Source organism: Cryptomeria japonica, chromosome 7 (genome assembly GCF_030272615.1).
Source record: "Cryptomeria japonica chromosome 7, Sugi_1.0, whole genome shotgun sequence".
In the NCBI taxonomy this organism is placed as follows: domain Eukaryota; kingdom Viridiplantae; phylum Streptophyta; class Pinopsida; order Cupressales; family Cupressaceae; genus Cryptomeria; species Cryptomeria japonica.
Window position 1 is genome coordinate 449,682,380 of NC_081411.1, and position 72,089 is coordinate 449,754,468.

A 72,089-nucleotide genomic window follows, 5' to 3' on the forward strand; every position below is an offset into this window, starting at 1 on the left:
CTTCACCAAAATCTTTGTCACCTTGGTAGAGGTCTTTGAGGTCATTTAACCCCACACTTTGTACCTGCACTTCTTGGATGGTTAGAACCCTTCTACTTAAGGCATCTACTACCTTATCAGTGTCTCGTTTCTTATATTTGATGGAAAAGGTGTAGGCCTGCAAATACTTAACCCACTTGAGGTGTCTTTGATTCAATTTCTCCTACCCATTCAAAAAACTAAGTGCATGACTATGAGTGTAGACTATGAACTCTCTAGGTAAAAAATAATTCCACCACTTCTTAAGTGCTTTCACCATGGCATATAACTCTAGATTGTAGGTAGAATACTTTTGTTTTGCTTCATTGAGCTTCTCAGAGAAGAATGCAACCGGGTGACCTTCTTGGCTCAAAAAGGCCTCTATAGCCAACTTGTTGGCATCACACTCCACAATGAAGAGATGATTGAAATCAGGGAGCCTAAGGTAAGGGAGTTCTGCTACCTTTTGTTTTAACAACTCAAACCCCTTCTCTACTGCACTAGTCCACTTAAACTAACATTTTATCCCACCTTTCATGGTGTTCAAGATAGGTGCACACACATGGATAAAAACTCTAATGAATTTCCTATAAAAAGAAGCCAAACCATGGAAACTTCTTACATCTCCTATTGACTTAGGAGTAGGCCAATTCAGTATTGCTTCCACCTTTGATGGATCCATTTTTAAACAACCTTGCAAAACTACAAAACCAAGATACAACAATTAATTTTTCAAAAAATCACATTTATCCAAGTTGATCATCAACTTTTTTTGATGTAGCTTCCTCAAAACTTGATTCAAATGTTTGATATGCTCCTCCATTGACCTGCTAAAAATCAGAATGTCATCAAGATAAACAATGACAAACTTACCAATGAACTTTGCAAGAACCTCATTCATGAGTCTCATGAAGGTGCTAGGTGCATTTGTGAGACCAAAGGGCATCACCAACCATTCATAGATCACCTCATTTGTTTTAAAGGTTTTCTTCCATTCATCACCAAGTCTGATCCTAATTTGATGATAACCTGATTTCAAATCCACTTTATAAAAGTAGCAAGCTCTACCTAGGTAGTCCATTAGATCCTCAATCCTTGGCATTGGAAACCGGTATCTAATTGTGATTTTGTTTATTGGCCTTGAATCAGTGCACATACTTCACTTGCCATCTTTCTTAGGTGCCAAAACTATAGGCACTGCACATGGACTTAAACCCTTCTTTATCAACCCCATATCTAACAATTCTTGCACTTGCTTTGCTATTTCCTCATTTTGAGTAGGTGTCATTTTGTAAGTAGTTTTGTTTGGCAAAGTTGAACTAGGTATGAGGTCTATCTAATGGTTAACATCTCTCATAGGGGGTAGGGTATCCAGAATCTCATTGACAACTATGTCTTTATACCGGTCTAGTAAGGTTTGCACCTCTTGAGGTATCACCGGTTTGGTTTCAGGCTTTGTCTCTTCTTTGGGTTTCACTATGAGAGCACATCCTTGGTTCTCTTCATGCTTCAACAATTTGAAGAACTCTTTCCCACTGAGCAACATAACACTTGATCCAACATGTCTTTCTTTACCCTGATCAATCAAATGATCCATTTGAAATTTCCTACCTTCCTTGGTGATAACATAGGAATTCTTCTCCCCATCATGTATAACTTTGACATAATACTGCCAAGGGCATCCTAATAGTAAGTGACATGCATCCATGGGCAATATGTCACATATCACACTATCCTTGTAATATTGTATTTCAAAATCTACCCAACCTTGCTCATCTACAAGCACATGCTGACCTTTATTCAACCAAGAGACCTTATATGGGGTCGTATGTGGCAACCTTTTCAATTTTAGTTTGTCTACCATCTCAACTGCTACAATGTTCTTAGTAGACCCTAAATCTATGATAACTTTATAAATCTTACCATGAGATCTGTAGGTGGTTTTGAAAAGTGTCTTCCTTTGAGTAGGTTCTTTGGATTGTGGTACATTCAACAAGGTCCTTCTCAACATCAAGTTCTCTTTTTCTAGGACTAGTCCTGCCTTGCTGATTGGTGAGGTAACACTTTGATAGTCCTCCTCTTGCACCAACTGAGTTCTCGTGTCTCCCATGTGAGAGCTTGAAGTCTTTTTGAGGAAACCGCTTCAAGGTATGCCCCACTTGATCACAATGGTAGCATTTTCTAGTGAAGATTGTGGTTCATCTTACCAAATTGCCAAATATGCCTCTATAGTTATTTCTTCCTCTAGAGTTGCCTCTAAATTGTCCTCCTTTGTTAGGATTATCACCACCATTCTCTGATTGATTGCCTTCTTCATTCTTGTTGGGATTATAGCCCCTTCCAAAGGTGCCTCTTCCTCTATAACCTCTGCCACCTCTGCCCCTTTGATTATGTTCACCTTTCCTTTTGATCTTATCTTCTGCTCTCAAGGCTAACTGAAAGCATTTATGGACCGTGTCCGGTGCTATCATGTTGATCCCATCTTGAATTTTTTGTCTAAGGCTATTTAAGTACCTTGCAACCTTATCCACTTCTTCCTCTTTCTTCCTAGCTCTTAGGGTAAGTTTGTTGAGCTCCTCTGTATAGGAACTCACATCCATTTCTCTTTGTTTCAAATTCTGCAACTTCTTGTGCATCTGCACCTCATAATCTACAGGTAAGAATTGAGTTTTAATCCCGATCTTCATTCTCTCCCAAGAGATGATCTTCTTTCTCCCGATTTGTTCTCTTTCTTCTTGCATCATGTTCCACGACACTAGGGCTGATCCCTTCAATCTTGACTTGGCCAAATTGACCCTCTTTTCTTCTGCAACTTCCTTGTATTCAAAATGATTGTTCAAGGCTTCTATCCAATCCAATAACTCTTCTCCATTTAGGATTCTATTGTAGATGGTCAAACCTTCTATGTTGTCTTTTTTGAGTGACTTGAGGGCATCCAAGAAGATATGTTGATCTTTGTCCAACTCCTTCTTTTCTATTATGACTCCTATCACATCTACATCTTCATCATTAGTTTCATCACCCCATTCAGTGACTTTGCCCTTGCCTTTCTTGTTTTCATGTTCTCAGGCTTCACTAAGCATGTCTTGGACCAAATTCCTAATGGTCTCTTGGCTCATTTCCTTTGGTGGCATGTTGTTGGCTTCTAACTCCACCTCTGGGTCTGACATACACCACTTTGTTCAATCAATTGGCTCTAATACCAATCTGATGTAGAGTGGATTGTCTCTCATCGGTTTGTGCTACCTTGACTAAGTATCTCCTCCAAGCTACACAAGAACCATCCAATGATTCTACACCTCACACCCTACAAGGGTCTGCAAGAATTACCCTCTTTTTCCTTCCTAAGGTCCTTAGGCTAGGATAATCACTTGTTGTTTTGTGAGTTCCAATTTCTTGGCTAGGAGACCTGTTTTCCCACTCCCTTTCACACTCAACCAGAGAGTTCAACCCCTCTACCATAGGATCTTCACTCCCCACACTACACACATTAGGATGGATGATTTTGGATATATTCCCAACCCTATTCCTTATTCAAGAGCTTTGACACTTACCGGTTTGGTGTTTTACAAACAAACTGCACTTTTAGGCCTAACCGAAGACCTAATTCTAGTAGTCCTACCAGTGGGGTATTCTGCATTTACCGGTTAAATTTCCTGAATGAACCTATGAAATATTTTACATTCAAGACACCCTTTTGGGGTTTACATACAATATTGCAAAAATGGAGGTGGGTTTTTCCATTGACATATCGAACCCTTACTAGTTTATCTAGGCCTAATTGCCCCTTCCTAGGCCTAAAACTAGGGATTGGTCAAAAATCCTTCACTGGTCTGATTGCCTTTATGTACTGATGTTGATTGAATATTTGTACCTACACATGGTATTGCAATCCAATCATACTTCACCTCCACCCACCAGATTTACCCAATTAGGGTCTGTTATCCATGATTCCTAACGCTTGCCAACTCAACGTACCAAGCTTAGGGTATGGTGGCAAATCTCTGATTTGGCTTCCCCTATCTCAAAACCAAAAAGAAAAAATAAAATACATTGCAACCTAACATTCCATAAGGTTTCAGAGAGGAAATCCACCATGGAATGTTAGGCTGGAGCCATTTTTCTCTCAAAACCCTGGTTTTTAGGGCTCTTGAACCCGCCTGCAACAAAATGAAGGTTATTCACGAATTACAACACTTCAAGACTCGAAATCAAAAAAAAAATGAAGGTAAGACACTAGTCTAGCAATCCATGACCCTTTTTTGGGATTCTCAATTCGTACAAGTCATACAAACTTGCAAGAACACAAAAAACTTGGAAGAACACACAAATGGGAAACCAAAATTGTTTATTTGCTTCATAGCTTCTACCACCTTCAACAACTGATTATCTTCGGTCTTTCCAAGCCTTATACTGGCCTTGGAGTAGTTAAAAATGCTCATAACTGAATGTGTCAACCAACTAGCCATTGGTGTATGAAAAATGTTTCAAAGTTGCTATGAGCAACTTTTGCAACTTTTGCAATTTGTTGCATAGGTGAACAATTTTCCTCAATCTCAACCTTGGTCACTTTAAAATGACTCATATGACCTTAACAAACTCAAAACAACATCATCCAACCTACATTAACCCAAAAACAACTTATCCTATTAAGTGCTCTACCTGGCACCCTTAAGAGCTCACATGCCAACATTGGCCAAACAAGGACTGTTAGGGCCCTTACAATCATTTGAGCACACACTTAATGGCCTCTTGGTCTTATTAGATAAACTAAAAACATGATTCCAACATCTTAGAAACAAACTCAACAAAAATTGCTAAGTGCCCTTGAACCAAGGGGAGTCATTTATAATGCACCCACTAATGTACCATCCACGTAGCTTCCCACTTCAATACTCATGGTTGCCCAAATGCCCATGACTTCCAGCATAGTGCATATTGCTAATTTCATCAGTCTAGTCACAAGACCATTGAATTTGTCTTCTACACAAATACCAACTTGGACCACAAGAATTTTAGGTTATCCTCCACTATCTAGTACACAAGCAATGACTAGGATCATGAGTTATCTAACACCAACATCATCTATGACCCCGCCTGTACAATCTAAGCTATAGATTGTTAGTATGCCTCAAACTCAACCTCAAGTGATTGTGCCACCTATTGTCTCACAACCATGATTTAGTTACTTTCAAGTATCATATTCATCTTATATCATTTCAAATGTGCAAGAGCTGCGAGGTAGTATTCATCAAAATCCTCCATCATATAGTACGCCACAACCTAATGTATCTCATTCAAGCTATATTGGAGGTAGTTATCTACAAGGTAGTGTTCCTCAAATTCAACAACCTCAAAATGTGCAGTATCAACAATAATACATTCATTCACAACAAAATGTGGCGACCTACTCATAGTCACCTCAAATCCAACAACAACAACCACCTCGATATCAACAACAACAAACACCTTTTGTTCAGGAAAATGTTCCTGTTTATCAGAACTTGGAAAGCTATCAATATCCGCAACAACAACCAAGCTATGTTTGGCTATCTCAAATGACATATCAAACACCGCTTTATCAATCAACAACACCATCCCTTGAGTCATTCTCAGTTAATACTGAATGGGAAGAAATGAAGGCAACTCTCAAAACTTTACAAGACAGTGATTCCGAGAAGGTTTTCAAATATGACGAGCTTTGTTTGTATCCATTTGATAGGTCAATAACATCAATTCCATTCCCCAAATATTTTGAAACACCGAAATTTGATAAATACAAGTGGAAAGGTGATCCATGTCATCACATCAAGGAATTCTACATTGCTTGTCAAGAATTCGCATATTGTGATAATTATCTTCTACGAATCTTTCCTAAGAGTCTTAGTGGTCCATCTCTAGAATGGTTTTCCAAGTCACCATTTGGCATCATTAGTACATTCGCAGACTTATCTTAGAGATTTGTGGCCCATTATAATTACAACGTGGAAAATGATATTTATATGCTTGATCTTTGTTAGGCTAAACAGAAAGGAGGTGAGAGTCTTTTAGATAATATTCAAAGATGGAGAGCCCTTGTTGGTCGTCTCCCTTGTACAGTACCCGACACTCAATTGGTTCCAATATTCATCAGTAATTTACATCTGAAACCCACATATCAGATTTGCTTAAATTGTGCAGTTACATTCAACGATATCTGTAGCATTCTAAAATTATACCCCTTTGCAATTTCGACCACGTTCGGTCCTTATCCTAGCATTTGCATCCCTTGGCCCACTTGGGACCTGATTATGCTTATGCCCCTTCCATATTGCATCATTTTTTGACATTTTCTATGCATAAAGGCACTTGATCCTTGCCCCGAAATAGGGCAGGACCAAGGCATGGTGTCTTGGTCCTCAATAGGACCATGGCACCATGCCATGGTCCCCCTCATTTTTGGGCCCCTTTCAACCCTTTTTCACACTTCAAATTTGAGTCGGAATTCCCTCTTCGTGTCGGCTCATGTCAAAAAAACAATCAATTTTCTCAATGGGAAAGTATATAAAGAGGATTTCCCCTCTCATTTGAACATCTATTTATTTATCTAACACATCAATCAATCATCCAAGACATCTATCAAGCTTCAAGCAATCAAGCTTCAAGCAATCAAGCTTCAAGTAATCAATCATTCAAGAGAAATTGAGCATTTTTAGTCTTCCTTCAAGCCTTGGAGCAGCAATAAAGTCAAGATTCAAGTATTGAAGTGGAAATCTACATCCTATTTCATGAAACCCTAATTCTATGTGGAGGCAAGCAAAACCTCACAAGGAGGAAGCAAGTACAAACTTGTACTCTTCAGAATAAGCTTCATTCATAGAGACAAATCAACCCTTTTTGATGTGCGGAAAGTTCAGAGGACCGTGGTTTCGCATCTTGGTCTCGAATTTTTAGGAGCTTTTTCGAGGGTTAGATCCAACTAAGCTTATACTACACAATTCCAGGTGCCCAGCTTGATCCCACATATGTAGCTCATTGTTTTTTGTTTTACCTTCATTTTTCAGCACTTTACCCTATATCAACATTTCAACTTACAAAGGAGAGGAAAAACCCCACAACAATTAATCAATCCATTCAGTATTCAGTCATTAATTTGATTTATGATTGAATCTAGTGGATTCCCTTCCCTCTTTTTAATGTAAAGGGTTTTTAAGCAAAACTGATTTGGTGATTTCTCCCTTCTATATTGTAAATTGCCAAATCAAATTTTCCCCTCTACATTCTGGTGAACACAACATGTCCTATGCTTACTTCTGATTTTTGTTTTCAGATCTAAGTGTGTATTCAATTTAAAATTCAAATTTTTATTTACAAGTTTGATTTCCTTGCAAATTTTAAAAATTTAGAAGTTAATTTCACAAAACCCTAATTTTTAATTCCAAAATTCAGCTTGTGAATTGCATAATTTGGTTTAATTGTTTCAAATATGAGTGTTATTCAATTTCAAAATTTAGATTTTCACTTGCAAGTCAAATTTCACATTTAAAATTTAAAATTAAGTGGTTAATTGCAAAAATCTTAATTATCTTTTTTTTAAAAACTGAGCTTGTGGGTTGTTTAAATTTTGAATTTATCATTTTAGAGTGGCTTCAAATTTAAATTTGCAATCTTGGATCAAATTTCAAATTTTAAATTTAAATTTTAAAATTAAGTGGTTAACTAAAAAAGTCCTAATTTTTAAATTTAAATTAACCTTATGCATTTCTCAATTTTGGGTTCATCATTTCAATTTCAACCTTGGATCTATTTTTAAATTTAGAATTAAAAGGTTCTTTTTACAAGGCCCTAATTTTAAATTTCTTGTGGACGATTTCAAATTTAAATTTTAAAATTAAGTGGTTAATTAAAAGAGCCCTAATTTTTAGATTTAAATTGATAATTTCAATTCCCAAATTTCAACATCACTTTTTAAATTTAAATTTCAAAATTAAGAGGTTCTTTTTTACAAGACCCTAATTATAAATTTAATTTCCTTTAAATCACTTTCAATTTAAAAATAAGTAGTTATTTTTAGCCCTAATTTTAAATTTAAATTTCTATCTCCTAGTGGGTAATTTTAATTTTAAATTAAGAGGTTATTTTAGCAAAGCCTTGATTTTAAATTATAATTTCCTACGGGATTGCATAATTTATCACAATTGTTCTCTATCTTTTCAATCAATTTGCTTAATTGTTTGAGTAATCATTTTTCTAAAATTTTGCATTATTCAATTATTTTGCAAATTTCAAATTTCAAATTTTAAATTCCCCTCCCTTAGTGCATGATTTTTATTACTATTATTCCAACCTATAATATCCCTGTGAGAAGAAGTTGTAGAATTAAGGCTTTCTAAGGTGTAATTACCGAGGAGATGGAACCTAATTTGGATAACTTGTTTCACGAGGATGTTGGTGGTTCTAGCAATCCTTCAAATGTCCCTGTTTATCCTCATTCTTTTCATAATTCTCATGATGTGGAGGAATCACTAACTAGGGTTTTCGTTAACCAATTGGAGAAGATTGACAATCAATTTGAAAATATTCAATAATGGATGAGTCAACAATACCGGGAAAGTGAAGCTCTCTCATTGATTGAAGGATTGAAAAGAATGGTTCATAGTGATAAACTTGGTGTTGATATCTTGCATGGTATTGCTCATATTGTTGTCTCTAATATCATGCCTATGAAGAGTTGTGTTGAAGTCCTTGGTTATACACAACCTCATATTTAAATTAATTACTCTATTTCCTTGACTACCCCTATGGCTACTGTTCCCACTTTTACATCAAACATCATGGCCACTTATACTCAAAATGTCATACCTACAAGTATTGTTCTTTGCCTCCTTACTCTATTACTTCTTTTCAACAATTGACTAATTATTTTATTCAAAAATTTCACAATAATATTGGTCCTAAGATTACTTTGACTGATTTGATGCATTGTAAGTAAGGTGTTAGAGAAAAAGTGATTGATTTTACTGGTAGATATAAGCATTTGTATTCTCAAATTTCTTTTCGTGCACCTGATCAAGATATTCAAAGAATTTTCATTTCTAATTTGCAAAAAGTCATTAAGGATAAACTTCTCTTTTCCGAGTTTACTTTACGCAGTTGTGCGTAGTACTTCACAATTATTAGCTTACTGTGACTCAATTGGAACAATACTCTTCAATGGATCCGAATGATAAAAGTGAAAGTGTTCAACAAATTTTTGTGAAGTTCAAACCGAATAAGGGATTCATTGAATTCAATGACAACAACAACACTCACATAGCAACCACAACAAGTGTTCTTCCTTTGTCCAAATAGAATGAATCCTTGCATAATATTATGTTGCAATTGTTACAAAGGAATATGTTGAAACTTCCCCCTATCAAACCAATTGATACTACTAAGCCTTTACCACCGGCCTTTGATTCTAAATCCTTTTTCCAATACCATCGTCAACCTTGTCATGACACTGAAAAGTGTTATTCCTTAAGGAGTGAGATTCAAGACTTGATTGATAACAATACAATATATGTGGCTAGTGTGAATGATAAAGGAAACAAATAAGTAGCTCCTCCTAATCAAAACCTTCAAATCTTCACTGATCCTTTACCTTTCCATTCCACTAGTGATTGAGACTGATCTTCTTGCCTTCTCTCCCGATGATGTTGGCCTTGAATCTAATAATGTGGTGACCATCTAATAATGATGTAGATCAAATTGAACCTCCTAAGGACTTATGTATTACATTCGACTTTAGTGAGACTATTGAAGCACCTGATGGCCCATTATATATATATATATATATATATATATATATATATATATATATATATATATATATATATATATGCGAAAATCAAAGGCATACCTTCTCGAGGGGTGCTTATTGATCCAGCTTCCATGGTTACTGTGATAACTGAAGAATTTCTTTATACTTTGCATCAAGTGATATATGATGACACTGATGTGATAGTTAGAGTTTTTGATAGTTTCTCTTGTCCTATTGTTGGTTATATCACACTTCCTATTGATGTTGGCACAAAATACTTAGATGTTGTCTTTTCTATCATTACTACATCTGATCAATTTCATGTGAAGTTGGGACATCCTTGGCTCTCCTCCATGAAAGTGATCACTTCTACTGTTTATAAGTGTTTGAAACTTCCTCATGATGATAAAATCATAACTTTTAATCAAAGCACATATAAACCTATGGTGAGGCATGGATATGTTTGTCTTGACTATTTTTGGTTCAAACAATTCCAACCTCTTCAACCTAGAAGTGATGCTCACTTTAAATCATATCAAAAATGAAAAATGAGATGATTTTATCCTTGAGTAAACCTAGAAATCCAACACTTAATATTACTCCTAATGATCATATACCTCTTCTTGAGGACAAGATTATTATTCCTCCTAATGAAATAAGTAATCTTCTTCCTAAAGAGAATTATATTTCTTCTCGTAAAGATATGTCTACTCTTCCTCCTAATAAAGATATTCTTTTTCCTAAGGAAGAATCCATTCCTTCTCCTAAGGATAGGTATATTATTCCTCCCAAAGTTAGAAAATCACTTCCTCCTAAGCCTCAACCTAAGGATAAACATATCATTCCCCCTAAGTATAAACTTATTCCTCCTCCTCATGATGGATATGGTCTCCTTCCTACACCTCCCATTCCTCCTCTATATGGTGTGGTTCCACCTCCTACGTCTTACAAAGGGAAGCGATTGGTCTTTCCTATTGTTCAACCTAAAAGAGCTTCTCCTATGCATTTTTCCGTCAAAGAAGAAAAGAAGCCTATACCTAATGAACCTAAACCTTCACAAGGTATTGCATTTCTACTGGTTGGCGTGGCGGTTGCTATTGGCTAGCGTAGCATCCTTCGACTAAAACTAAACAAAACCGTTATGTGAGAGAACTCCGATGAAGACGTCATGCGAGAGCTCATGAACTCACTTCTCAAACCACATCCTCTCCCAAGACACCAACTGTTGACATAATTCCATTTGTTCAACCTTCTCCTAATGAATATGTTCAACCTAAATCTCCAAGATGCAAAATGCTGAAGACAAATAATGGTTCAAGTTTTATTCCTATTAGAGCTCCTATTTTTGTTAATCTTGATGAAGAAATAGGTGAGAATGTTGTTAATGATGGAAATGTTGATCCTAATATTTCTAATGACGAATATGAATATGTTGATGTTGACAATTATTTATCTAAAGAATTTATAAAAGCATTAATCCTAGCTCCTAGTAACAGACAAAGTGACTCATCATTAGAGCATGGTCCTTTTTTGAAAATTGTGATAGATTCATCTATTGTGCTCAATGTTGCTCCTCTTGTGTGTTTTCCAGCTTCCCGAAAAATGATGAGCAATATTGGTGGGTGGATGACATGCTTGATTAGCTTCATTAGAACTATAGATTCTCTCTCTCCTCTCTTTGTTGTTTGTGACCTTCTTCTATTTGTTTCCCAATCCTTCTATTTTTTGTCCCTAGTGATGTCTACTTGAGGACGATGAAAAGCATTGAGTTCTCTTTTGGTCTCTCCCATGTTGACTCAAAAGACACATGTGTTCTCTTATTCCATGGTGGTTTCCTTTCTTTGGAAGATAAGGACAATTGTATGCATATACATAGACATGATATACATTGGTTATCATAAAAAGCATACTGAGTCCAGAGTTAAGTGAAACCGCCTCATGTTTTGTGTTTTGTGATCATTATCCTATGATTTGTCCTCTCTTGGGGGCTAAAGCATACTGAGTCCAGAGTTAAGCAAAACCACCTCATGTTTTGTGTTTTGTGATCATTATCCTATGCTTGTCTGTAGTCATGGTTCTCTCTCTTTCTCTCTCTCTCTCTCATGATCTTCCATTTTACCTTATCATTGAAGTTGTAAGATCCTAAAGTCCATTGGGGGCTTGGTGTATCTTGCCTCCTTGATGACTTAGTGAAAGTTTTTCAATGTGAACCCTTTGTACTTTACCAAGAGTATGATTGACTTCATACTCCCGCTAAAGTGGTGGCTAAATGTAGCATCCTAAAATTTCACCCCTTTGCAATTTCGTTTGCATTGGGTCCTTACCTTAACATTTGTTCCCCTTGGTCTGCTTGGGACTTGATTATGCTCATGCCCCTTCCATATTGCATCATTTTTGTATAAGGCACTTGATCCTTTCCCTGAAATAGGGTAGACGCCTTGGTCCTCGATAGGACCATGGTGCCACGCCATGGTCCCCCTCATTTTTGGCCCCTTTCAACCCTTTTTCACATTTCAAATTTGAGTGGGAATTCCCTCTTTGTGTTGGATCATGTTGTAAAATTAATCAATTTTATCAACGGGCAAGTATATAAAGAGGATTTCCACTCTCATTTGAACATCTATCTATCTATCTAACACATCAATCAATCATCCAAGACATCTATCAAGCATAAATAAATCAAGCATTCAAGAGAAATTGAGCAATTTCAGTCTTCCTTCAAGCCTTAGAGAAGCAATAAAGTAAGATCCAAGCATTGAAGTGGATATCTACATCCTATTTCATGAAACCCTAATTCAATGTGGAGGCAAGAAAAACTTTGAAAGGAAGAAATAGGTACAAAGTTGTACTCTTCATAATAAGCTTCATTTATATAGATGAATCAACCCTTTTCAACGCTCGAAAAGTTCGAAGGACCCTGATGTTGCGTCCTAGTCCTGACTTTTTAGGAGATTTTTTGAGGGAAAGATCCGACTTAGCTTATACTTCCCAATTCCAAGTGCCCAACTCAATCCTGCATTTGTAACTCACTGTTTTCTCAGTTTTACCTTCATTTTTCAGCACTTTACCCTAAATCAACATTTCAACTTACAAAAGAGAGGAAAAACCCCACAACAGTTAATCTATCAATTCAGTATTCAGTCCTTAATCCGATTTGTGACTGAACCTAGTGGATTCTCTTCCCTCTTTTGAATGTAAAGGGTTTTTAAGCAAAATTGATTTGGTGATTTTTCTCTTCTATGTTACAAATTGCCAAATCAAAATTTACCCTCTACAATATCATGTCTAAGGGACCATCAGTAGAACATGCCTTTATTAATGAAGGAATCATTAAACTCTATAAAGATTCTTCCCATAAATTAAGTGGGGACAAACAAAGATATTGGAACAAAAAAAAAATGTTGTAAGAGATGGTGTTACTAATTCTAAGACAATTCAAATGGTTGTGGTTGCCAAACCACCACTTGCACAATCATATTCTAATAAGAAATCATATGTCAATCCATCACCAACAATACATGTCAATCTGCCATCTTAGGCTTATCATAATTCTCAAATGTCATCACATGTGCAAACTAATCATACAAATGCCATCACTATTTCTCAAGCTCCTCCTGGACAGACAAACTATAATAACCCAAGGCGTCAGTTCACACCTATGGGGGAACCCTTGGATGTGATCTTCAAGCAGATGGAGCAGAAAACATATGGTCGTGTATCCACAAACAATATCGTTTTATGAGTCTAAACCTAAGCTTGATTGGTATAAAGAGAATGAGTATTGTGCTTATCATCGTGTCAAGGGTCGTGCAACGAACAAATGCATGAAGCTTAAGCACCTAGTCGAAGATCTTATTGATCAAGGAAAAATTGATGTTGACCTTACTACATGAAAGTCACCTAATGCAAACCTAGGTATGTATAAGGATGACCTTCCTGAACATCAAGGAGAGAATAGTGCGTCAAATGCAGGTCAATCTTGTACAACCATTAACATTAATTGTAACAAAGTCTCATTTAATTATTGTGGTACAATAGGTTGTATTACCCAAGTAGAAGAGCATGTTAATATGATTTGTGTCAAGGGAGTTGATGCTCAATGTGCCACAACCACTAGAAGAGCTCACATGACAGTTCTTGGAGCTCCACCTCTTACTACACCTCTGGTTCCCATGTCAACACAATACAACATTCTTGAACACTTAGGGAATCTAGTGCCCCTCCCCGATTCATCCTTTATGATAGGATGTGATGGATATTTATAGATTTGTTTACATTGATTTTCTCTTTGATGTTAGCAGATTCATTATGATTTTCCTAATGATTTTGGTTTTATACTTTGGATTAGTTATTAATGATTAGCTCATGAATATTTACTAATTAGGAAATATGATTCATGATTATTGTTTATGATGATTTATCTTGTGTTAACCCTATTTTGTTGTTTACATTAGATGAAAATGGTGTTGATGTTATTTATTATGTTATGTCCTTTCTATGGTGTTTTATTGTGGATGTGGAAGGGACAATGTCATACCACTCATTATGAGCGGGGTGTGACGTTGTGATTCTGTTTCCACTAGTGTGTCTACTTCGTGACTGTGTGTGTGCGCGTGCATGCGCGTGTGTGTATGTGTGCGTGCGTGCGCGCACGCGTATGTGTTGTGCATAGACTTTTAGTGTTATGCAGTATTGCAGGTACTGGACATCGATTCCACCTGGCTTCACAGGTTTGTGCGTGTCTCTAATCCCAATGGCAAGTTGAAAATAGAGAATGATATAATGTCCTACCACATTCTCGGCCTAGTCGATACCTTGTCAGTTCTAGTATTATGGTTAAGTTGTCATGTGATGTTTATTTAATTACTACGTGGATTGGTTTTATTGTGATAATTAATTAATTAATAATGTTATAAGCTTTATTGTGTGGTTAATAAATAATATTTATTGTGAGTTTATAATATATTAATAATTATTTTATGGAAATATATTATCAGAGCATTTATAATTATGTGTGGAAAATTATTTATTATATTTTAAATGATTTGTGGGAGATATTATTCGTAATTGAGTTATTTAAGCATTTATGATTATATGAATTTAATTATTCATTCATTTATTTATCTATTTAAATGTTTATTATTTATTATTGTGCATGTGATATTTATGGTGGAGATTATTTTTACTGGATTATTATCTTTATTTGAAACTAATTATTTATTATTTCTTGGTTGTCAAGAAAGAGTTATTTATTTATTGAGTATTTGTAATTGGTGATTTATTATTATTATTTTTGTTGGTAAAAGTGGATATACCACTAAATTATATTATTATTATTTTAATCTTATACAAGGTGTCTGGTTCAATGAGCACTGAAGGGAAAGAATCAGTAAGAAAACCCTTCAGTATTGCTCCAAAATCACAAAGCCTACCTACCCATTACAAAGAGGCCACCTGGGCACATTCCAAAATACCCCTCCCCATATTACATAATCATTCCATTAGATACAAAAGAAGCTGCCATAAAAGGCATACAAGATGATAACAACAACATAGTCTTCCTTTCATATCAGTGTGAAGAACAACAACCAATTACAACTGTAGAACAACCAAAAAAAGGACATCCTCGAACCACCCCTGGCTACAAAGAACAATTATCCAAACCATTTATTAGTATGAGACAAAGAACAAGAAATGAAACCACTGCAAGTGAGCCTGCCAAAATGAGAACCATGATCAAACAAAGGATAGTCTAGATAAGAAGGAGAACAAGATGCTGGAAACCTGATGGAACCAAAATGAGGCCAAGCTAAAAGATCGCCAATAAGAAGAGCCAAGCAAGAAAAAGTGAAACAAGAAACCACCACATATACCATATCACGTGCAATTTAGAAGATCCCGAAGACAACCACCACCTTCCAAGCCTCAAAAACATCATTCGCATGAAGCAGATTGCACCCCCACCCATAAATATCATCTTAACATATGAGAAAGACAACCACTAGACACGAACATGAAGAGTAAAAAAGCAATAAGAATAGAGAAAAACAGAACCTGTATATAACCCAAGCCAAGTGAGAAAGAACATCATAAAAACAACATCTTGAGGTGAAGCATGACATCACACAGAAGCTGCAATAACCAACTCACCCAAACATAATAACCAAGCCCATGATCCAAAGGAGTGATCAATCAACAAAGATAAAGAGCACATCCAAACATGATTACCAAATCAATCATCCAAGCAACATACCATGATAAAAATTAATGCCAGAGAACAGTAATGATCGACTGAAAAAGAGTGAAGCGAAGCACGACATCACACAAAAGCTGCAATAACCAACTCACCCAGCATAATTACCAATCCCACGATTCGAAGGAGTGATCAATCAACAAAGATAGAGAGCACATCCAAACATAATTACCATGATAAAGAGTAATGCCAGAGCGTGTGAGAACAACATAATCGAGGAAATGACCCAATAAACCGAAACTGTTAGACAAGAGACATACCACACGTATGAAACTCCATCACCACCCCTATTCGTAGAGAAAATACTTAACATGTATGCCATCAGAAAAAGTGTTACCGCAAGATGAGACAACACCCTCCCTAATGTAATACACACAAGAATTTCCACGATGAACATGGCATGTGATGAAAGCATCAGACAACCAACAAACATAAAGGATACCACCAATACAAAGAAATGAACAAACCGGTCAAAGATCAGATTACACATCGACAAGAACAAGAAAACACATGACAAACCCTATCAAACTAGAGGCCCCTGACTAAAAGTGAATATAATGGAAGAAGAGGGAATATCCATAGGAGACTTCCAAATAATCCACGCCCTCAACTACAATCTTATTAGCAAGAAAATCAACGATACAATTAATTTCCCTATAACAATGAGAAATAGTAAAGGAACTAAAACACTTTAATTGAGCAAGAATTCGGTCTAAAAGGTATTGTAAGTGTCAGGAGACACATTTCTTATTAGAGACATAATGAAAAACTGAATGGGTTTTATGCATGAGGATTATTATTATTATTTTTAGGATTTTTGCTTTATGTTTTATTTTGGGCTTTTTGAGAATTCTTAAGAGAGTTTTTGCATTATTATTGTGTGAAATTTTTTGGAGAAGTTTTGCATTATTGCTCTAGAGAAATTCTGTGATTTGGGATTTTCGGGTGAAATATTGCTTTTGGGTTTCGAAGAGATTTTTTGTGCAATTGTTCGTTGTGAATTGCATATTGGAATATTTGTTTGTGGATGTGGATTGCTTGGGAATTTTCTAGATTGAGGATTGCAAGTTTCAATTCTTCTCTCAGTTTTTAGACCTTTCTTCTAAATTCCAGGTTGGAGGTTTTCTTGTCTTTGTATTTGATTTTAATTCTATATCTTTTATTTTTGAGAAAGGAAAGATTGTCTACCTCGTGTCTATAAATTTTCTTCTCGGTTTATTGGGGAGAAATTGGTAAATTATTGTTAACTATATTACTATTATTAGAATTTCCCTATTACTGTATATTTATGAGAATTTGGGGGTTTTGTTGTGAATTAATCCTTTGTGTTAATATTCCCATGTCCTATAAAAGAATTTGTGTTATACTTTCTATTGTTGAATATGTATTCTCTATGGTATAAAATTAATTATTGATGTTTATGAGTCTAGCTTATTGAACTCTTGTCGTGTGTTTTTCTATGAGATTGTTTCCTTCATTTGAATTGTTTATTTCTTCATTGTTGAGTTTACTTGTCTTTTCAAATCATCTGTGTAAATCTTTGAGGTTAAATTTTTATTTTCGAGTGTCGGATTGTGGAATTTATATTTATGTGTGTCGTATTTTGCTCTTTTAGTATATGCACTATTGTATTCCTCATTTGTGCCAGCCTGCACAACATATGTGCTAGATTGGGCAATGAAAGTGTTGAACTGTGTAATAAAAGCGTTGTGTGTTATATATGTGCTACATTGTGTTATATGTGTGTGACATTGTACAATACATGCGCTACATCATGTTATATATGCTCTATTTCGTGTTATATGCGTTATTCTGTGTTATATGCACTACTGTGTTATATGCGTTATTCTGTGTTATATGTGTGTTTTTACATTTTTGAGTTTATTTTTTTTATTCTTGCCAGTCTAAGTTAGACCAGAGACTTGTTTTTGGACTTGAGATTATTCGTGATGCTTTTACATAATCAATTTATTGGATTTTTGTGATATTCTTGATATTGCATATGATATGCTCTCTTGGAATTATATTGTGCTTGGTGGTGGGCAAGGTCATTGATGTCACAACATGCACCATTTAAATTATTTTCATTATCGACTTAGGGTGTGTCTGAAATCTATTTGCGATAAGGAGGATCTCAATTGGGGGTTTTGCACTGTAAAATAGTGGTTGGGGTTGGATCATGCTCCACCAAGAGCTGTCAGGATCTATTCAGAACTATTCCTATGACTGTGGTTTAGAACTAAAAAGACACTTTGCAAATGTAACTAAGAAAATCAATTATCCTGCTAAGAGTTCAAATCTAATACTAAGGGTCTGAACATAACATAGTTTAAGATATAAATCATGGAATTTTCTAATCACGAACTTTAATAACTTTTATCTTCCTATGAAATGAAATCTATCACTAAGTGCTGAAAATGAACCTATTTTACGCTTGTTGAAAGTGAAATCTAAATTACGTTTGCATGAAATAAATCTAAATTATAATTGCAGAAATGCAGTCTACTTAAACAAACAAGAAAATGACTAAATTCCACGAGTTAACCCAACAATGCTTTTGTTATTTTCTTAGTCCCAAATTCTTTATCTTACTAAAATGAGAAACTAAATTCATTTACTGTAAAGAAACTAAATGACAACAAAAAACTAAAACTTCTTAACATGCATTCATTGAAACAATATCTAAATGGAGATTAAACAGCTACAACTTTTGAAGTTTAACACTTAATCTAGTCAAAATGCATTAACAAAGAGTTTGAACGACTTGAGATAAATTCCAATGCACAAAACTATTCATGAAAAATAAATAACACAAGGATCACCTCCCTTTAGTTGAGCGGGCCCTGCTCTTCCTCTGGTGGTATCCTAAGTACAAGAATTCTTAGATCAATTTCTGATTTTCATTGAAATGTACTTCCAACATAAAGTAAAAATAGACTTGTTGATTACAAAATATGGAGCTCTACTGTTGGCTAACTTACTGACTATATTTTGCTATTACATTCTACATAACTCAACTGGATATTTATAGGTATCCACCTTTATTCAAATTCAAACAATTAATGCCCACTTAAAACAGAGTAATGGCTAAAACTGAATTGGAGAAACTCAATATCAAAATAATAAACTTCATAAGGAAGTTAAAGTTCCAAGACAATCGATGAAATAGACAGGGACGATCAAGAGGATCTTGAATCTAGAACACTTCAGGATCTGTCATAATACAGGTGGCCAATGAACTAGAGTTGATTTTTTAAGTTCGCTTGTTCTCATTAAAATATATTCAAAAATACATTTATGAAGATGAAACTGAACAAAGCAACATATTTATGGTTATAACGATATTCATATTTGCAAATTAATCAAAAAGTAAAACATTTATCCATAAGATATAATTCCTAATATTACTTCTAATAAGCATAATATAGTAGAAAAAATGAATAAACATGCAATTTATAAGGATGCGGCCAGGCATATTAGTTCACAGATAATTAAAAGTTTTAAACCATAAAGTATGATTAACAGTGCAAAGATGAGCCCCTCATCATTTCTCCCCTTCCTATTTCCAACCATGTCCTCATGGTTGATATGGTAAGTCCCGATTCTGCCTCTCAATCCACAAGGTCAAATCTAACTTATTAAAATTATATTCCTGATATTTCCTGGGAAGTACATAACATTTCCATCATTCAACCTCGTTTGTCCAGTCCTTTAAGGCTACCTTCACAAAGTTGGCTGGTGCATTAATCTATGGTACTGACATTAGAATCAATGGTGGCTTGAATCTCATGTCGACCCATTCTATTTCTTCTTCCATTATTCTTATAACAAATCTTACACTGTTCAAACTTCAATTGATGTTTATGTGAGAAATAGGTTCTCTTCTCCTCAATGGAAGTGGAATAGTGTTATACCTTGCTCTTGCTTCTTACAATGCTTTATAAGGGAACTAGTTTTGAATATCTCTAAATGCCTAGATACTATCCTCTAGGTTTTTGGAATATGTGGGTTGCACTTGCTGTAACTATGAAATTGAAACAAATTTGGACTAGAAAGCTGAGGAATTAGGCTTTTCATTCCTAATAGGAAGGCCTAGTTTGTTCTATGCTTCTCTGTACTGATCAAACTGGTTTTCCCAGTCTACTTGATTATGCAACAAGGACACAAATGCTCTGACTTGAACATCCCCAACATACATATTCAAGAAGGATTGATAATAATGTCCCATCAAAAATCCATGCAAGAAAAAATCACATATTTGATTCTGGTATATGGGATGACTTTTGTAAAATTCTTCAAGGAAATCATAATAATCTACATAGTCTATATTTCTATCCAGAACCAACTGATTTATTTTTCATTTAAGGATTTTTTCACATAGAAATAGAGAGTAGAAACCAAAAGGTTTTCTCATGGATAATAGAGCAGATGAAAGTTTTGCAATCTGCTATATCCGTTGAATTGCTTTACCTTTCTGTTCTTTTTCTTCTTTCAATTGTTTTGTTAGTTCAAAATTTTCTTGCTTCAATTTATCAATAACCAAGGAAAGTTCCCATGGAAGGGAAAAGGAGGTTAATGTTCCTTGAGTGGATGTTGACAGTTTTTTATTCTTTATTTGAAGTTCTTTTATTGCCAATTTTTCCTTCAATTTTCTGATTTCCTCATTGTTTTGTAACAATTGTGCAGTTGTTTCATTCAAAACTTCCTCAGTTTGTTCCACAACCTTTTTCCAATTTTCTTCTTTTTCTTGAGCAACTTTTTGTGCTATTTCATTGCTCAAAAAAGCTTTTCTAATTTCTTCTTCTTCTTGTCTAAAAATTTATTCCATAAAACTTATTTTCTTTTGTGCATTAGAGAGTTATGTTTCTTGATGAGGCATCATCATAGATTTTATCAATTCAACATCCTACTCCTCTCTTCCTTTATCTACAATCTGTGCAATTTCTTCTTCTACCAATTTTTTTTGTCCTTCTCATCTAACAAATTGTGAAGGAGACAGAGGCATTTGATGTTCAAAATTATGAGGAGGAGAAGAGTAAATTTGAGCAACCTCAAATTCTTTGGGAGATTTTAAAATTTATGTATCTGGTCCAGAGAGTGTAAAAGAACGAGGAGACTATTGTGCTTGTTCATCACCCGAAGAGTCATCATCAAGATAAATTATTTGAGGAGGCAATTATTTAGGAACATTGTTAATTTCTAGTTCTTTTAATGGTAGATTGTCACACTTGGTTGACCAGGTTTAGTGGAGATAACAGGGTCTGTATCAACATCATTATCTTGGGTAGGAGGGTTTGATAGAGAAAGGTAATTATGCGCAGCCACAAGACTTTGTTCTTCCTCAGGGTTTGCTAAAGAGGGGTCGTCAGGAGCCCTATGGTTGTCAGAAGGAGGACTATGTTCACCATTCTTTGTTGGCTGAGAATCCTTCTGGGTAGAGCTATGGGTAACTCTAGTTACTTTAGGCTCCTCACTTTGAATTTTTCCCTTTTTTATGTGATGGGCCCTCTTCCATAATTTCAAAATTCCCGGATGCCCTTTTTACCCCTTTCTTGGAGGGTTCCCCTTTTTCTATCTTTAAACTTTTTAACATTGACCCTTTCTTGGCTCTATTGACAGGCGAGGACAGAAATTCAAGCCATTTTTCCTTTCCCACTTCGTTCTTTAGAAAGTGATGTTTAACAATAATATGAATTAAACCAGGGTATTTGATATGTCCATCTTTCTCTTTTACCCTAGCTACCATAGAAGAAATTTGCAAAAATAGAAAAGACGGAAGATTTACCCAAGCTTCAGGTCTGGTATTTGCATACCTCAAGTGAATCAATAGTCGCATACTTGGGACCAACATTGTACCATCCCGCCCTTCATAAGTGAAAAACTTCATGAGCCAGAGGACTGCAGTTTTCCATGGTTCGTCCATGCTACTTCTATTTATACCTTTTGTACTGCCCTTGTGCACTTGTAAAATAGGCTTTCTCTCATTTCGTTGATGGAAGGAATTAATCACCTCATGAAAATTGATGTGCCCTTTGTTTATCAGCTCCCATTCCGAAAGAATTCCTGAAATTTCACTTATAACTTGAGGAGTGACTTCAATTATTTCACCCCTACTCTGGTGAACATTGACATGATTTTTTTTCACAAATTCCTCCACAATTTTAGGTGCATATCCTTCATGCATTTTAATGAATCTTAGCCATCCCACTTCCTGCAACAATCTTTCTATTTCTGGGTCGAGGCTAAAATTTTCAAGTTCCACAATTCTCTTAATTCCTATTTTCTTAGAAGTCTGCACTTCTCAACTCTGTCACTGAACTTAGCTTTCAAAATAAGAAATGAAATGAAATAATTTCCAAATATCAAATAGAAATTATTCTATAATGATCATTAATTGCATACACACATGTTTAATAGATTTCATAATAAACCAGACGATCTGTCTGCCATTATCTTGTACTTAGGTTTCAGATTTGTTGAGTTGATGGTGGTCGAGTATGTGTGATTATCACTATAATCATTACTTTTTAGATTTTGAATTGACAACTGACGTCAATTCAATCTTGTAGTGTCCTAAATTGTGCCCAGTGCATTTATGACACTTATGCATGGCACATGGTGCACTTATGACGAACTCATGATCAAAATTACATTAGTTTGGCATCATGGGTTAGAATGACAAAGCACTCTAAAATGCCTAGAAAACCCCTTAGGGCCTATTTTTGGATGGACAACAACATGACACGGGGACGTCCTCGCACTGCGCTAATATCCCGTGAAGTTGGCGAAATCTCGAATTTGACAGATAGTCGGACGCTTGCCAACACATGTCCTTTGGCTCACATTTCATCGTAACAGATCTCTACGTCTCTTCTGAGTTTAACAACACTTCCTAGATCATTTTGAAGGGTTCCCACTTTGGGTTCTTGGCTCTTGGCTCTTGTTATTCTCTTGATATCACATTGCTCTCTTCATGCTTTTGGATACACACTCTACCAACACCAAGGTACAACTATCTTGTGGTGGCTCTTACCAACAAACACTATTGCAGGCTTCATCATGCTCATATCTTCAACATAGAGTGGTTTGGCTTTACGCCAAGTGTCTTCTCTTTTATCTATTTTCATTACATGCAATGAATCCTTTGCATTATTTATTGCAACTATCATCAAGGTGCGTTTGCTATTTCTAATGTTTTCAATATTCCAATTTATTTACATTGCATGCAATAGGGGTTTTCTTCCATTAAGTGGAGTATAGTTTCTATTTGCATTATTTCCAATTTACCAAGTTTTCAAGTTTATTTTTATTTTTCCAATCTATCTATCTGGCTGTCCGTGGCGATGGAAACACCTAAGCGGGGCTCTGATTGAGGTAGGCTCCTATACAACCCCAACAATTTTCCACGTCTCAGTGTGTGCAGGTGGTGAATCGGCTCCATGCGCAGGGAACCACATATGGATTTGTTTTTGGGACATTCTCTATCCGTGGGCTGTATAGATGATAATGCGTTGTGCTACCATCTGCACCCTGCGTTGGAGTCCAAAACCCAAGAGCTCCTCAGTTGGAATGTATAATCTTCTTTTGATATTGCATCACTCTATAAATTTAGTTTCTATATACTTATTGTTTTTGCATTATAATTTTTTTGTTTATCTTTTATATCATAGTTGGTTTAGTTATTTGTTATCCCCAGGCTCATCTTAGCGCCAGTTTGAAGAGGTAGCAAGAGACTGATTTGCCTTCTAAGATTCATCATCTTGGAGGGGGAAAATTTCCTCCCCTACATTTTGGTGAATCCGACGTGAATGCCTAATGTTAGATCTTTTCCTTTTAGAGTTCAATGCCTTTGATAAGGCATTCTCAAAGGATGATTTTGATATGTTGGATGAAGTCTTGGATGACTTCCTTGAAGAACCTCCTCCTAAAAGAGGTGTAAAGGGTGAGTCATTCTCCATGACATCCTCATGCAAGAATGAAGAGTTCGTGAATGTTATTGTTGTCTCTGCGACCCCACAAAGGCCTAAAAGACCATACATCATGTGGCAGTGACAAGTCCTTCTCCTAATAAAGTCAAGGCCATCATCAATAGAAAACCTTTCAAAGGAGGAGTTTATAATTTATATACTAGATTTATGCAACCCAAACAATAATCTTATAATACCATTGCTCACACATATAACACCTGAAAAAACAAACAAGTTCCTGAACCACCTCTAACTTCTTTACCTCCTTCCCAACATGTTCTTCCTAAGGCACCTTTGCCGATGGATAAGTGACCAATTGATTATGATCTTATCAAGCAACTTAAGGTTACTCCAGCTAAGATATCACTTTGGGATTTGCTTCAAACCACCCTGATGTATCAAGGTATGCTACAAGAAGCTTTACTAAATATTTTGCTACCTTCCTCTGAGAACCGGCTGACGCGAACACGTTGATGGATCATAGTCATGTGGATTTGCCAAATATTACCTTCTATCCACATGAAGTCCCACCTCCCAAAGTGAGGAATTTAGCGGATCCATTGATGATCATTGTTCATGTGAATGGCATTGGTATTAGACGAACACTTGTTGATACAGGTTCGACGCTAAACATTTTTGGTTTAGACTTGTTACCAAAGATCAAGGTGGACCCAAATTCTTTGGTAGTCTCCTCCTTGTTCATTTGAGGTTTCGATAACAGTGGTAAGACCGTTGTGGGGAATGTCATACTATCCTTGAAGGCTGGATCAATCACTTTTCCAACCCTTGTGCACGTTATGCTAGGCCCTCTATCATACAATCTTCTTTTAGGCAGACCATGGCTACATGCTTTGGGAGATGTTTCATCTACACTCCATGGATTTGTGAAGTTTGTGGCTAATCATCAGGTTTTCACAATTAAGGTTGATTATGAGGCTATGTAGTTATGTCAAATAGCCACAGTCATCTAGGCTTCTGTTACACCTTCATTTCAAAATTATGTACCCACTTTGCCTTTTTTGGTTGTAACTTCTGCTTCTATCTCATCCCCTAAAAAGGAAGAGTGTAGGAAGGGCGAAGTCACTAAGGAAGTCATTAAAAAGGAGAAATCACCTGAGAAGCAGGATTCTTCGAAAGAAAAATCCCCAAAGGTAGATACTCCTAAGGTGAAAACAATGGAGTCTACATCTGTAAAACCTTCCCCAGTTGAATCACTTTCTGTATCAAAAGTGAATGCATGTTTGGGTGATTATTAGGGTTCTTTTGATTTTACCGACTCTCATGTTGGTGAGTACAAAGTAGACCCCATCCATTTAAGCTTTCCCAAGATCTCATTCACCTCGGCTACGAAAGATGATTATGCATCTTTAAAGCCAGGTGATACTTATCATGTCGATCACCTCTTTTATACAAAACCATTATCATTCAAGGAATTACAAAACATCTATGGTCTCGAATACAAGCTTGTGTCTCAGCTTGGATATGATGGAAAGGGTTGTGGACCTAATGAGTAAGGTATCTAAATTCCTTTAGAGGCCAAACCTCATCACCACAACACCAGACTAGGATACCGTCATACGGGTTGAAAGGAGAAACCATGGTTAACTGTTAACATGATTTCGGTTGATCCCCTTCCTTTAAAGCTTGTTCATCTAGAACTCATTGACGCTGGTGTATCACCTAACGACATTCACTTGGATCTTTTCCCTTTGGAAGAATCTTTGAAGGAATTTTTGGGTGCATACGATGGGCTTCCCCCTTTTCATCATAAATGTTGGTTCCCATATTGCTTGAATACCCAAACATACTTTGGGGAATCCATTTCGTAAAGGGCACCTCTATCTCACAATGAAGAACAAATGTCTATCCCTCATCCAGAAGAGTGTAGTGCACTCCATAGTGGAGAAACTACTGACGTCCGATAAGACTCTCAACAAGGTCATAAAAGTGGGGAAATGCTTATCCCCTGAAGAATTCAAAGAATATTCCAACTTGCTACATCAATTCCCTGACATCTTTGCTTCGTCTTATGGAGAGATGCCTGACATTGATGAGTCCATTGTGGTACACAACATTGTGCTTAGTCCTGATGCTAAGCTAGTGAAGCAAAAGATTAGAAAGATGAATCCTAAGGTGGTTTTATTAGTCAAGGCCGAGATAGAGAAGCTCCTAAAAGCTGGTTTTATACGCCCCATTGACTATTCACCTTGGATCTTGAACATTATCCTGGTAAGCAAACCTGATGGTCGAATATGCATTTGCATTGATTTTCGAGATGTGAACAAAGCCTCCCTTAAGGATGAATTTCCTCTCCTGAATAATGATATTATCATGGATTCAACTGCGGGGTATGCTTTTATCTCATTCATGGATGACTTCTCAGGTTATAACCAAATCTGTATTAACCTAGAAGATCAATATAAAATTTCTTTCACAACCCCTTGGGGGAGCTTTTGCTATATCATCATGTTGTTTGGGTTGATGAACATGGGAGCGACCTATTAATGAGCCATGACCTTGATTTTCCATGATTTCATCTATAAAGTCTTAGAAGACTATGTCAATGATATCTTGGTAAAGTCCTTAGCATGTGGAATGCATATTGAAAATCTTTGTTTGGTCTTTGAAAGACTTCAGTTGTATAAGATGAAATTGAATCCTCTCAAGTGTATCTTCGGTGTTGACGCCAGGAAGCTCATAGGATTCATTGTCTCTCATTGAGGAATCGAAATAGATATGGATAAGATCGATGCTATTGTGAACATGCCTCCACCTTAAAATATCTCTCAAATTTGTAGCCTGTAGGGAAAGATCCAAGCCATTCGTTGGTTTGTGGCGCAATTGGTTGATCATACCCTACCCTTTATGCTACTGCTGAAGAAAGATACCCATTTCAAATGGAATGAACAATGTCAAAAGGCATTTAATTCCATCAAGGATTACCTAGCTAATCCTCCTATTCTAATGCCAACTATGTCTGATAGAACTTTCTTCCTATATTTTTGCCTCATCTCATGCTTTAGAAACATTGTTAGCCCAATGCGATGATGAAGGTTGGGAAAGATAAGTCTATTACATCAGCCGTACTTTGATAGAGTATGAAACCCGATATTCTACTATGGAAAAATTGTTCTTAGCCCTTGTCTTCGCGACTTAGAAGCTGAGACATTACATCCTCCATGTAGAAACATGGATCATTGATAAAAATGATATCCTCAAGCACCTCTTTCCAAAGTCTGATCTCTCAGGAAGGCTGGCTAAGTGAGTAATGCTGCACTCTGAGTTTGACCTGCAGTTCATAACTCAGAAGTCAATCAAAGGGGAAGTCATTATTGATCAGTTGGCTGACGCTCCCTCAAAGAAATACCTTAGATATGTTCCCTGATAAGGATGTTTTGGTTATTGACCAGGACTTCGTGTGGGACATTTATTTTGATGGTTCAAGGTGTCAAACTGGCTCCGGCGCAGGTATGGTTTTTGTCTCACTCGAAGGAAAGTCAGTGCCTCTCTGTTTTTGTTTAGAATTTCACTATACCAATAACATCTTCGAGCACAAGGCCCTGATTGCAGAACTCCGTGCCGGGATTGCCATCTGTGTGAAGACCATCCATATCCATGGAGATTCTGAGCTCATTGTAAACCAAGTGACGTGTGCCTATCATGTTAAGTAGTTGAATTTATCTCAGCATAAGGATTTTTTATTGACCATACTGAAGAAATTCACTACTTACATGATCGATAACATCTCACAGAGAGTAAATCGTCATGTGGATGCAATGGCAAGCGTTGCTTCCCTTGTAGGCCCAGACTTTGGTCCGGATGAATACCACTTTGTGGTACAAGTCCTCCGCTCTCTGATCGTATCTAATAAAATTCAATTCAATAGCCTTATGTGTAACCATGTCAATTCAGGAGAATGGTTCGCACACATCTTCAATTATCTAAAAATGGAAGTTTTCCTGATGACGCCAACAAAAGTTCGCGTGTGTGGATTTAGAAGTTGGCCACTTGATATATTATCTTATCTAACATACTTTATAGGAGATCATACAATGGTCTTCTTTTGCATTTTCTAACAAAAGCCGAGATCCCCCTTGCACTTCAAGAAGCCCATTCAGGCTCTGGAGGTGGGCATTTAAGAGAAAAATATTTGATACACAAACTGATCCACATGGGGTACTATTGGCAAACGATAGAACAAGATTCATTTGACTTTGTCAAAAAGTGCCCCCAATGTCAACAACATAGCAACCTCAATTTGAGCCCCTACACAAGAGCTCCGTAGTCAAGTCTCTCCGTGGCCTTTTCAGACTTGGGGATTGAACATCTATGGAAATATATCTCCCCCTTTCTCTAAGGGTCACGTCTTCATTATCACTACTATAGATTACTTCACAAAGTGGGTTGAGGCAGTGCCATTGAGATCGACTACCGTTGATATGATTTGTGGCTTCATCATGGATGATATCATTTCTCGATTTGTCTTGCTTGCTACCCTTGTTTCTGATAATGGTACGCCTTTTAAGAACAAGGAGGTTAAGCAGTTTCTTGAAAATTTCCACATTCAACACCTCTTCTCTACACCTTACTATCCGCAATCTAATGGTCAAGAGAAAGCATCTAACAAGGTCCTATTGAACAAATCTTACGTAAGACCATTACTAAGCATGGTAAAGATTGGCATGTATAGTTAATATACATGTTATGGGCCTATTGCACAAGTGTTCGTACAACTACATGAACGACACCCTATAACCTCATGTATGGTGTTGCCATTATTATGCCTCTTGAATTGGAGATCCCCTCTTTACGGGTCTCCTTAAAAGGGGTTATTGATGATGATTCGTATCACACTCTTCATTTTAATTAGCTTGAGTTTTTAGATGAGCACCACTTAAAGGCCCTTCAACATCTTCAAACTTATCAAAAATATCTATCTAAACAATATAACCAAAGTGTGCTACACCGGGCCTTTAAGATAGGTGATCTGGTTCTTTATAAGAACTAAAGAAATGTTAACATGCCACCTAACCAGAGAGGGAAATTTAGCCAGAATTGGTTAGGTTCGTACATTGTCACCTTCACCTATGGTTCTGGTGTCTATGGTTTATCCTCCATGGATGGCACTCCTCTCAAAGAACCTATCAATGCTACACACCTACATAGATACTATGCGTAGAAAATTCGCAATATGTGTCTTACGCGTGATACCTAGATTCCTATGGGGGGGTCACGTCCTAACACATCCTTCATCGACATGACATTCATCTCTGTGTTATGGATCAACTATGAATTGTTACATCCATGTGTGTCTGTGTGCATGTACATGTGTTATATTTCTACATAGATCATCATAAGATTTAATCATGCATATGAACATATGTAAATGAAATCATGATAAGCGTCTAAATCTAAATCATCCATCCCATGAGCATATAAAATGACAACAACAACATCCACCCATGAGGACACAAGATAGAATAACAATGTCGAATCTCATATATATATGTGTATAATGTATCATGTCAATGTACATGTATCACATCACTATAAAAACATGTGATGTTGTCATATGTGTCTCTGATACACATCAATACATCCATGTATATATACCAAAAAAATGTTGTACATGAAATGAATCAAAAATGTCTCATGACTTCTTTTGTGGGCGAGTCCCTGAGGTCGGTGGTGCTGGAGGATCCTGGTCCTATCGAGGAGGCTGTCTGACTAAGGTCGACTATGATCTTGTGGCAGTAGTGCTCTGCGATCGTAGGCCCCTCAACTCTCCTTGTAACTCAACGACAGTCTCCTATGACCTGCGACACCCTACCGAGCGACATCCACTTGTCGTCGGAGGTCATCAAATTGGCTTTGTAGAGTGTCAAGTGCCCTCTTGGCACTCTTGACTCGTGTTATTGGCCGATCTCTCTCTTTGAGGACAACATAGACCTCCTACAAGGCCTGATATCGCTACCCTATCACAGTGGTCAACTGTGCTGCTCCCCGCACCAACTCCACTCGACCCTCCTTATATGTTGTTTGTAGTCATTCTATAGGCTCAAATAGCTGCATGTGTCTCCCTGCTAACTAGAAGGGCTACTAGGTGTCCAACACAAGACCCCGGGTCTGCACATTAGGGATGACCTCTGCGAGCACCTGGTGGATGAAGCTCAACCACTCGGCCACACCCTCTACAAACACAAAACATTTCACATCAGTATCCATCATATCCAAAATCTCTACATCTATACATATGCAAGAAATACTAAAGTAAATCAACTGAAATCACAAGTACATACCAAGATCACCCCTCTGCCAGTCTGGATCCCGCAGAGGCACCCTGTTGGAGGATCCCTTTGTGGTCATTGCCGCTGTTGGTGGTCGCTCTTATAGTGCAAACGGTGGTGCAACTGGTGATGATGGAAGAGCCCTAGCAGCTGGTATAGGTCTGTCTGGACTCGGGCTCCCCGTCTGTCGTCTCCGCCCTGGTCTCCCGCCCTCATTGCTCGAGGAGGCTTGCTCATTGCTATCACTACCTAGGGCTCTAACATCTCCTCCAACTGCACCTGGTGGGAAAATCGGTGATGGGCCCACCCTGCTCCTCCAACCTGTGAACCCTGGAGTGACTCTGACATTGTCTATATCAAGTTGTGATGCGATGTTGTCATCGTCACCCCCTGCGAACTATCCTGTACATCTCCTAGGGTAGGATGGGGTAGGTCTTGCGATCGCATCGCATTCCTAGCCAATCGTGTGTAGGTAGGTGCAATAGGTGGGATCATCTGCACCTGTCCAAACTATCACATGCATCACTACCAGTAGTGGGACATCACCACATGGTCCTGGCGGTCGAGTAGGAAACGATGTCTGTACATCCGTGGGATCTGTGTGCGGTCTGTGGTCCAAGTCCCCATATCTCGATACAACTGCCAGACAACATCTTTGATTCCAAGTTGGTCGAAGGTGATCCTCCAGTACATCAGGTCTCCCAACCACCATCCTCTGCATTGTAATGGATATACATGTGCCCGTGGCATGTCCAAGGGCATGGGCATAAAAAATTCAACAGGTCACGTGTATGTGACGTGCTCGAAGGCCCAGACCTGTAGAAGTGTGCACGCAGTCAGGCTTTGATAATTGTGGTGCACATATCGTGACAACTCATAGTATAGGTGGGCCAACATGTTGCGACCCCACACGTATACTATCTGTCTCTCCTCCATCTCATGTATCAATGGGACAAACCCTGTAGTCAGCTCTAAGCCATGACCGTCTGTCAATACCCACCATGTGATGGTCGTGATCATGATGCACCATACCAGGGGAATCAACACTCATCCCTGGACCAACCCTCATAGGTATACGTGTCCTATAACATCTATCCTCCACCCCAAGGCACACTCCTGCTATGTGAACAACTTCGATGTAGATAGGATAGCTGGTGACATCTGCTCCCCCCGGATGGGAAGTCGTAGGATGCGGTAGACATCGATGAATGTGACAATCATCTCTCCTGTGGGTAGCTAGAAGGACATGGTGTCTGCATCCCACCTCTCCATCAATTCCCATAGCATCGGGGTGTGAAATTGAAACTCAGGCAAGGTGAATGTCCACCACATACCTACTCTACGGAGAAGTCATTTGTCAGCCACCGACAACTCCTCTGCTTGACTGCGCAACATCTGCAACAAGTGCTTCGATGCATGCTCTCGCATCTCAGGCAATGTATGCACACAAATATTTTTTCATTAGTTCCAATTCATCTTTCCCATCCGCCGCTTGCGCGCCTAGAAGACGACATCGCATCTTCTAGACGACAATGCCCATTCAGGACGACAATGTGTCGTCCAGACAAACACACCCGTCAGAGACGATGGTGCGCTGCCCGGAGGACACTGCGCCCCATGGACACTTGCACAACCATCCCAGCTAAAATGCTCCTAAAATGCATTAAAAGCCAAAACAGAGCGTGTTTCTAGCCGTACTTGGTTGGGCTTATCGCCCTACTCGACCACGGTTTGCAACTCCTCGATCCTGCTAGCTTAGTGCTCTTGTCTACGTGGAATTTTCACTCAGATTATATTTAAATCTTCAATCAAATGCCCATTGTGAATAGTGAAAATGACCCTTCTTGGGGCTCACTTTTGAGTATAAAGCCTAATCCCTGCCCAAAATGGTTTTTGCTCATTTTTTGACGATTTTGGCTCATTTTCCTTCCTATTTTCCCCACCTCACTGGGGGAAAAACATGAGGGGGCATGTACTCACATTAATATAATTTTTCTCTTCTATCCATGCTAATGCTCCTTAAGCATTCTTCTCACTGAATTAGCTTCCTCTGTTTTTTCATACTGACAAATTTTCTAGTTTTGCAGTATGGAAATTGCCATACCAAATATTGGGTTTTCTTGTGGATACTTGGGGGAATCATTCATGATCATCGAATGGACCTCTACGGTTTCTATAATATCCTTTTTAGCCAAGTATTTATTGCATCTATTACATTTATTGCATTGCATGGGATTAATGAACATATCTTTCCAAACTACTTTAGTGCGACTGATCCCTATAACCAAGCACTCCACTAAAGTGGGGGCAAAATGTAGTGTCCTAAATTGTGCCTTGTGCATTTATGACACTTATGCATGGCACTTGGTGCACTTATGATGAGCTCATGATCAAAATTACATTATTTTGGCATCATGGGCTTCAATGACAAAGCACCCCGAAATGCCTAGAAAACCCGTTTGGTCCTATTCTTGGATGAACAACAATGCAACACGGGGACATCCGCGCGCCGTGCTAACGTCTCGAAAAGTTAGCAGAATCTCAAATTGGCAGAGTCAGATGTTGGCTAATGAATGTCCTTTGGCTCATGTTTCGATGTAACGACTCTCTGTGCCTCTTCCGAGTTTAAGAACCCTTCCTAGATCATTTTGAAGGGTTCCCACTTTGGGTTATTGGCTCTTGGCTCTTGTTATGCTGGTGATATCACATTTCTCTCTTCATGCTTTTGGATACACACTCTATCAACACCAAACTTTAACTATATTGTGGTGGCTCTTACCAATGAACACTATTGCGGGCTTCGTCACACTCGTATCTTCAACAAAGAGGGATTTGGCTTAACACCTTGTCTTCTCTTTTATCTATTTTCATTACATGCAATGAGTCCTTTGCATTATTGATTGTATCTATCATCTAGGTGCATTTGTTATTTCTAATATTCCAATATATTTACATTGCATGCAATAGGGGTTTGCTTCCATTAAGGAGAGTATAGTTTTTATTTGCATTAGTTTCAATTTACCAAGTTTATTTATCTTTTTCCAATCTATCTATCTTGCTGGCCGTGGTGATGGAAACACCTAAGCGGGGGTCTGACTGAGCTAGGCCCCTATACAACCCCAACAATTTTCCCCATCGCAGTATGTGTAGGTGGCGAACGAGCTCCATGCGTAGGGAACCACACACGGATATGTTTTTGAGAATTTCTCTGTCCATGGGCCGTATAGACGACAACACGGTGCGCTACCGTCCACGCTCCACATTGGAGTCCAAAACCCGAGAGCTCCTCGGTTGGAAGGTATAATCTGCTTTTGATATTGCATCACTCTTTAAATCCAGTTTTTATATACTTATTGTTTCTGAATTATAATTATGTTGTTTATCTTTTATATCATAGTTGGTTTAGTTATTTGCTATCACCTATCTCATCTTAGCACCAGTTAGAAGAGGTAGCGATAGACTAATTTGCCTTCTAAGATTCATCATCTTGAAGGGGGCAAATCTCCTCCCCTACAAATCTATCTCAAATCATTTCATCTTTTAAACCTTTACTTTTAATAATACATTATTAATAAGCTGGCGAAAACTTAATACAAGAAAAAAATATCATTTCTACATTATATCTACAATATCATAAATAATACTTCGCAAATAATACTAATGATATATGTGTACCTTTTAACCACTTAATACATATTGGTCAGGAGTCATCATACAAAACTGATCGTCTTGCTATTAAAAATAAGTAGCATGTTGACAAGGAACTATCAGGAGTGCGAATATCAACATGTCATGATGACAAGTAAATGAGGGATTATTCATATCTTCTTATGCATGTACCAATAAAACATTAAACAAAATAATATATCATCAGAAACTTGTCAGGAGAAAGAGTGGTATTGATTCAACATGGACTTATTCTTGGTCTTTGAAAGCCATCAGGAGCAAATTGGAGTTGATCAGGAAAAAAATGCCATTTCTGGATTTTAACTTTTTTCTTAGGTATGAATCGCCATTTCTGGTTTTCAATTCACCCCTGTGGTAGATCGCCATTTTTGGTTTTCAATCTTCCTCAATTTGTTTTTTGGAGATAAACCACCTTTTTTAGGTTTTCAATTTATCTCCTTTATTTTGTCTTTTGCTGGAATTATGCATAATTGGATTCCATCATAGAAGTGATATCTTCCATGATGAAATGTTCAATTTTTTATTGCAACTCTTCATATAATTCCTCTTTTGATGCTGGTTTGTGATATAACTTGAGACGGTGACCATTAACCAACATCATCTTCTTTTCCCCATCAATAGGTACTAATTGGACTGCACCATTATCATAAACCTGACTAATCTGATAAGGTCCCAACCATCTTGTATGGATTTTTTCTTTAAATTCTTGGAACCTAGAATCAAACAACAGTGCCCAGTCTCCCTTTTTAAACTGTCTAGAGACAATATGTTTGTCATGCCATAATTTCCTTTGATTTTGAATTAACTCTGTATGTTGTAGAGCATCTATTCTCATCTCATCCAATCTGTTCAGCTGCGAAATTCTGGACGTCATTGCTTTTGAAAGATCAATCCCAACGTCCCATGTTGTCAATTCAAACTCAATTGGCATAACAAGTATTTTTCCATACACCAATTCATATGGAGAAAATCCTGTTGTGGTCTTCCATGTTGTGTTATAAGCCCAAACTGCTTCATCTGACTTATCTGACCAATCTGACTTCCTAAAATAAACAGTTTTTGTGATTATATTCTCTAATTCCCTATTAGTAACCTCCACTTGACCATTAGCTTGATGATGATAGGGTGAAGATTTCCGGTGTGCCATTTTATATCTGTGCATAAAATCTTCCATCATAGTAGACATGAATTGTGGTCCTTGATTAGATACTATTTCTCTCAGAGCACCAAATCTTTGAAGAATTTGTTTGTATAGAAAATCAACATCCTTCTCTTCTCTAGCTACTGGCAATGACTTCACTTTAGCCCATTTTGTAACATAATCTATACATACCAAAATATAATGATACTCTTTAGAAGGAGGATCTATAGGTCCAACAAAATCAATACCCCATTTCTCAAAAGGGTCAAGAACTATCTGTGGTTGAAGAGGCTTTTCCATTGTTGTTGTCGGTCTCCCCATGCGCTAGCATTCATCAGAATATTTCACATAAAATGAAACACATATTTAGTCATGGAAGACCAAAAATAGCCTTCTCCTAGGATCTTATGAACTATTCTAATTGTTGAATAATGTCCACCTTCTGGTTCATTATGACATGAATAGATAATGTCATAAACATCGATCTCTTGTACACACCTGCAAAGAACATGGTCAAGACACATTTTAAATAACAACCCATCAACCCATTGGAATCTAGAACTCTCACGAACCAATTGTTTCTTTTGCTTAGGGTTGAAATGATTTGGGCACTTCCTTGTTACAAGGTAATTTGCAATATCTGCAAACCATGGTGCTTGTACTGAGATAGAAAACAAGTGTTCATCCGGAAAGGCATCATTAACTGCTTCATCATTGCCTTGCAAAACCATTCCGGAGAGAAAATCAGCTACAAAATTATCTTTCCCTAGTTTATTCACAATAGTTATATCAAATTCTTGCAAAAACAACAACCATCTGATTATGCAACCACCTACCACAACTTTGTTCATTAAGTAATGAATGGTTGCATGATCTATATGAATAAAAGTTTTGTAACCAATGATATAATGTCGAAATTTATTTATAGCATACACAACAACCAAAAATTTCTTCTCAATTGTTGTATAATTTCTCTTAGCTGGACTCAAATTTTTACTGATATTGTAAATGGAATGCATTGATCCATTTTCATCCTTCTATCCCAAGACTGCTCTAATAGAAAAATTGGATGCACCCTGTGGTTGCTCCATATAAATCTCCTCATCAAGATCACCATGAAGAAAAACACTCTTCACATCCATCTGATGTACAACCCAAACATGAGCTGCAACAATAGCAAGTGTCAAGCGAATGGAGTTCATCTTGGCTACGGGCGCAAAGGTCTCAGTATAGTCAACACCAAAAACTTGAGAGAAACCTTTCGCAACAAGTTGAGCCTTATACTTATCCACACTACCATCCACTGCAAACTTGGTTTTATAGATCCACTTACATCAAACCATCTTTCTCCCCTTAGGGAGATGGACTAAATCTCATGTGTTGTTCCTCATCAAGGAACTATACTCTTCCTCCATAGCTTGGTCCCACTTAGGAACCCCTGATGCTTCCCGAAATGTCTGTGGATTAGAAGCGATAGCAATGAATGCATGTGGAAGATCTTGATGCTATGATCGAGTTCTCCATGTATCTGAAGGATCCCCAATAAGAGAACCCACAGACTCAAGTGTCTGTCGAGCCCAACAAGGTCTAGATGGAGGTGGAGAACGAGGCTCCTCAATTGCAAGTGGACCCTGTGGAGGTGTAACCCTATGAGTCGAAGTTGAAGGAGTCTTATCATCTGAATCATTAGCATCACTATCCACAACGGAGGGAGGTGGAGGAGGTAGAGAGGATAAGCTAAGAGAGCTTTCCTTAAAGTGAACACTCCTCTCAATGAACACCTCATGTGTCTCAGGATCCATCAATCTATATGCCTTAACACCCTCAGGATATCTAACAAATATGCAAGGCCGACTCTATGGTTCCAATGCCTTGCATTTCTGTGGAGGTATGCAAGCCCATGTTGGACACCCAAAGACTCTGAAATGTCTCACAATCGGTTTCCTACCAGCCCAAGCCTCAAAAAGAGTAATACCTTGAAAAGATTTCTGAGGAACCCAATTCTGGATGTGTGTGGCATAACTGATAGCCTCTGCCCAAAAGGCGGGATCAAGAGAACATGCATGTATCATACAACTAGCCATTTCTTTGAGAGTTCTATTCTTGCGCTCTGCAACTCCATTCTGCTGTGGAGTGTACGCAACAGAATGCTGAAGATTAATCCCCTCAAACATACAAAAATCCTCAAGTCTTTTGTTCACATATTCCCTTCCATTATCTGTACGAAGAATCTTGACCACTTTCCCAGATTGCTTCTCCACACAAGTCTTGAAGTCCTGAAGTCTGTCAAATACTTCACTCTTATGAATGAGAAAGTAGACCTAAGTGAAGCGGGAGTAGTCATCAATGAAGGTGAGGACATAGCGGGCCTTGCTAAATGAAGGTGTTGGAAATGGACCTGCTACATCGCTGTGAACAATTTGAAGAACTTCCAAAGCTCTCCAAGTTTTCCCCTTATCAAACTTCTCCTCGGGATGCTTCCCCATGGAACAACTTGAACATACACCCTTTGAAAAATGGATTCGAGGTAGACCTGTGACCATGTCTTTCATGTTGAGCTGCTAAAGATAGTGGTAGTTGAGGTGACCAAACCGCTCATGCCATAGCTTACTTTCAAAATTTGAATGAGTAAGCAAGGCCCTAGAAGGTGAAATTGGCACAAAGTGGGAGAATGAATAAATCTTTGAGTTGTCATTGACTTGTCCCACTGCTACCAAGGCATCATCATCAAGTTCCTTTACCACAACTAAATTTGGTGTAAACTCAACCTTTTTCCCATTCCCATAGTGAGTGATTTGGTATATAGAAAGAAGGTTGGTAGACAAGTTAGGAACATAAAGAACATTCTCAAATGTTCCATCATCCATGTCAACTGAACCTTTCCCTTCAACCTCTACTTGTGTATCATCACCTATGTAAATGTGAGGTACCTTAGATGGCTCCAATGAAGAAAACTGTTCCTTTGTAAAACCCATGTGATATGAGGCATCCGAGTCAAGTATCCACTGCTGTAGCCACAAATGCTTGCCCTTTTCCCTTAGAATGTGAAGAAGACGAAGGAGTTGAATCCTTCTTTGTGTAGGCGGATGGCAAGTTGATGTTGTTTTTCTTAAGAAGATTTGTTAACTCATCAACTTTCTTGGTGTGGCATCGATGCTCATCATGACCATACTTCTTGCAATATGCACAAGTTGGTTTATCTTTCTTAGGTGGTGGCCCCTTCTTGGAAGAGGATTAAAAATTGCCTTGTGATGGAGAGGATGATTGCCCTTTTTCCTGGTGTGGCTTTGACTTAGATCGCTTCTTCTTCTTGTTGGAATCTTTGCCTTGACCTCCTTGATTCCCTTGATTAGCCACCAAAGCCTTGGACTTTGAAGACTTGAGAAGCCCCATGTTCAACAATTTAGATTGTTCCAATATCAACATTTCTGTGAAAGCATCAAATGAAGGCATAGCATAGGAACTCCCCACTGTCAAACGATGAGTTTGGAAGCTAGACACAAATGCTGCATATTCTGGTGCAAGCTTGTCCAACAAGTTGAATATCAACTGAGCATCCTTTTTGTCAATTCCACAATCCTTAAGCTTTGCTCTTAGCTCATTTGCTTTGGTGACATAATCTTGGATTGTATCAAAACTCTTGGGATCCAAGTTGTTGAGCTCATTGTCAATCTTGTAACCTCTGATTTCATCAACTTGACCATACAATTTATGAAACATATCCCGAGCCTCTTTGATTGTTGTACACTTCTCAATGTGAAAAATGAGGTCATCCGATACATACTTACACAAAGTTCCAAGAGCCATGCAATTCTTAGTGATCCATTCTAACTGAGAATTAGGATCAACTTTAGGATCAGGTGGTGCTGCTATAGTTCCATCTATGTAATGCGTGAGACCTTTTTCCGTTAATTTGCTCCATACTTTAATTTTCCATGATGCATAATTATGTGGAATTAAAGGTGGAAATTAATGAGGACTCATTGCAACAAAAATGAAAGAGCACAAGGAAAGAGAGGCACAATCACACAAGACACCCCCCCAAATTCACTCAATCAAAGAACCCCCCCAACAGTGATGAGTTGGCACTTTATACTTAGTGCGTGTACAATGGGCCACTTGCAAAAAATGGCAAAGTGGACTTCTGATTTTGATTTTACAATTGCCTCAATAAGGCCAAAAGAGACTCAAACTAATAGTGCAAGAGATCTAAACTAAGATCCAAGCAATTTACAAGTACCAAATAGGCCAAATAAGACCAATATCTGAAAGTACAATTTCCACTTTAAATCTCTGAAATCTTATCATAGATTATGAATGTAGACAAAAAAACATGCACTTTCAAAAAAAATGACACCTGAAAAGGAGGTCATATGAGCTCAAACGAGGCCTTTGAAGTTGCGGAATTGAGGATTGGACAGGTTCAGCTGAGAGAATCCAAAAATTCTGAAAAACTTGTACATCAAAATTAGAAAATATCCACACCACTACAAAGAGCATGAAAAATTAGCCCAAATAAAAAAAAATTGCACCCAAAAAGGAGCAAAATTGAGCAAGTTATGAGCCTCCAAAGTTGGCCCAAAAAACCAAACAGCTTAATGGAGAGGGGTCTGAGAATTTCCAAAAAATGTTGACTGGGCAAAAAATGCTGACTCTGCAAAAACTACCAGGTGGCGCTGACGTGGCAGGTAGGTTGTCTTATGTTGGCGGTCACAGGAAAGCGGACAGTCGACAACCGAAAAACTTGTCGGCGGCAGCCAGAGGTCCGCCGGAGGGCCAACGACGGTGTGGCGGGAGGTGCCGGAAGGGAGCACCGACAACAGAGCAGAGGTGGAGCTGGAAGGGAGTAGTGATAGGGAGCAGTGGTGGGTTGTGGGCGGCGGCGGAGCTGAAAGGGAGCAGTGACAGGGAGTAGTGGTGGGCTGCGGGCGGCGGCGGAGCCGGAAGCTGCACAGAGGGACTGACGGTGAAGTAGAGGCGCTGAGGTTGCAGAGCGGTGGGCGATGTCGGAGGACGGAGCTGCCGAGGCCAAAGCTGTCGGTGGCCGGTGGTCTCGGGGGTGCCGAAGCCGGTGATCTTCGAGGCTCCGGTGGACCAGCTGGTGGCGGGACCGGAGTAGCCTGCGGAACCTGCAGAGAAGTACGGTTGTGCAGGGGGGGGTCTATGGACCCCTAAAGATAAAAAAAAAAATTCTTTTTTTTTTGAAAAAATAGAAACCCTTTTCGGTTTATTTTTATTTTTTTTTCAAAAAAAACTTTTTAAAGACTGGAAATTTTTTTCAAAAATAAAAAATAAATCCGAAAACTCTGTACTATACCGCCCAAATTGGGCAAAAAAATTCCTCCACCCCAAAAGTCGATTTTCGCCAAAAATGGTCGAGTTTATACTCGATTTTTATGGAAACGGCCTCCTAGACGCAATGGTGAGGTCGAAAACGCTCCAAGATGCCTCCAAAAAATGCTTGTTCCTTAGATCCGAAAATATAAGCCTTCCAAAATGTCTCTAAAAATCAATCAATGAAGCCCCAATGGCTCTGATACCATGTGAGATTTTGCCAAGATCAAGGGCATAATGAAAAGTATAAAATAGAGACAAAAAAATGACAAGAACAAACTGTATTCTCATCAATATGCAAATGATCAACTGGATTAACCAATACAATGAATATAGGCCTCCTTATATAGGCAAGGCCATATGGATGTACGAGCCCACAATCATGACATGTGGCTCAATGAGAAACTAGGGTAGGTAAGAAATACTAGGCGTAGGTAGGAGAAATAATATAATATTCCACAAGAGGTGGATGACCCACCGAATGTGGAATGTAACAACAAAATAAGACCACAAAAGGTGGATTTTCTCCTACAAGCTCTATCCCTATGTGCACACTTCCCTAAGTGTCTCAAATCCAAACTATGAAGAGATGCATTATCCTAAGTTAACTTAAGTAAAGTGAAATAATATCTAAAATAAATATTTGTTTACACCAACAAGTATGTATATGAAATGGTTCTCCCCATGTAGGTCCCTTGATTATTAGAGAGATAGTAAAAGCATGTTTTATAGATTCAAATGACTTTTGACAGTCATCTGTCCATAAAATTTTTGAATCCTTCTTTAGTAAAGTGAACAATGGTTCAACAATTCTACTAAATCCTTCTATGAATCTTCTGTAATAACCTGCATGACCAAGAAAGCTTCTAACATCAGTCTCAGTTTTGGGAACTTCTATTTGCTGGATGACCTCAACTTTCTTTGGATCAACCTTAATGCCTTCCTTTGAGATATGATGTCCTAACACAATTCCTTCTGTCATCATGAGTGACCATTTCTCATGGTTGACAATCTATGATCTTTGCATCTTTGTAACACCTTGTCCAAACTTTTTAATGCCTCTTCATATGTTTTTCCACGAACCAAAAAATCATCCATATAAACTTCTACACATGAAGTAGTTAAATCAACAAAAATGGCTAGAACAACTCCTTGAAAAGTGGTAGGCGCATTCCTGAGTCCAAATGGTAAGACTCTATATGCAAAATTTCCCCAAGGACATGTAAATGTTGTCTTATCTTGATCTTCAGGGGCTACTTGTATTTGATTATAACCACTAAACCCATCCAGGAAAGAGAAGTAGTTACTACCAGCTAGGTTATTGAGAACTTGATCAATGAAGGGTAATGGAAAATAGTCCTTCTTTGTGGCCTTATTCAATTCCCTGTAGTCAACAAAAACATGCCACTTCCCATTTTTTTAAGGCACGATGACTAAAGGTGACACCCACTGACTATCAGAGATTGGGTAAATAAATCCTACCTTTAATAACTTCTCTATCTCAGTTTTATCAAAATCCCTTAAAGCTGGATTAATACGTCTTTGTCCTTGTCTTATAGGTTTGACATCTTCTATATAAATATGATGTGTGCAAATTGAAGGATAAAATTCCTCTCATGTCCTTATATTCCCAAGCGAATTCCTCTATATGTTTTTCCAGAATAGGTTTTAATTCTTTTTCTTGTTCTATAGGCAAAGATGAATTAATGAAGAGGGGTTTATTTGTTGAGAGTAAAATTTCCTTTGTATGGTTTTCCCCTTCAGCTGGATCTTTGATAAGAGTATTTAAAGGACAAGTATACTGGTCATGATGACTTAAAATCTTTCTCTAACTCTCAATTTGTTCCTTCTTTTGTGAAGAATTTCCTTCAATCTCTTTACGAATTCTCTTAGTGTTATCTAGTTTTTCTCCCTTATCAACATATTCTTCATACTCTTCTATATGTTCAGTTAGTGTGACCATGATTAATTCAACAACTCCATCTGCTTTCGAGTCCATATCCTCGTCAACCCATTATTGAGTATCAGAATGGATTGTTGGTTTTGCTGGATGATAAAGTGTTAATTCTTTTTGTTTATGACCATTGGAAATGGTCATACTGCCAGATCTGCAATCTATGAGTGTTGCAACAGTTGCTAACCAAGGTCTCCCTAGTATGACTAGATATCCTGACACTTTTCTCCTAGCCTTAAGTACTAGAAAATCTACTGGACAATCCTATGTGTCAATGGTTACTGTGACATTTTCCAGGATGCCTTCAGGTCTAGCAGTAGACTGATATGCTAAATGAAGTACAATTGTTGTTGGTTGAACTTGAGTCATTTTCAACATTTCTGCTATATCTGCAGTGATAACATTTATGGCCGCTCCTAAATCAATCAACACATTTGGTATTTCAATTCCTCCTATGCTTAAGGTACTCACATGACTCCCGAGGTCACTATATTTTTGAGGAAGCAATCTTCCTGAGAAAACATCAACAAGTTTAGTTCCTAACTGTATTGTAGGTGGAAATTTATGTTTCCTATTGGGTGTCTTAACACAGAGTGACTTAATAAGATGTTTTATTTCTAGAATATCCTTGATGGCTTGTAACAAAGGGATTTATATGTTAATAATTTTCATCTCCCGGAGAAGTGGTGAATCTACCAAATTTGCATGGTCTGATTGAGAGGAATCATGAGCTTTCTGTGTTATATCCAATCATTTGGAATATGGAGCTTTATCAATTGCTTCTTTATCTTTGTCTGTATCATGTTCCTCTTCCTTCATTTCCTTTGCATATCCTTTCTCCTTAGTATTATCTTTGAAAGGAAAATTACGATTCCTTAGTTGGATATTATTTACTTCAATTACATTCAAACCAGGAGGATTGATATCAACATTAAATTCTTGTTGAGGATGATTATTTTTAGGATTTAGGACTGGTTGTGCTGAAATCTACGGTTGGTTGATCTGTTCATTGGCAGCATTTGGACTAGTGATAAGAGGTGGAGGTTGTCCCCAAGGTCGCTTTGGGCCTTGATTTTGCCATGGTTGAAACTGAGGTTGGTTTTGTTGCCATGGGTATTGATTCTATTGCCACTGTGGATTCCACTATGGTTGGTTCCATTGATTCCATTGCAGACTAACCCATTCAGGAGGTCCCCAAGATATAGGATGTGGTTGCATTGGAGGGGGGTGGGGGGGTCCATTGATTGTAGTTCCAGTTATTCCTAGGACCATATTGCCCTGTGTATGCATTAAAACTAGTATTATGTGATCTTTTTCCCACATAATTAAGTTCTTCTTCAATTATATGTGGCTTTTTCAAATGATTCTTAATTTTCGATAATAGATTATAAGAACTAGTAGCATGGCTTTTCTCACAAATTTCACAGAGATGAACTGGGTTTATTGGACACTCCCTCAAGAGATGTTTCCCCCTACATTTCGAACAATAGATGGATAAAGGCTCAATTTTTTTCTTATCTACCTGAGTATTGAGATGGAGGAGTATATCAGTTTTTAAATTCACCAACTCTTCCATAACTTGAGATACATCAGGTCCTAAAGCTTTGTTTCTCCTAGATCCCCTAGTTCCAATTCTTGTTCTGGAGTAATTCCTGTAGATATTGTAGACGTATAAAAATAACCATATTCCTAAATGAATATTCAATGTTCATTTTATTCTCATTCCTCTATTTAGTTAAATCTAATTTAATTAAATCACCCACATTCTTCTATTTAATTAAATAAATTATTCAATTTATTTAGTTAAATTCACTTAAGTCCTTTATGTCATTTAATTGAATAAATCATTTTATTTAATTAAATCCCTTCTCCCTACTTTTTAATTAAATTTACATTTAATTAATAATTTACCCCAATTAAATAAATCTAATTTATTTAATTTCCCAACTTGCAACCAAATTGAAATAAAGCAATTTATTTTAATTAATCCTATTATTCCTCATCCACTTGCATTTTCCTACATCTCCCACTTGCATCCTAACCCTCTTCCTAATTTCTTCTAGAATCCATCTAATCCTAATCAATTAACCCAAACCCATTCATTATCCCCTTTCCCTAAATTTGAGGAGGTCACTTCTCAAATTTGGAGTAAAGTCTTCAAAAGGCATTAAAGCCTTTATGCCTTCAACAAGCTAACTTGTTGAATACCCCCAAATTTGGAAGGACTCTTACAAATTTGTCCCCAAAGTCTTCAAACCATTAATGGTTAACTAACCCTTAGTGGCATGGTTAGAGACTTTTTGACCAACTTAACCCTCATCTAACCCAGGGGTCTCATCAAGCATTTATTGCTTTGACCATGGTTATCCCTTTAACCTTTGCACAAGAGTTTATCCTTTGGGTAAAAGCTTTATCTAATGGATAAACCTAACCTTAACCTTTACCCCCTAAGGTAACCTTCATGTCTTCTCAAGCATTTAATGCTTCTTACATCTCCTCTCAAGCAGTCTTATGTTGACAATTGTCACCATTTCATTGGTGAAAATTGTAAACATGGATTGATAACTTTCAATCCGGACCCTTAATCAACTCCTCCAATCTTGACCATCCATTCCCCTATTTTCACTATAAATAGATCTCTCATTCCTCCATTTTGAGGATCCATAAAAGCTTTTAGTATCTCATTTATGCTCAAATTTATCAATACATCTAGCTTCTCTTTGTAATAGTAATTAATCTAATAAGCATTTTAGAGTACTTCCTTTATCATAAGCTTAAATCATTCAACTAGTATATCATGCTAGGATAGCATTGCTACTAACCTTGTCATCTTATAATCTAGTTTACTTCATTTGTAGAATCATGCATAGATAGGATGTATTTCATGTTAAAATCAATCTAAAACATCTCTTGTTCTTGCATTTGTCATCCCTAAGTCACTTTGTTCAGTGATCTGAGAGCAAAGGCATTGGCTTGAGGGACCTTGTGAGATAGAGAACCATGGAACCTACCTTGGGAAGTTGAGTCATTCCACATGACTCCATAACTTGCATCAAGAAGTCCTGTGGGTGTGTGAACAAGCTCTTTGAGACCGCATTTTCACATTTTGAGTTTCATAGCCCCGCTTTTCCCGCACACATTTCTGGCGCCCACCATGGGGCTCAACCCCATTAATCAAATCGGTCTTTAAAACTAATCACTTTTTTTAGGTACACGGGAAATAGGAATTGATGCGTAGGGAACATCCCTTAGCGCATCTGGTTAAAAGTCCAACGCATTCGACTCACTGTTCGACGCGTGGGACTCATTCCCTAGTGCATGCAGGCTGTTACGTAGTGCATAAACTTTATTAACATTTTCCTGTAGGTCTCGGCGCGGGAAAATAACAAAGCAGCGCATTCAAAAAATAGTTTAGCGCATTGGGTTTGTCCGATAGCACATCCCAGTCATCTTGTAGTGCGTACAGTCCTTTCTGCAGCACATCACAGATAGGAAACAATAATTAAATTGTAACCGAGATAAAACTTAAACTTGTAGAAATCCACAAGAGCAAAAATCTTTCTAACTATTTTAAATTGGTGTTTTGCAGGATTTCTGAGATTTTCTTGTAGGGAGGAGCTTAGTGTTATTTTTAGGATTATAAATAGTTTAAATTTTTACTAACTTATTTAAGTTAGTTAGAATTTAAAGTCTTTTTAATTCTTGTTAGATAAAATTGAACTCACCTTATTTGGGCTATAAAAAGAACCACAAAAACAATCTTTTCTTGCTTTTCTAGAAGATAAATTTTCAATTTGGGCTCTAAAAAGAACAAAGCAATTTTTCCATTTTTGCAAACAAAGGTGTTTAAAAAGAACTTCACCATCATTTGGTGCATAAAAGGATCCACTTCAATTTTTTTGCAAAGTAAAAGAATCACACATGGCCAAAGTCATTTGCAACTAAAGAGGGAAGATGTTCCCCTTTTGATTGATTTCTTTTGTTGACCACACATCGAATTTACTTTGTTGACCAGTTCCTTTTCATAGATCAGAAAATCACTGCTTTAAAGGGATAAAATAAACACCATGTTTTAGTGGAGCAACATCTCCATATAGATTTTAGCAAATCATTGAAGTGAAAAGTTAAAAAGAACCTTGTTTTCCTTGTCTCGAAAGTGGAAGGAATATGCTTTCCCCTTAACTGGGTGATCAAAAAGCCAGACCACTCTTATACTTTCAGTGATATTGCATTAAATCCTTTAGCTGGCCTACCTTCCCAAGGGGTTGAAAAACTCTTAAAGCCATTCTTTGGCTGGTGTGAAGGGAACGACCTAAGTGGGGAATGACTTTGAAGCCAAGTATTCCAACCCACTATAATCAAAAGTGGAAAGTGACAAAAGTCTTTTCAACGGTTGCGCGCAGTGATTAGCCTTCCCCCAGTATCCTTGTGATACGTAAAGCCTTTGTTTTAAAGGTTGGGAAGCCTCTCGAGGGAGTTTATCACCAACGACCGAACGAGAAGCCTGATTACGAAATTTAGCATAGAAATTTTGAGCCGAGTCAGTATCTAGACATTTGTAATATCATAGTGCAAGGCTAGGGAAGAATCCTCCCCCAAGATTGCTCACCATATATCTCCCAAGATAACTACTCAATTGTGAAGCAATTCACTTTGGGTTAATTTTTGGCAAAAGGCAAAAAAACGGGCGCCCCCTAGGGGGTGACACGACTGTTTGCGCTAATGGAGTATCGAGACTAGTGGGCTATGATATTACTTATGACCTTTGAATAAAGAGTCTGACTGAATTGCATGTCGTATCTAAACCTGTTAAAACATTGAGGATTTGAACACATCCTCGCAGAACATACACTCATTGTTTAGATTAAGCAAAATGGTTGTCTCTTTTGTGCTGTGCTTTCAGTTGTTACTTCAGAAAATCATCCATCATCATTGAAAACTAAAAAAGTTCCAAAAAAATTGCAAAAAAACAACCAAGTCAAACTATCAGGGTAGTTTGGCGCATAAGAGCAACTTATTAGCGCGTGGAAACCATCTTTAGTGCATTCTACCTTCACCTTAGCACATCAAGTCTTAACGTTAGCGCTTCATAGAAATCCAAAACTAGCGGTTTAAGGTAGCGCCTTTTGAAAACAGTTTGGTGCGTTGAAGCATCAACTTAGCGTGTGGAGACCAAACTTTAGCGCGTAGCGATCAACAGTTAGCGCATTGGCGACCCATATTAACTCATAATATTTTGAACCAAGGAAAAATCAAAACAAACCAATTAGCGCATCATAAGGGGCAGCGTAGCGTGTGGGGTCTTTTCTCTAGCGCATTAAGGAATTTTTGTAGTGCATTGCATCTCTGTCTTAGCGTGTAGCAAAACCAAGAAAACAGGGGGCAAAACAAAGGTCATTTTTGAAAAATTTGAAAACAATTTAGGGAGCTTTCCTTTCTTAGCTTGAACTTCATCAAACAGAAAATAAAAAATAGAGTATCAAAAACTATTCTCAAAGCAAATTTTCCATCGAACAAAGTTGCCAAAATCTGAAAACTAGTCGCAAGATAACACATCTCTCAAAATCAGGAAACCTCATCACAAGGTATCAAACAGGTCCTTCAAATCAAACGAATTTCTATCCAAAAACACACTTGTTTTAAAACTCCAAGTTGTCAAATCAAGTTTCCATATTGGGAAAGCTCGTATTCCATATCATTTGACACGCTTTGTCATGAGGGGACATTTGAACCTTCATTTGATAAAGTAAAACTTGAGTTTCCAAAACAAGCTAAACTAAATCCAAAACAAATCAAAGGAAACCATTGATTGCTTGTGTATGACTAATCCTCATATTATGAGAATAAAGAGTATTTATCATAACACTAAGTTGAGGAAACAACAACCCAGTTCTCTGAAACTTGCCAAACAGAATAAATTTTTATATATCAATCGCCAACTCTTCAAATCTCGTCGAACATTCCTTCGTCATATGCACTTGTATCTTCAAGACAAAACAAATGAATTTGACAAGGAACCATTGAGGAGTAGAGCATTCTGTCAAAAGTCAGCATTAAGTCAACGCCTAAATCAAGGAGGAAAGATCAATCCGACCTTCTTTCCCGAAGAGTGCATCACTTACAACATACCCCGATTTGAACCACCAACCCCTGAACAGAACATCGAAGAAGTGTTTGTTCCTTTTGTCACATAAAGCTTTTATTAGATGCCTGTTGTTACTCGCTCTGAATGAAACAAACAAAGCGAAATGCAACCAGAGTCCAACATGAATCAAAGATTATCAAATCCTTTCGAGGGTCCGAATCTAGAGGACATCAAAATTTTTGAGGAACTCCTCTAAGAGTGTCAAGAAAGCGCTTCATTTCAAAAACTTGTGGAAAGACTCATGGAAAATGACAAAAAAAAAAATCTACTCATGCTCACAAGCAAAGGAGTTAAACTCCCTGAAGACTTTGACACTGATATATTTAGGATAGGATCTTGACATTATGACTATCAAGAACAACAAAGAGAGGAGGAAGCACGTGACCCTGAACAAAACATACCCGAAGAAAATTTACCAGAATAGAACTTGCTCGAGCAAAATATCCCTGAGCAAAACATCCCAGAGAAAAACATACCATTCCACACACCATTTCAACCTAGAACTAATGCAAGGGAAGAACTATTCCCTCGACAAAATAATGCACCTTTGATTTCTCTCACTCAACAAATGCAAATGTTACAAGGACAAATGCAATACATGCAACAAGGGACAACATTACGGTACTCCTTAACAAAAATTTGTCCTTATCCTTTTGACCAACGGTTGAACATGGTGCCTTTTCCCCCAAACTCAGATATTCCCAAATTTGACAAATATGATGGGAAAAGAGATTCCCGTGATCATGTTTGGGAATTTTGTACCATGAGTCTTGAATTCGCCCATGATGACACCTATTTGATGAGGTTATTGCCAAGAAGCTTGGGAGGACAAACAATGGAATGATTATCCAAAATCACACCTCCTGTCAGATCATTCGATGAATGAGTCAACAAATTCATAACTCCATATTCCTATAACATTCAACATGCTATCACTATGCTAGATGTTTGTAATACCAAGCAGAAAAAGAATGAAACATTCATGGTATTCCTTCAATGTTGGCGACGTATGGTTTTGAGATATCCTCGAGATGCGCCCGAAAAGGAAAAGATGGAAATTTTCATCGACAACTTGAATAGTGAGATGAGTTACATACTCAAACTTCAATACATACCATCTTTTGCCAAATTGATTGAGAATGGCATTTAAGTAGAAGAGGCATGTGTCAAGAAAGGAACATTGAAATTCTTCAAAGAAGGAACAAATTCATCCAACTACAACAACCAAAACAACAACAACTTAGAAAAATCTAGGTTCTCGACACGAAACAAAAACAATGGAAATGAAGGAGGAAATGAATCAAATGGTGCAAAATCCAAGCAACTCGTGCTAGCGTTATCAGGTAATCCTCAAGCTACAAAGAACCCCAAAGGTCCTAATCAAGGCACTACCACTTATGCACTGAATACCAATCAAGATCAACCCAACACAAACAATGCCAACAATACCCAAAACAATAACACCAATCGAGGAGCTAATACAAACTCACGAGGTAACGCAAACAACTTTAAAAAATGCATTTACACACCACTAGGGCAATCCTTTGAATCAGCATTCAGAGAACTCCTGGCAAACAAAATTATCTCCTTACCCGCGATCAATAACTTTGAACCACAAATCAAACCACCCTGGTGGAATGACTCACACTTTTGTGATTTTCATCGCAGCAAAGGTCATCAAACAAATGATTGCATGAGACTGAAAAACATTGTTCAAGACATGATTGATAGAGGCGATTTAACAGTCGATGGTCTCAAGACAAATGGTGACCATGGAGCCTTTAAAAATCCTTTTCCCAACTACAAAAAGGATGGAGCTTCAACCTCAAACGATACACGTGGAGCTTGTATCAATCACATTTACAATAACACCATCAATCATATATCAGTTGAGGACAATCAAGTGAACATCATCACAATCAAAGACAAGCGTGAACATGAATCCATCAATGTAACAACCAAAGCTCAAAAATATGTCTTAAAGGGGCATACGTCAACAACAAATACCATACCCAAAATTCAATATGATCTAGTTAGTCAACTGCGCAAAACTCCTGCTCAAATATCTATATTGGAGTTACTGAAACTTTCACCAAAACACAAAGACATCTCGGAACAAGCACTATTGGAAACAAATGTACCTCAAGATCTGGATGTTGACAAATTCCAAGCCATGGTGGCTCATATGATAGGGCCTCATAACCTTACCTTTTCTGAGCATGATAATATCTCATTGAGCCATCCACACAATACTCCACTCCATATTGAAGTCTTGGTCTACAAACATCGAGTCAAAAGAGTATTAATAGTTGGAGGAGTTGGACTCAATATTTGTACCTTGAAACTTATCTGTGCATTAGGCTTCTCTGAGCAATCTATTGATCCACGTAAAAAGATCACTATCAAAGCATATGATGATGAAGAAAGATCATCAAAAGGAACAATAATGTTGCCAATTCAAGTAGGACCAATACAAAAGGACACTATGTGCCAAGTCTTAGACATAGACCTCACATACAATATCTTATTGGGTCAACCTTGGATACATGAAATGCAAGCAGTACCTTCTACTTATCACCAGTATGTTAAGTTCTCTTACAATGAATAGGAGATTTCTATATCAGCATATCATAACCCTTTTCAACATTGTAATGCTATGGGGGTAGCCCAAGATAGCTTGGTTCCACATAATAGAGAAAAACAAAGTTCCTTAGCACCGACTATTCACCAAGAAAAGTCTAAATCACTATCTATGGACTTCAAGCAGAAAATGAAAATCAAAAAGCAAGGCATGGGAGAATACTCTGTGGAACCCTTGTGTTTGGCCAACTTACCACCATCGCCTAAATCTCATGGATTACCTACAACATCAACACATCTAGCAACCCATCCCATCACCAAGTTTGATGGCAAATTTATCCAACTCGGCACTCTAGCACATGAATCAGAGGAAAAAGACATCCTTAGTTGGCTATACAAGGATGAGGAAGAAGACAGAGCGGCTACTGTGGAAGTAGCTATACCAACACACCTGTATGGAAAAGGCTACTTGATCATGCAATAGATGGGATACAATGGCAAAAGACCTATTGGTAAACGTCAGGAAGGCGTCACAGAACCATTAGATCCTCCTTCGCAATTCAGTAAAGACAAAAAAGGATTGGGCTATGAATACATTTTACCACCAAGGAAGACACCAAGCAAATACAAAAAACCTTAGTGGAAAGCAAAGAAGAAATACAAGGAGGACTCCTGGCAGGAGGCACTATTTGAGTCAGCTGAGACAATACACAAAGAACCTGAAAATAAAGAACGAAAGCAATATCAAAGGAAGCCCATCAATTAAAAGAAGGAAGCATCTACCGTAGAAGCACATCAATCAAAAGAAGGAAGCATCTACTTCAGAAGTACATCATATTCAAGAACCAATATCCGACAAAGAGGAATCACCTCCTAGTAACATCATTCCTCCCCGAGGAGAGACAATATACGAACAAATGCAAAGAGTGGAAGAAGGATCTGACACAGAATCAGAGAAAACTATCAAACTTGTATCAATCATCAAAGACCTGTTCTCACCCTACAACATACCAGTCCACAACACTGCCATAATCTGGGATAATACCTTTGAGATTGATTCCAATGAATATGAATGGGGCAGCTATTCTAATGTTATTGAAGATATTGGTGCAAATGACAGTCATACACCCATCTCTTAAGAAGAACACAACACAAAATCTAGACCACTTGAATTTGGTCCACAAAATATCTATGACGCCAAGGAAAACGAGCAGCAACATTACGAGCAAGTCTACATAGAAGATGATACCATTGAAGACCTCGACGAATCCTTAACTTCTTTAACACCCAAGCCAACCACGATGATACCTCCATCCTGACACTTACAACAACTAAACTTGATCCACCTAATGACTCCTTACCACTTTCTTTCCTGACCTCATAGACTAGGACGAACCTGAAACTCATGATATACCAATTTTCCCAAATGATGAATCCATTATCCATTACTTGTGTACCATCAACCCGGAAATAGACTCTACCAGTAAACAAAGTAACAACATCTACAATCAGGGGAGTGCCAAGTCTCTTAGTCACAAAAATGAACAATATAAAAGATCTACTACTGAAAACCAGTCAATGGTAGCAATAGACCACAAAAAAGTAAAAATAAAGGACACATATGAAGGTGAAAAACTTTTTAAGGCACCTAAAGATGGGAGACTTGACACTCTTCCTGAGCATTATCATGAGCAATCACCCATATTGATTGAGCCCACTCAATCAATCAACATTGGTACTACAAAAGTAGCCAAAAATATACACCTTGCAAAATCTGTGACAGAGGAAGAAAGGTCAGAGTTTATCAAATTTTTTAAAGAAAAGCAAATCAACTTTGCTTGGTCATATGCAGATATGCCCGAGATTGATCCACAGTTAATCATGCATCACTTATCCATTACTCCAGGAGCTAAGCCAGTCAAGCAAAAACTGAGAAAAATGAATCCACATGTAGCACTCATGGTCAAAGCTGAGATGAAGAAACTATTAGACGTCAGATTTATTCGACCTATCGACTATGCTGAATGGATTTCCAACATTGTACCAGTATCAAAACCAGATGGTAGTATTAGAATATGCACTGATTTTAAAGATGTCAACAAAGCCTGTCCAAAGGATGACTTCCCTTTGCCCAGTATCGACATAATTGTAGACCTCACCGCAGGCCATGCAATGCTATCATTAATGGATGGTTTTTTAGGCTATAATCAAATCAAGATAGCCCCAGAGGATCAAGATAGAACAATGTTTAGTTGTCCTTGGGGAATGTATTGTTGGAATGTCATGCCATTTGGCTTAAAGAATGCAAGAGCAACTTATCAATGAGAAATGACAACAATCTTTCATGACATGATGCATACCTTCATGGAGGACTATGTGGACGATTTACTAGCTAAATCATTCACCAGGGCAGAATATTTAAGCATCTTAGAAAAGATTTTTGACAAATTGGAAAAGTTCCAAGTCAGGCTCAACCCTAAGAAGTGTGTCTTCGGGGTTACATCAGGCAAGTTACTAGGCTACATAGTTTCAGCTAAGGGTATTGAAGTGGATCCAACAAAAGTACAAGCCATAATGGAGATTCCACCACCAAAGAAAATCAATCAGCTCAGATCTCTACAAGGATGGCTCTAGTCAATCAGGTGATTCATCGCTCAACTAGTAGATAAAAGTCTATCGTTCAATCATTTGCTACATAAAAATGTACCATTTAGATGGGAAGTCAAATGTGCAGAATCATTCTATCAAATCAAGTAATATCTAATGAACCCACCAGTTCTAGTACCACCAATAGTAGGGAAGCCACTCATTCTCTACATTTCAACAACAGATATATCACTGGGGGCATTATTAGCACAAGAAGATCAACAAGGCAAGGAACGAGCTATATATTACATCAGCAGGACATTGAACGGATATGAACTCAATTATACATTCATTGAGAAGGCTCATCTAACAATGGTATTTGCCTCTCAAAAGTTCCGACACTACATACTCGCTCACACAATTAAGCTAGTTGCAAAAATTGATCCTCTCAAATATTTACTTAGCAAAGCAGATCTTACAGGCAGATTGACTAAATGGGTCATGAATCTCAGTGAATTTGATATCCACTACACAGAGTGACGAGCTATCAAAGGACAAGCAATTGCAGATCAACTAGCTGAAGCACCACTACCTGGAAAACAACCTATGGAGATCGAATTTCCAGACAGGGATGTTCTTGCTATTTCCACCAAACAATGGACCCTATACTTTGATGGATCCTATACTCAACATGGCTCAGGTGTTGGCATTCCTGTTCATCACTCCTAAAGGGCACACCATACCAAGATCATATTGGCTCATGTTTCCATGCACAAATAACGTTGCTGAATATGAGGCACTGGTTATAGGCATCAAAATGGTCATGGAATGGAGAATCACAGAGTTAAAAGTCTACGGAGATTCATGACTAGTCATCAATCAAATCAATAATGACTACCAGATGAAGGACGACAAGCTGCTACCATACAAGCGAATGGTAGATGATTTCAAACAATATTCTGTACACATCACCTTCGAGCAAATACCAAGGTTGGAAAATAGAGCAGTTGATGCAATGGCTACTATCGCTTCACTACTACAGATTCTAGAGCAACAGAGTCGTTACGAGTTTCTGGTAGAGCAATTGTTCTCCCCAACCTATGACCATTCTGATTCCCAAGTTATCTATGCCTTGACCGGTTCTGACTCTCTGTTATACGGACTGATATACGACTATCTTAAGAGCAATATCCTACCCATTGACCTATCCCGAAACCAAAAACACAACTTTATCCGGCAAGCCGCCCATTATACTCTCACTACTGATACTTTGTATCGTCGAGGTCTAGATGGTACTCTTCTTCGTTGCCTTGATCATAATGAATCTAACTCTTGTTTACAAGAGCTTCATGAAGGTATCTGTGGCACACATTCAAGTGGTCCTACTCTGGCTAAAAAACTTCTAAGAATGGGATATTACTGGCCGACAATGGAAAAAAAACTTATCATTTTGCAAAGAAGTGTCCTAAATGCCAAATTCATGGAAATCTTATACATGCACCAGCACAGGGACCACAACCATTCACAACATCCTGGTCCTTTTGCCAGTGGGGACTGGACTTAGTCGGCAAAATTCATCCTTCATCTTCAAATGGACACAAGTTCATTATAACTATAACAAAATACTTTACCAAGTGGATTGAAGTGGTCCCCATGACCACAGTGATTGGGAAACAAATCACCTCTTTTATCCTTAATTATCTGATCTGCAGATATGACATTCTAAGTTCCATCATCACAGATAATGGACAACCTTTCAAAATCCAACATCGTTTCTCTACACCTTACTACCCACAGGGGAATGGTCAGGCAAAAGCATCCAACAAGACAATATTGAAAATCCTAAAGAAAATAGTGAATGATGTAGGCAAAGATTGGCATGTACAACTCAATCCAACACTTTGGGCATATAGAAATAGCATCCGCACACCTATGAGAGCTACACCATATTCATTGGTATATGGATCAGAAGCTATTTTACCTTTGGATGTAGAAATTCCATCTCTTAGAGTCTCTTTGAAAGGCCTAATTCCAGATGAAGAGCATCGAGTCAACCGACTGCAAGAGCTAGAATTTCTAGATGAAAGACGCCAACACGCCTAGACTCATCTCAAAGCATATCAACAACGCATGTGTAGAAGCTACAACCACAAGGTCATTCCCAAAATTTTTAAAATTGGTGATTTAGTACTCAAGGAAAATCCTAGAAATCAACAAGATCGAGAAAAGAAAGGAAAATTTGAACCTAACTGGTTAGGTCCATATGTCATCATATCAGCCTATGGATCAGGTGCTTATCAGCTAACAAATTCAAAAGGAGATGTGCTCGACGAACTAACTAACAACATTCATCTGAAGAAATACTACACTTGAGCAGTCTAATGCACAAAAAAGTCAAAAATATCAAAAAATAAAAAAAATATCAAAAATCAAGAAAAAGCAAATAAAAAGGTACAATAAAAGCAACTGATGAAAACCTGGCAATAGGCGCTATTGTGAGAGGACAACTCCTTTATTTATCTTTACTACTAAACCGGTATATCCACAGTCAAGCACTATCGATCATCACCCAACATTTTTATCGCATTATCTAGGACATACTTAGCGTAGTCACTATCCTGGTTTATCCAAATATAATTTCATCATATCCCACCATGGCTTGGTAATCACTGTGCAAATCCAGAGGAAAACTCAGCTAGGGGTAGCATTGATCAGAACTTGCAGCAAATTCAAGACATCAAAACTTGTAGCAAACTCAGAACATCATATCCAACAAACAACTCAACAATCACAAAACCACACATTGATCACTTAACGGGATTCACAAAATATGATGGATGATTTTTTGAAGTATCAAATGTTTGCATCTTGCATGAAGTTTTGACTATTTTGCACTTAAACTTTTTGAACTATTGGATCCTCTACATTTTCTCAACAATGCATCAAGCTAGAGAAAGTCATGGAGACTCCAATATTTTTTAATTTTCTGTCTCTGAGGCGATCACTTGTACTGTGCAAATACTTGTCTCGAGACGTGATTCATCACATATCATTGAAGACATGATTCCACTTTGCGCACACAACTAGTTTAATCTTGTCTGTTTATATGCAATCCGCACTCAGGTCATTTTGGTTCAATTATACCTTGACGCTTGTGCTATATTGCAAAATAAAAAATCATGTAAATTTTTCTCAGGTCATTATGGTTCAAATATACCATTATGCTTGTATAAATTTTCAAGATATCCCAAACAAATCATTTCTCAATGATGATACCTACAAAGAAAGCAAAAACATGTGACTATACAGGGATGACAAATGTGGAATGAGGATGCTCAAATTAGTTGCATATCATTTTACAAATTAGTTGCATATCATTTTACAATTAGTTGCATATCACACTAATCTTGCATCAGTATCATTTCATTTTCCATATGATATCATACATCTCATTTTCAAGATACATCTCACAGCATATCATATCATATATCTCATTTTCAAGATACATCTCACAGCATATCATATCATACAAGATACACCTCACAACATATCATATCATACATCTTATTTTCAAGATAGATCTCACATCATTTCATATCATACATCTCGTTTTCAAGATACATCTCACAACATATCATATCATACATTTCATAAACATCATGCATTAACACATCATATTCATCACATATCAAATCACATACATCTAAGCATCGCATCATCATCATAGAAAAATTAAAATCATATAGAAAGCATCATCCATAACACATCACATGAGGATCAAGGACAATGGTGTCATATATATCTCAAAAATCATCAATGTACAAAATATGTCATGTCTGTGCCAATACAACAAAATGATTAAAATACAATGGAGAAAACGTCTCTTAGGTATGACCATCTCCTGAGGGTGACGGTGTCGTAGCTGATGTCCCAACACCTGGATCTCCAGGTGGACCCTATCTAGGAGGTCCTGTCATGCCTCTTCTCTCTGTCCTCGACCCAGTCTCTTGAGATCAATTGGATCTCGAAGTTGTAAAACTTGGCACTCGGTGCTCCCTGGGCACTGCATCCTCATAATGCCTCCTATAGTACTCTGCCTCCTTGGCTCTCAAAGCCACCTCTCTTAGGGTATCTCTCATCGAGCCACCCACCGCCGCTCTCTCTGAAGCCTCTTCTCGAGTCTCGGATCGACCCAACCACTCCAAAACTATATCTCGCTCAGTGGTCAGCTGTGTAATTTGCCACTGATGCGCCAATAGTTGTGTCTGCAGGTGCTGTACTGATAACTACAATGACCTAATCTGCGCATCCTCTCGATGTGTCAGAATCCGTATATGGATGGGTACCTATGAAGTGGTACCCCCTATGCCTCTCCCTGTCCTTGGTACTGGTGGGGGTAATATATTAGATCTCCTCCTCTGAGTTGACCGTCTAAACTCGTCAGTCCCTCCCACCACTTCTATCACCTCTCCCACTCGCTCCTCTCCCCCAGCTCCGATAGTCAAACCTCCTCTCCCTCTATCCACCACCACTCGCCACACAACTCTCTCTACCCGAATCCCTCTGGCACCACCATCTCCACCTCTATCTCCTCTCCTCCCACCATCTCCACCCCTATCTCCTCTCCTCCCTCTATCCCCTCGCCGATCTCGGCCACCTCCTCTACCATCGCCACCATCATCCCCTCCGCCATCACCACCTCCCGCATCCAGCTCCTCTCCATCCTCTCTCTGCCTCCCTATCCTCTCGGGTTGCTCATCATCCTCATCATCATCAAAAGCGGGAATCATCTCCATTGGATCTGATATCCTAACAACTGCATGTACCACAAACAGTGTGGTGAACTCCCTTGTCATCCCTGCATCCACTACCCCATAGGCGTAGTCCCATATCTGGCTGGCTAAGTGAAATAACTCCTCAACTGCTGCCACACTATCAATAGTGGGTCCCCACTATGGTATATCTTGTCTTTGTCTAACATACAAGCATGCTCCCTATGGAACTCCCTGTTGACGACCATACTGCCGCAACACCCAGCTATGCAAAATCTCTCAATAACAAAGGGCGTCTGCCCTATCAAAAATTGGGTCATATAGACATAGGGCATCTCCATCCCATCCTCTTCCCATACCTCGCACTCCATATACGGTCTCCAAACGACTATATCGATATCATCTAGCACTCTCCTCCAGTGCTCTAGTTTGCCCAGCTTATGCTGGACAACTATCCCTTGATATCCGTATGCATACGCACACCCAACAGATCTATCTCTGTCCGCCAGTGGCCTGGCTGTGGGAATATGCTCCCACGCCCATACCTATAGCAGTGTAACTCCAGCTGATAAACTGCTATAACCCAAGTACACCACCTGATGCAGATCCCTGTATAAGTGGGCCAGCATAGCCGACCCCCATGCAAAGCGGTGACCCTGTGTCACCATGTGCTCCAAGACCAACCCCCATCCTATTGCCAGTCCCTTCGACCTATGGTCAGGACATAAGAAACCACCTATGAATCCTGCTAGCACTGATGGTAGAGGAGCATAATCCAAATCTATGAACTCCTGTCATGGGATCTCATATCCACAAACTATATCATCCTGAAGAATCTGGTGAAGTGCCTCTATCCCACCCTCCTCTATCTTCTCATAAGGTAACAATGCACCTATCACAAGAATCCGCAGAATCCGGTAACAATCCTCCAGTGTCACTGTGATCTCCCGTGTCACCAAATGGAAGGTGTTGGTGTCGCTATGCTACCTCTCAGCCAACATTGTCAACAAACCTCAATTAATGATAAACCGGGGCATCTCTAACAAAGAGGATAGGCCACACCTCTCAATAATATCCCTGTCAGCTTGTGTCAATCGTGGTATCAATGACCACGATCTCAGAATTCGCTCTCGCGATTGAACCACTCCAATGCGCTCCTGTCAAAAAGCAAAACAAGTCCAATATCAGTTTCCTCATCAAATCCATTCATATCAAAATCAAATTCATATCAAAACTTGAAACTTTGCAAATCTAATCAAGTTCCACATCATATCAATCCATTTTCATATCAAATCATATTAGCTTGTAACACAACTCAAGTTCCACAATCAAATCAATTTGTAAAACAACTCAAGTTCCACAATCATATCAACTTGTAAAACAACTCAAGTTCCACAATCATATCAACTTGTAAAACAGCTCAAGTTTCACATTCATATAAACTTGTAACACAACTCAAGTTCCACAACCATATCAGCTTGTAAAACAACTCAAGCTCCACATATATATCAACTTGAAACAATGCAAATCAAATCAAGTTCATATCAAAAAATCCATATCAAAAACCACATCATATCAAATCAACATCAATATCAACTTGAAACATTGTAAATCAAATCAAGTTATATTGGAACTCATATTGGACAACTTATCAAAACAATGATAGCAGGCACGCAGACTGACACTTTGCACCCATCCCGACAAAACTGGCAAAAACTTACCTAGCTTTCTTCATCCAAAATCCTACTTTACCCAAATTTTTCCCTCATGCGCTAAACAATCTTGTCTACGCGCTAAACTACTGGTTATGCGCTACCCTGTCCTCTCAATGCACTACACCATTCACCCTATGCGCTAGCCAACATCTATGTGCTACCCTATCCTATTTATACGTCACTTAAACTACCCTATGCGCTAAAAAACCCTATGCGCTATCTTATCCTGGCCCCACGCTGCAAACCTAACCCTATGCGCTAGGGTATACCTACGCGCTATCCTACACTACCCCTGCGAACCCCGACTAACCCTATGCGCTAGGTCTCTCCTACGCACTACGCATTTCCCCCTATGCGCTACCCTGTTCTCCCAGTGTGGTAACCCAACCCTAAGCGCTAACCTAACCCTAAGCGCTACCCTAACCTACCGCTATGCTATCCTAATCTACTCAAACAGTACACTATTTTATTAAACCCTACGCGCTACGAAACCTATCGTATGCGCTACGGTTTGACCCCGACGCGCTAAACCATTAAATTCGTGTGACAAAATTCAAAAACATGATAAAAAATGACAAAACAAAAATCCAAAAGGGGTCAAAGAGGATGACTTACTGGTGGTCCATACATGGTGGGCCTCCGATACCTCCGAACGCACTCAAATCGATGAGAAGCAAAGGGAACTGACATTTTGTCTTTCTCTCCAAGTGTCACTTTCTCTAAAGTCAACAAGCAAAAATGAGACAAAATAATCACTTTTTACCTTTTTATAGGGTAAATGAAAATTAGGGTTGCGTGGGCGAGCACATAAATTGCTCGTGGGCTCATTTCTAACCCTTGCAAATATCATTATCGGGAGATGAATCAATTTATCACATTCAACATAGACAAAAATTTAACATGCAATCAAATTTATCAAAACAAATCAAATTTTCAAATTTTTGATTCATCTCCCGAGGGGGCATTATCAACATCATTTATCAAAACTAGGGCATCGTTTATCAAATCTGGGGCACGAAATGAACATCTCGACACGACATCACACTGATCATAACCAAATCATGACAACACATCATTTTATTTGAATCAACATGTGCACACACGTCACTTCAAAGAGGGGCAAAATGTAGATGTATAAAAATGACCATATTCCTAAATGAATATTCAATGTTCATTTTATTCTCATTCCTTTATTTAGTTAAATCTAATTTAATTAAATCACCCACATTCTTCTATTTAATTAAATAAATTATTCAATTTATTTAGTTAAATTCACTTAAACCCTTTATGTCATTTAATTGAATAAATCATTTTATTTAATTAAATCCCTTCTCCCTACTTTTTAATTAAATTTACATTTAATTAATAATTTACCCCAATTTCTTCTTTTTGGAATTCGGTTATTGAGAGACTTAAATCTTGTATTTCTGCTTGGAAGGCTAGGTGGTTGTCTCTTTCAGGTAGGATACTTCTCATTAAAATGGTCCTATCTGCCATTCCCAATTATTATATCTCAGTTCTTCAAGCTCCCAGACTAGTCATCTCCCAAATTGAAAAGATTATTCGATCTTTTCTTTGAAAAAATAACATGATAGAAGATAAAAAGATTCCACTGATTTCTTTGACCAAGATGTCTCTTTCCAAGCAAGTTGGTGGTGCTGGGATTCAAGACTTATCTAAAATAAATAGGGCTTTTGGGGGCAAACTAGTTTGGTCTATGTATACTAAGCCCCAATCTTTGTGGTGCCAAATTATGCAGGCTAAGTATTTGGATTCCCAGAATCCTGCTAGGATCTTCACAATTTCTAATCCTCCACAGGGGTTTGCTATTTGGAACTTTATGATCTCATGTAGGGAAGTGGTCTCTAATTTTCTCTCCTGGCAGGTCCATTCGGGGGAGGATATTCTTTTTTGGAAAGACTCCTAGAATGGCTTTCCCCCTCTTTCGCAGCATGATTCTCTTGCTTCTGTTTCAGTTGTTCTTTCTCTATCATGGGGAGTTAGATTGGTTGATTATGTAGATAGTGTTGATCTATTTTCTCACAAGGTCTCATGGAAGGATCCCTTTACTCTACCATTGTCCTTGTAGGAAATTCAAAATTTTAAATCTATTTTGCAAGATCGAGTGGCTTTCCTTTCTAACATCAAAGATCAACTTATTTGGTGCCCTTCTAAATTGGGAAACTACTCTGTTAAAGAAGGATATTTTGCTATTCAACAAATGGCCAATCAAAATGCTCCTCATCGTGCCTTTTTGTTCTATTGGAATAATTCAGTATTACCTAAAGCTGGTGTTTTTTCTTGGCCCACGCTGCAAAATAGAATTTTGACTAGTGATCGTTTAGTCCAATTTAATATTGCAGCCTCCTTTTCTTGTGTCTTATGTGGTAAAGCTCTTGAAGATGTCAAACATCTTTTTCTTCATTGTCAGTTTGCGAGTAGTTGTTGGCATTTTGTCCTCCAAAAGTTATCTCTTTCATTCCCTTTACCTTTATCTTTATGGGACATATTTCAGTCTTGGCCAGTTTTGTATTCATCTTCTCTATTTGCTTGTTTGTGGTTTATAATTCCCTCTTCAGTCATATGGGCCATTTGGTGGGAAAGAAACAAGCACATTTTTAGATGTGACTCATCGGATTTATCGGTTGTTCTTGGGATTTTGGAAAGAAGTATTATTGAGCAAGTTAATGCTCATGTTTAGAAATATTTTAATATGAATTTAGAGTTCTCTTCTTGGGACAATTTTATGATCTCTTCTTGGAAAAGTAGCATTATTCTTGTATCACCTGCCTTTCCAAGGATTAAGAAAACACCAGTAGACAAAAATTCCATAAAATGGCTTCCTCCTAATGCCCCTTTTTGTAAATTGAATTTTGATGGATCCTCCTGTGGAAATCCTGGTGATTCAGGAATAGGGATAGTTTTTCGTGATTGTTTGGGTTCTTTATTAGCATTAAAAGCTATGCCAATTTCTCCTGGCACAAATAATATGGCTGAGGTTTGTGCTCTTTTAGAAGGTCTTGTTATGGCTAAGGATTTGAATTTCAAATACCTTCATATTGAAGGTGAATCAACTATTGTCATTGCTTGCAAGGCAAGAAAAGTTGATAATTGGAATTTCCGGTATATTCTTGAACAAATATGGACTCTTCTTGATACGTTTGAGCACCTCATCATCTCACATGTTTATTGTGAAGGTAATGCATTGGCTGATTGCCTCGCTAATATGGGTTGTGATAAAACTGTTATTGATTCCTCTCGATTGGGGGGTGATTTGATGAGCTTCCCAAACCTATTAAGTATAGCCTGTGGAGAGTTGAGTATTTAATCTTTCTTATTATATGATTGCTTGTTTATACAAGTTGATATTCTCTTCTCTTGGTGAGGTATTTCTTTTCATAATTCCATTTGGTTTTGATTTGAGGTACTTTGCTTTACTTGATCATCACTTGGCATTCATTAATGATGAGTTGGTTGTTATTGATGTTGTTCGTGTGTTTGGTACTCTCTTCTGGTGCGAAATCTAGAGATATTTATTTTCACATTGGGAATCCGTCCTTCATATGCCATTTAAAATTTGGCGTAACATTGTTTTCATGATTATCTCTGTACGTCGCTTCTTTTGGTTTGTCAGATTTTTTATGATATATCTCCTCTTTCTTTTCATTTACGACATAAAAATTTTGGGCTTCATTTCTCTCTAGCATTTCCGCATTCACCCCTCTTCTCCTTTGGCATTTGTCTATAATGGTGGACCACATATCTCATGTCGTTGGTGTCAGTCATGTTTTGGAACCTTGTGTTTCTTGTAAATTCTCTGCGTTCTGTAGTATATATATATTTTGGTTGCAGTTGTTTTTTGTTGCAGGGGCATGTCAATTTTGGTTGCAGGAGTTCTTTGTTGCAAGGCCTTCAAGATATCTCAGGAACTTATTTTGTAAATAAGCTTGCATGCTCCTATTCTGTAAAATGAGCTTGCATGCTCCTATTTGTAAATGAGCCTGCATGCTCCTTTGCTGATCTCTATTTTGTAACTAGCTCCGACTAGAGGATTGTTCACTACTTCTCTTCTATAGTCATGCTGATGAGCAATGACCAAAGTTTTTCTTGCTGGTTCTTTTCTCTGGGAGCTCAGTTTGAACCAGTTTTTAAAGATATTGTAAAAATTATATATTATTAATAAAATATATCAAGTGGCATTTCCACCTTGCTAAAAAAATAAAATAAAAATAATTTACCCCAACTAAATAAATCTAATTTATTTAATTTCCCAACTTGCAACCAAACTGAAATAAAGCAATTTATTTTAATTAATCCTATTATTCCTCATCCACTTGCATTTTCCTACATCTCCCACTTGCATCCTAACCCTCTTCCTAATTTCTTCTAGAATCCATCTAATCCTAATCAATTAACCCAAACCCATTCATTATCCCCTTTCCCTTAATTTGAGGAGGTCACTTCTCAAATTTGGAGTAAAGTCTTCAAAAGGCATCAAAGCCTTTATGCCTTCAACAAGCTAACTTGTTGAATACCCCCAAATTTGGAAGGACTCTTACAAATTTGTCCCCAAAGTCTTCAAACCATTAATGGCTAACTAACCCTTAGTGGCATGGTTAGAGACTTTTTGACTAACTTAACCCTCATCTAACCCAGGGGTCTCATCAAGCATTTATTGCTTTGACCATGGTTATCCCTTTAACCTTTGCACAAGAGTTTATCCTTTGGGTAAAAGATTTATCCAATGGATAACCCCAACCTAACCTTAACCCTTACCCCCTAAGGTAACCTTCATGTCTTCTCAAGCATTAAATGCTTCTTACATCTCCTCTCAAGCAGTCTTATGTTGACAATTGTCACCATTTCATTGGTGAAAATTGTAAACATGGATTGATAACTTTCAATCCTGACCCTTGATTAACTCTTCCAATCTTGACCATCCATTGCCCTATTTTCACTACAAATAGAGCTCTCGTTCCTCCATTTTGAGGATCCATAAAAGCTTTTAGTATCTCATTTATGCTCAAATTTATCAATACATCTAGCTTCTCTTTGTAATAGGAATTAATCTAATAAGCATTTTAGAGTACTTCCTTTATCATAAGCTTAAATCATTCAACTAGTATATCATGTTAGGATAGTATTGCTACTAACCTTGTCATCTTATAATCTAGTTTACTTCATTTGTAGAATCATGCATAGATAGGATGCATTTCATGTTAAAATCAATCTAAATCATCCCTCATTCTTGAATTCGTCATCCCTAAGTCACTTTGCTCAGTGATTTGAGAGCAAAGGCATTGGCTTGAGGGACCTTGTGAGATAGAGAACCATGAAACCTACCTTGGGAAGTTGAGTCATTTCTCATGACTCCATAACTTGCACCAAGAAGTCCTGTGGGTGTGTGAACAAGCTCTTTGAGACTGCATTTTCACATTTTGAGTTTCATAGCCCCACTTTTCCCGCACACAGATATCAATAATCTCCTCTCAAGGAATATTATTAATATCTCCTTTTCCCATTAAGTTCAAAGCTTCTTTTGATTCATCATCAGCTCCTCATAAGAAAATTGTTTGACTGATGTCATCGTTTAGACCTTCAATAGACCTTTTGTAAACAAACATGAATCTATCTGTGTAATCTTCTAAGCTCTCATCTTCTAATTGCTTCATTCGCAACAATTCCTCTTTCCTATCTCCCACTCGACAATAATCTTGGTAGTTATCCAAGAAAACCATTTCCATTTCCGACCAAGTAGAGATTGAATCGGCTCGTAAACCCATAAACCATCTTAATGTTGATTCCTTCAAAGTGGAGGGGAATAACTTCAACTTCTGATTATCAGATGTATCATCATATGTCCAACACAAGACTTTGAATTCAAAGAGAAACTGATCAGAATCTTCATAAATTTTTCCTCTAAAAGTTGGTAATACTGAGGGTGAAATGTTTTTCATACGAGGTTCATTATCTCTTATATTCAAATTAATAGGATACGAGAACATCCTATTCAATGGAGGATATTCAACTTCCACTCTATCACCCATTTTGTTATGTTGTTGTTATTCAAATTGTTCAACTTCTTCTTTTAACTCATTTTGTTGTTCTTTCTGCAATTGTTCAAGGTTGTAATGTCTTGGAAGGAATATTCCAAATGTATCTCTAGATCTTCTCATCAACTGCTTGAATCTTCCTTATGAACATTAAGGTTCTAACTTTAATTGCCAGATCTTTGTAGTTCCCCGACAACGATGCCAATAATGGTGGGTAAGGTCATTGATGTCACAACTTGCACCATTTAAATTCTTTTCATTATCAACTTGAGGTGTGTCTGAAAGCTATCTGTGATAAGGATGATCTCAATTGGGGGTTTCGCATTGTAAAAAAGTGACTGGGGTTGGATCATGCTCCATCAGGAGCTGTCAAGATCTATTCGGAACTATTCCTATGACTGTGGTTTAGAACTAAAAAGACACTTTGTAAATGTAACTAAGAAAATGAACTATCCTGCTAAGAGTTCAAATTTGATACTAAGGGTCCAAACAAAGCAGAGTTTAAGATATAAATCATGGAATTGTCTAATCATGAACTTTAATAACTTTTATCTTCCTATGAAATGAAATCTATCACTAAGTGCTGAAAATGAACCTATTTTACGATTTCTTAAAGTGAAATCTAAATTATGTTTGCAGGAAATAAATCTAAATTATAATTGTAGAAATGAAGTCTACTTAAACAAACAAGAAAACAGCTAAATTCCAGGAGTTAACCCAACAATGCTTTTGTTCTTTTCTTAGTCCCAAATTCTTCATCTTACTAAAAGGAGAAACTAAATTCATTTACTATAAAAAAACTAAATGACAACAAAAAACTAAAACTTCTTAACATGCATTCATCGAAACAATATCTAAATGGAGACTAAAAAACTACAGTTTTTGAAGTTTAACACTTAATCTAGTCAAAATGTATTAACTAAGAGCCTGAACAACGTGAGATAAATTCTAATGCACAAAAATAAACATGAAAAAGAAATAACACAAGGATCACCTCCCTTTGGTTGAGCGAGCTCTGCTCTTCCTCTGGTGGTATCCTAAGTACAAGAATTCTTAGATCAACTTCTGATTTTCATGGAAATGTACTTCCAATAGGAAGTAAAAACAAACTTTCTGATTACAAAATATGGAGCTCTACTGCTGGCTAACTTACTGACTAATTTTCCAATTACATTCTACAAAACTCAACTGGATATTTATAGATATCCACCTTTATTCAAATTCAAACAATTGCTGCCCACTTAAAATAGAGTAATAGCTACAACTGAACTAGAGAAAACTTAATATCAAAATAATAAAATTCACAAGGAAGTTAAAGTTCCAAGATAACCGATGAAATAAACACAGGGAAGATCAAGAGGATCTTCAATCTAGAATACTTCAGAATCCGTCATCATACAGGTGGCCATTGAACTAGATTTGATTGTTTAAGTTCGCTTGTTCTCATTAAAATATATTTAAAAATACATTTATGAAGATGAAACTGACAAAGCAACATATTTTTGGTTATAATGACATTCATACTTGTAGATTAATCAAAAAGTAAAACATTTATCCATAAGATATCATTCCTAATATTACTTCTAATAAGCAGAATATAGAAGCAAAAACATTATCCGGGCATGGGGGTGGTTCCTTTTGGTTCCACATGGTCAGGTGGTTGATACCTTTCTTCCATTGAGATATTTTATCTACATTAGATGTCCATGAGCATGTTAGATATTTGTACATTTCAACAACTCTTGTACTATGGATTCTTGGAGCAATTGTATATCATGGTTTCTTATTTGCAGCAATTGATGTATATTTGTAATGATCTCTTGTACATGATGTAATATGTAATGTGACTTATGTAATGTTGATTTGGAATAAGTGGATATTAGCATTGATAATTTAGGATTATTTGATGAATTGATATTTAATGGATTCATCGTGTTAGAGGTGTTTAATGGAATTTATATTATTACTTTTCTATGTTGTTTGTGGTGAAATAGTAATAGTGTTAGTAGAAATAAAATCAATCATTGATAATTGTTAGTTGTTGTATATTACCTTAATGATGTTGTGGTTAAGTAATGGCGTTATGATACCCAAGGGAAGAATGTAATGAAGTTAAGAATGCAAAGCATGTATATATGTTTAACTGTTTGTTAAATTATTTTGTTGTGTAATTTAGTTTTTCATATTTTCATGTTTAAATTGTATGAGTAATTTATAACGAGTAATGATTTAATGAAGTTTGGTGTGTTGTATTAATCCTATAAAAAAAAAAAAATCTCCATTTTTCTAGTTTAAACATTAGTTTCTCTAAGGTTTCATGGCGGGCATTACAGGGAAAACCCCTACATAGATCTCTATTTTAGATTTATTGAAAGCTTCACGTACTCATCAAGAGATTCTTAATTGTGCATTACAAGAAACCCATGTGCCTAACAACATAGATCCAGGACAATTTCAAGTGTTAGTAGCACATTTATCTGGGACATAACATCTCAACTTCACCCAATCTGATGCCATGGTGCCTGATCCTAATCATATCCATCCACTTAATATCAAGGCCATTATCAAGCACTACAAAGTAAAGCAGATTTTGATTGATAATGGTTCTGTCCTAAATATTTGTACATTAAAATTTGCTACACAAGTAGTGTATACTATTATGGATTTGCATAACCAATGCATCATTATCAAAGCATATGATAATGCAGAAAGAATCTTAGTGGGGATGATCAGTGTTTGAATTTAGGTGAGCCCAATAACTATTCATGGTGAGACTCAATCTCTTGAGTATTGTCTTGAGGCATCTTCCCCATATTCCCATCATTTCCCATGCATCAACATTGGAATCCCTGAAGCTACTCCATCATCCTCATATGTTGACCTTGATTACATACTCACTGTTGCTAAGGAAAAAACTTTTGTCTCATTTGTTTTTTCTGAGCTGAAGATCAATGATGCTAGCTGCGGTGAATATGCTTTACAAGGAACCCTTGTAGTGGATGCACTACCCTTAGATCCTAATACCCATGTGAAACCTACCAAAGAGAAGAAGAAGAAAGAAACTGTGGTCAAAATAAGTGGTTCTACTACATTCCAATCTCATGGTGAACTTAATCAAGAGGTCATAGAAGGAGATATCAATCAATGGCATTTTCAGAGATGTCATTGTAGACAATGATACCCGCCTTAATCACTTCAAAGAAAATACCTAGTAGCACACAAACTGGCTACCAAGAAATGGGATTGCCAAGGCAGAGGGTTAGGACAAGAAGAACATAGAATCAAAAGACTTGTTGACCTAATTCCAAATATTCTCCATCAAGGGCTTGGTTTTTGACATTCTTCGCATGAAGCCTCAACTTCGACAGGCACTTTTGGAAACAATGAAAATGTTTTGGTTGATATCAAAGACATATCCGAGGAGGTTGTCAAACAAGATGCAACAATATGGATAGCTCCTCATCTTTTGCACATCCACCCTCTTTGATACATCTATTCTCTTAATTGACCTTCCCCTTCGCCATCCCAGACTCATTGATTGGGGTCAAACTATTGCACACCTCGATACATTCCATGGTGATGTCATACTGTTGCAATTCTTGTGAGCAACTGAATGTGCACCATATTATCATCCAACTCTGAATACAATGTATAAGTTAGATACCCAAGGCTAATTTGGGGAAGAGGGGATCCTTAACCACAAAAGTGAAAAATAATTGAAAAATCAATTCTCTATAGGTGAAAACCTTTATGAGGCACCTATAGATTCTAAAAAAGTAAAAACAAAGGGTGTATCTTTTGGTAAAAACCTCTCTGAGGCATGAGAAGATGAGGATTCCCCTCTTCTTCTTATCAACATACAGGTTTCTGATAAATCCCCAATCCTCATTGATGAGATGAGAAGTTAATTTGGGAACTGCAGAAAATCCCCAGATTACTTATCTGGCAACATCTTTGTTTGATGAAGAGTTCCAAGTTTTCTTTCAAACCCTCGACAAGTGGCCTATCAACTTCATGTGGTCTTATGCAAACATGCCGAGGCTTGATCCCAATCTTATTGTACATTACCTAGCTATCAATCCAAATGTTAAACTTGTTAAACACAATCTTTGAAAGATGCATCCTTAGATTGAATTACCGATAAAAGTAGAGTTGGAAAAATTGTTAGAGGTCAAGTTCATCTGATCGATTGATTATTCAAAATGGATTTCTAGCATGGTACCTATTTCTAAACCCAATGGAGCTATCCGAGTTTGTACATATTTTAGAGATCTCGACAAAGCATGTTCCATAGATAATTTTCCACTTCCTAACATTGATATCTTGGTTGACTTAACAACGAGACATGAAATGCTTTCCCTTATGGATGGATTTTTAGGCTACAACTAGATAAAAATTGCAGAGAATGATTATCATAAAATATTGTTTACCACTCCCTGGGGTACTTTTTATTATCAAGCTATGCCCTTTGATCTCAAGAATGTAGGCACCACATACCAATGAGCTATGATAGTAATATTCCATGATCTCATGCATAAGATACTAGAGGATTATGTAGATGACATACTAGGCAAATAAAAAACCAGGGCAAAACATCCAACTATCCTTGAATAGATTTTGAACATCTGGCTAAGTACAAGTTGCAACTCAATCCTAAATAGTGTGTGTTTGGAGTTACATTAGGTAAAATCCCAGGCTTCATAGTTTCCAGGCGTGGTATAGAAGTTGATCCTAAGAAATTCAAGACAATCTTAGAAATGCCTCCTCCTAAAACATTGAAGAATCTACATAGTCTCCAAGGAAAGCTACAATATGTTAGACACTTTATTTCTTAACTTGCAGATAAATATCAACTATTTACACATCTTCTTAAAAAAGGTACAAAGTTAAGTGGGATGCTCAATGTTAGCAAGTATTTGACAAAATAAAAGAATATCTGGCTCATTCTCCAGTATTAATGCCACCAATTCTAGGAAGACCATTCCTTTCGTATATCTTAGTTACTCCAGTTGCAGTGAGAGAACTCCTTGCCGAACATGATGATCAAGGAAAAGAACGAGCCATTTACTACATCAGCTGAACCCTTGTAGGGTATGAGCTCAACTACTCACCTATGGAAAAGTTATGTCTAGTTGTTGTCTTTTGTTCATAAAAGCTTCAACATTACATGCTAAGTCATACTGTTAATCTCATCTATAAGATTGATCCTTTAAAGTACCTCTTATCCAAGACAACCCTTATTGGTTGTATGGCTAAATGGGTCATGTTGCTCAATGAATTCGATATTCAATATGTAGATAGAAAGGTCATTAAAGGACAAGTAATTGCAGATCAACTAGTAGAAACACCCATGATGGATACTCATCCATTAGTTGCAGAATTTTTAGATGAACATGTTTGCACACTCATAACACAAATTTCTTGGAAACTTTATTTTGATGGTTCACACACATAGAATGGATCAGTGGCAGGGTTCTTATTTGTAACGTCACGAGGGGATCTTATTGCCAAATCTTTCAAGTCTTTTCCATGCACTAATAATATTGTTGAGTATGAAGGTCTTATCGCTGATCTCAAAACGACTATACAATGGAATATTGCAGATATCCTTGCTTATGGGGAATCAGAATTGGTTGTCAAATAGGTCAATGATGATAAGTTGTTACCATATGAAATAATGGTTGATGATCTCAAGAAGAGATTTCAAAACATTATCTTTGATCAAATCCCTAGAGCACATAATAAGGTAGCTGATGTAATGGCCACTATTGGTTCATTAATTGCAATGGAGTCAGATAGTCCAATATATAAGTTTC